The 72,089-nt window shown below is 42.4% G+C and overlaps 3 protein-coding genes across 10 annotated transcripts; 1 reads left to right on the forward strand and 2 right to left on the reverse strand.

The window, feature by feature from the left end:
• Window positions 1-352: 352 nt before the first annotated feature.
• LOC145805930 (uncharacterized) lies at window positions 353-2,298 on the reverse strand. Its single transcript, XM_082901384.1, has 5 exons — window positions 1,579-2,298; window positions 1,296-1,502; window positions 1,127-1,216; window positions 944-1,030; window positions 353-848 (listed from the first exon to the last, which is right to left on the reverse strand). The coding sequence occupies exons 2-5, from the start codon at window positions 1,458-1,460 to the stop codon at window positions 435-437; spliced, it is 756 nt and encodes a 251-aa protein (XP_082757510.1). The 5' UTR covers window positions 1,461-1,502; window positions 1,579-2,298; the 3' UTR covers window positions 353-434.
• Window positions 2,299-45,210: 42,912 nt separating this feature from the next.
• On the reverse strand, window positions 45,211-48,758 carry LOC114264315 (alpha,alpha-trehalose-phosphate synthase [UDP-forming] 1). 8 transcript variants are annotated; one of them, XM_082903008.1, is made up of 9 exons: window positions 48,323-48,758; window positions 48,010-48,230; window positions 47,859-47,922; window positions 47,337-47,375; window positions 47,173-47,244; window positions 46,883-47,071; window positions 46,425-46,522; window positions 46,239-46,282; window positions 45,211-45,508 (listed from the first exon to the last, which is right to left on the reverse strand). In XM_082903008.1, exons 2-5 carry the CDS (start codon window positions 48,188-48,190, stop codon window positions 47,232-47,234), a joined length of 297 nt encoding a protein of 98 aa, XP_082759134.1. In that variant the 5' UTR covers window positions 48,191-48,230; window positions 48,323-48,758; the 3' UTR covers window positions 45,211-45,508; window positions 46,239-46,282; window positions 46,425-46,522; window positions 46,883-47,071; window positions 47,173-47,231. The 8 variants fall into 8 exon arrangements, with proteins under 8 accessions (XP_082759134.1, XP_082759135.1, XP_082759133.1 ...); XM_082903009.1 differs by having other exon boundaries at window positions 48,323-48,673; XM_082903007.1 differs by having other exon boundaries at window positions 45,211-45,761; window positions 48,323-48,668.
• A 7,995-nt stretch (window positions 48,759-56,753) lies between these two features.
• LOC114264316 (uncharacterized) lies at window positions 56,754-57,335 on the forward strand. The gene has a single exon (XM_028204918.2). The coding sequence runs from the start codon at window positions 56,754-56,756 to the stop codon at window positions 57,333-57,335; it is 582 nt and encodes a 193-aa protein (XP_028060719.2).
• The last annotated feature ends 14,754 nt before the right edge of the window (window positions 57,336-72,089 follow it).

Below are 72,089 nucleotides of genomic sequence, written 5' to 3' on the forward strand. Positions count from 1 at the left end.
AGTCTCTCGTGCCTAGGCGGTCGTGTGTGCCAAGTTTCGTGCTAAACCGACGCCGTTTGGTGATTTTGGGGCGTTAACGCCTCGAAAAGAAGTTTCTTAAAGAAGTAGTTTGCCTAAAGTGAAATCCGACTCTAACTCCCAAACCGGGAACCCGATTCGAGCCCCGTCTTCTCCCACAAGTCTCTCGTGCCTAGGAGGTCGTGTGTGCCAAGTTTTGTCCTAAACCGACGCCGTTTGGTGATTTTGGGGCGTTAACGCCTCGAATTCAAGTAAAGAACGCAAAGATGCATTTTAGCTTAAAATGCAAAGATACATTTTATACCTGATCTTCTGGTGGTGGTGTATATGGATTCTCGTCTTCTGCAGATTCCCTAAATGCCCGGTGGCCACTCAATGCATCAGGAACCTATGTTAGTCAGTGCATAATGTGTTAATCATATTCGAATTTCATACATAATCTTGAGTGAAAATTGAACTATCAAACAATTGTGATGTTTATATGGAACCTGTCTGTTGGGATCCACACTCGCCCCCTGTGACACAAGGGCCATCATCTCAGCTCTCATCTGCTGCAAATGTGTAGAGAACTCTGCTCGCAGCTCCTCCCTCAACTCATCCCTTAGCTCAGCACGAACCTGCTGCGTGATCTGATCAATAGTCGATGGCTGGGGTGTTGACTGTGATAGCCCAGCACCATCCTTATACACCACTCTCCGAGGCACGATTCTCCCGTATGTGCGAAAATATCCATGTCTGTCATGACCTATCAACTCATGGAAAATGGCATTCCTAGCCTCCAAAGTCCGACCATCCTCAGGTAGCATAGAGAGTTGACGATTAAACTCATCCTGTATTGAATAAGACACACAAGTATACGCCAAATTAAGATGGTTGACACACAAAAAATAAACTTTAAATACAATCAAAGGTGTTTGGAAACTACCAAGGTCTGGATAACCTCTGGGTCATCTACTCTACGTGTCATAAGCCAAACATTCATCTTATCAGTAGACTCCCCCTTACTGGTCATCTAAATTTTTTTTAGAAATATGAAAATTAGAATCCAAATAATTTGCAACTATACAATGTTTATTTATATACAAAAATAAAATAATAAAATGTAAACCTCATGCCGTATCTGAGAGAAAGTAGTACGCCCTGTGGTATGAGCTATGCCGTGAGCTCGCCGATTTTTAGCGTTCCTACTTGCAATTTTCTATAACAAGTTCAACAAATGTAAGTATGTAAATATGATTTGTATGTTTACATATCATAAATATAACATAATTGTATACCTCAGCATCGGAAGTACGCCAATACTCCACAAGTTGTTCCCACTGGCTTGGCACAACGTTCATAGGAACATCATCCTTCAGATTAGGATCAGAGCTTCTAGGCTTGAAATACTTAGCCTTAAGCTTGTTCTTGTGATCCTTCCATATGTTGTTGCAGTTTTTCATGCAGATTGGCTTGTACTCCTCTGGACATATATTCAAATTGTCCTATAAAACACAAAGTTTAAGGCTAAGTATAACACAAATTTGGAATTCGAATTTATGGACAAAAATATACTTTTACCTTCACATCCTTCCAGATAGCATCAACAATATCATCAGGCACACTGTTCCAGTCAACAAAAGTAAGAGGAACAATGTTACCATTCCGGACAATAATGCCAAGTTGAGTAGTTAACTTGGCCACGTTATCCCCTATGGGGCAGTAATTTCCATCAAATTGTATGTGCAGCTTTTTACCAGTACCCCACTCTTTAATGCCCTTGGCACATCCTCTACCACGCCTAGTTGAGGTTGATGAAGAACTAACATGACCTGCGATATACAATAATAATAAACAATATGCAATGGTAACAACCAAATGCAAATTTAAATAATGTGAATACAAATCATATCAAATAAACCTGATGTGGGCTGTGAAGAAGTCGAAGGGTCTGCAAAATACAATGAGAATAAACAAGTTATATATAATGAGCATAAATAAATGTATGTGTAAATAATTTTCATGCAAATCAAAGCAAATTTAAATACCTGCGGATGGCTCATAAGCTGATGATGATAGCTGCTGTGGTGCCATTGATGGTGGACGCACCGATGGTAGGCGTGGAGGTTGAGTACATGGTAGCTGCTGTGGTGCCACTGATGGTGGTCGATACGGTGGTAATGGCCCCTCAGATGGTGGTGGCACTAATGGCCCCTCCGATGCTGGCCGATGTGATGCCTCCTCTAATGGTGGTGCTACTGATGTCCTGTTATGTAGCACATCAGACATCATGCGCCGGGGATGATCAGGCTTCCTCTTCCTTCCCATAATAATCTGCAAGCAATATAACATTAATTGACATTAGAAACATAGACAATGGTTTGTCATCAACTATAATATGACATGAATTGAACTAATACAATTACAAAGACAAAGTAAATTAAGAAATTGATGATTAACTACAACCTTGGCCTTAATTGAATTACTAATGTTGATTACATATCAGCCTATTTGAACATCAACTGTTTCCCCTTCTGCGGCTTCCCTCACCCAACCAACTTCTTCATCACGAAGCATTATATTTTCTTCCAATTGTTGGCTCATGCATGGCTCGATTTGTGGATCAGTTAAACTCATATCAAATAAACCTCTTTGAGACATCTTCACCACGACTTGCCAGTTTGGTTGTAACGGGTCTGCAACATACCAAACTTGCTCTGCTTGGGACGCCAAGATGAAAGGTTCATTGGTAATTCGATCATCTCGGTACAACAAATGATTGAAGTTCACTAACGTGAAATTGAAGACATCTTCTTTCTTTCCGTGAATGTTGTCAATCCAATCACACTTAAACAACACATGTTTCTTCTCATTGGAATATCGAATCTCAACAATATCTGTCAATTGTCCATAATAGTACACAGACCCCAGACGAGGATTCTTGTCTTTTCGACTAGCATAACTTATGGTATCTGCCTTCAAAGCTACACCACAATTTTGTGTGGCTCGACGATCATCCATGGCCTTTACTCGATACCGAAACCCATTCAGTATATACCCGTTGAACCTCCTTGCCAGGTTATGAGGACCATTTGCCAATAGAATAATCTCTTCAGAAAGTATGACATCAGTAGTCCTTCGCAAAGTTTGGACCTATTTAACACGAAATGTAAAATTTAAAATGTAGATCGACTTAAGTAACTAGAATCTATAGAGTTAAATACATACATGTTCCTTGAACCAAATGTGAAAAGTTTCAAAATGTTCACGCCGAAGTTGATGATCGTCGACACGAGGCATTTTGAGCTTAAGTACTTCAAGGTGTTTGCTGTGTAGATTGAAATTTTAGCCATACAAAAATTTTAGTTGAAAATTCAATAAAACATAATAAAATATTGAGTGAGTGACTTAACCTACTTTATGAATGGTTGAACCGCGCTTGTATTGCATAAGATGTACCGATGAGCTTGTACCCAAGAAGTATTATCAAGATAAAAGCTTGTGTTTTCACCAGTAGCATGACCCAAATTATCAGCACCACTATAGTTCCTCACGGGTTGACTAGATTTGGTTTCCACATCACTGAGATATTGTGCACAAAAATTCATGCATTCTTCCATAAGATATCCTTTAGCAATTGATCCTTCAGGACGAGCTCTATTACGCACGTATTGCTTCAAAGTAAGAAGATACCTCTCAATTGGATACATCCATCGAAACTGAATCGCTCCACCCAATAACGCTTCATCAGCTAGATGTATAGGCAAGTGCTCCATTATATCAAAAAAACTCGGAGGAAATATTTTCTCTAGATGACAAAGTGTTACAGCGATACGATCTTTAATATATTGCAAATCTGTCGCACGATTCACTTTTGAACACAATTGTCTAAAGAAATTGCTCAATTCAATCAAGGGTTCAATTACATTCTTCGGTAACGATCTGCGAATAGCCAATGGAATAAGTTGTTGCATCAGAATATGACTATCGTGGCTCTTAAGACCCCCAATGCTTCTATCATGTAAGCGCACACGACGTGATATATTGGATGAATACCCGTCGGGAACTCTTACTTCCTTCAACACTTTCAAGAACAAATCTTTCTCATCCTTGGTCATCGTGAATTGTGCTGGTGGTAAATAGGCTTTATTCGACCCTTTTAACTGCAAATGTAGGGGTTTTCTAATATTCATATCTTGTAAATCACGCCGAGCATTAACACCATCCTTCGATTTTCCTGCAACCCCTAATATTGTCCACAACACATTGTCACAAACATTCTTCTCTATATGCATCACATCGAGGTTGTGTCTTATTAGATTGTGCTCCCAATATGACAATTCATAAAAGATACTCTTTTTCTTCCAACTATGGGTGCGATGTCCAGCTTTCTCCTTCTCTACCTGTCTCCTATGCCTCTCCTTAAGGTCATCCCTATTGTATTGGGTTAAAATACCCTCAGATTCTAATTGTAGCAACATCTCAGTTCTAGACAACAATTTTGGTTTGAGTCTGACTTCCCGACTACCATCAAATGATACTTTATCCTTCCGGAATTTATGGCCAGTAGGTAAAAATCTGCGATGACCCAAATATGATTGTTTCCTACTACTCTTCAACCAACACGATGTAGTTTCCTTATTGCAACAAGGACATGCATATTCTCCTTTAGTGCTCCATCCTGACAAGTTTGCGTATGCAGGAAAATCACTAATTGTTCACAGTAAAGCTGCATGCATTTGAAACATTTGATTTGTTGATGCATCAAATGTTGACACACCCTTATTCCATAGTTCTTTCAACTCCTCAATCAACGGTTGCATATAAACATCAATCTTGTCACCAGGTCCTTTCGGGCCGTCAATAAGCACGGATAAAATTAGAAATGGTTGCTTCATGCACATCCATGGCGGCAAGTTGTATGGAATGAGCACAACAGGCCAAGTGCTATGAACTATGTTCATCGTCCTGAATGGGTTAAAACCATCAGATGCTAAGCCAAGCCTTACACTTCGGCAATCATTACTAAAGTCAATATTCCGACGGTCAAAATCTTTCCATGCAAGGGAGTCAGCAGGATGCCTGAGGACACCATCATCAGTTCGTTCCTCTGCATGCCATCTCATTAACTTGGCCGTCTTGGATGACATAAACAACCTCTGCAACCTTGACTTTAAAGGAAAATACCTCATCTGTTTTGCAGCTATTTGTTTGCCACCTGTGTTAGGACCATTTGAACCACCATCACCATTTGATTTCCATCTAGAACTGCTGCATATGACACATTTATCAAGATTGGCGTCCTCGTTTCGAAACAACATGCAACTATTGGGACATGCATCCCACGTCTCATACGTGAAGCCCAAATCTGTTGTGACCTTTTGAGCTTTATAATATGAGTCCGGGAGTTTCACACCCAACGGAAACGCCTCATTCAATAACTCAAGCAACATGTCAACAGACTTGTCCGTCCACTGATTAAGCACCTTCAAATGTAGAAGTCGAACAATGAATGACAAAGATGTGAACTTCTGACAACCCGGATACAATTCACTTTGTGCATCTTGAAGAAGTTTGAAATACTTTGCAGTCTCTGCATTTGGACCAAGCTGGGGTTCAGATGCACGGGGATCAGGCCTCTGTGGTTCATCACCCTCAACACTTGTACCGGCATGTGGATTTCCCATAGCCCCTTGTATCATTCCAATCATATCATCTCCAATGTCTAAATTAGCTAATGTTTCATTCTCTCGATTACTATGCAGAGATATGTAAGATTCCCCATGATTAATCCAATGTTTGTATTTTTTAAAAAAACCATTCAAAATCAGATGCTCCCGTACACCATCTCGTACAAAATAGTATCGATTCTCACACTTCCTACACGGACAACTGATCATCGAACCTTCAACCCTATTGGTGTAGGCAAACACAAGGAATTCATCAATCCCATTAATGTATTCACTCGACATCCTATTTGGCAAATCAATCCAACTCTTATCCATCATCTGTACACATCCACAAGAATATCTCACCAAAGTAACTCTAAATATAATACCTACACATAAATATTCACTCGACATCCTATTTGGCAAATTAACGAAATGTCTAAAATTCCTATTTAAGGTTTAAATTAATTAAATTAAAAATTTAAGATTTATTTTATTATAAGGGTTAAAATCCTGTTTTTTTTTTTTTGTATTTTTTTTATTTTCTCTTAAATATTTTTATGACTTATTTAAACATTTGCAATTTAAATTTGTAATCGAACCATTACATGTGTATGATATCAAAAATACAAAAAAAAGAAGAAATTCTATCATAATAAACAGATTTATTATGGTACTGTATTTTAAGATTATTGTATATATAGACAGATTTATATAGACATCTCTGAAATCTGTTTATTGTATTTTAAATAAACCAATAAACAGATATATATAGACATCTCTGAAATCTGATTATTTAAGATTATTTTATATACAATAAACAGATTTATAAACCAATAAAATAGATTTATAAACAGATTTATAAACCATAATAAACAGATATATATAAACCAATAAACCAATAAACAGTTATTTAAGATTATTTTAAATACAATAAACAGATTTATAAAAAAAAATTAAGATTTAAATACAATAAACAGATTTCAGATTAAGATTAACTGATTTATACATATATAGACAGATTTATATATATATATAGACAGATTTCAGATTTATATATATATATAGATTTATATACATTGCATATATATACAGATTTATATATATAGACATTCATCTATATATAGACATTCATCTATATATATATATATATATATACAGAGAGCGAGAGAGAGAGAGAGAGAGAGCATACGCAGAGCGAGAGAGAGTCGTCGCCGGAGCACCACTACTTGTCGCCGTCGCCGCCGCACCACCGCCGGCTTGCTCGCCGCACCACCGCTGTCTTGCTCGTAGCCCGTTTGAGAAATTTGGGGGTGAAGTTAGGGATTTGGGGAGGAAGGATCGAGCGACAACAGGAAAAAGAAGAGGGGTGATTTTTTTATTTTGACTTTTTGCGACGGTATGCTGTAGACCGTCGCAAATAGAAGGCAGTAGGTCGTAAAACGGCACCGTTTGAATTAATCCTTTTTTGCGACGGCAAATTTCCGTCGCAAATGAGATGTGCCGTCTAAAAAAAAGGTGTTTTGCGACGGTTTTATTTACCGTCGCTAATACTTCCGCATTTCCGACCCCGCCGCTTAGTTTCATTACCGACGGGTAAGTGCCGTCGCTAAAGGCTATTATTTGCGACGGGTGAAGTTATCGTCGCAAAAAACCGTTTTTTGCGACGGGGGGCGCGGCGTCGCTAAAAGCTCCGTGTTTTTTGCTATGTTTTCCTGTAGTGCATGTGAGTTTGACTTGCGTCATAAAAACTCATTCACGACTAACTAAATATGTAAACAAATCAAATTTTAATGTAATTTTAAACTTTTTAAAATTTCAACTTGATAATTATATACGTTAGAAAAAATTAAATTAGTCCAGCTCACTCATTAAAAGTTGGATATAATACTTGTTAGTTAAAATACCTAGTGTGATTCACTTTTTTCAATTCCAATGCACTAGGCATATGATTAGGCATTTTGGCTCAACTCATATTCACTAGCTACATCTAGCTAGCCTTCAACGCCAGGCAAAATGTATTCAATCATTAGGATCATTTCCCTCCATCTTTGTTGTTGACGTGGCATTCTATAAAATTAATAATATTTAGATAAATAGCTAAAATAAAGAGCATGGTTGGAGTAAAAACATAAAACAGTTAATAGGCAAAATAAAATATATACTTTATAGTAATATTTAGATAGGAAAAATACCTACTACCGTTGGAGATGCTCTAAGGCATGATTTTGTACAAAGTTTTATAAAGTGACCCCATTTATGCGAGTATGTGGTGTAGAACTAAATAAAGACTGGTGGGGTTAAAGAGTATTACCATGAACTTAGACTTTTCAAAAGTTATCACCTTTTTGTGTTTGGCTCCTGCTTTTTTATTTTTTGCTTTTTTCTTCAAATTTGTTTTTGTGAATTTTAAACCTTTTAAAAATATTTTATGTATTTTATGTTAGGAGACCCTAATTTTAAAAAAAAACAAAAAAAAAAAAGATCAAAAAATAGTAAAACAAAGCACCAAAGAAAGATTAAATAGTTAATATTTTTGGATTTTTAAACATAAAATCTCCTTTTTATCTTTAGTGAACTTGAGCTAAAAGGTTGTATATTTCAAATGCAACTAAAATAAAAACTAGAATATGTTGTAGATTCCCACTTCTTTTCTTTTTTAATTAGCAAAGAAGAATTTTATTGATGAAATATCATAGGATTAAGGGAACAATGATATATAATAATATAGAGAGATAAAGTGCAAAAGGATTCCCACTTTGCTCTAAAAAAGAATTATGTTGAATATACAGGAGGACCAAGTAACAACACAACATTTAGTGTATATCTATCCTCTGGAAAATGAGTCTAATTTCATTTCATAAAGTTTATTTAAATTGTAAAGTTACATACTCAGAACGGAAGGGATTCTTTTCGATTGAAGTATATTGTCTATAGTGTACTCTATATTGATCCAAAATGATAACGACATCGTTTTGGGAAAGAAAAAGAAGAAAGGAGTTCCATTTTCTTTTGGCCCCAAAATGATATAATGATATCATTTTGAAACACTACATGCTGCACTATAATGCACTACAAAAGGATTTGGATTTTTCTCCAACCCAGTGTTGGACACTGTACGAGCACGAAATAATCTTCTCGTATAATCATGTTGATCAAGTTTGCACTCCTCCAAGCGTCGTCGTTTTACTCCCTGAAAACACAAACGTGAGCTAGCCGGCGGGTGTGTGCCGGATACCTCTCTGATGCCTAAGTCAGCAAATAGATAATAGACAAAACCCCTGTGTAGTTGAGAGTCAAAATTGTGATACTCGTACATAGGTCTTATTACGAGCTTTTATAGATTCTGCCTGGCACAATCCTACTAGGATTCCAACTCTCCTTATAAGAATCACTCTAGGAATCACACACCCTATTCACTACTAACCAAGTGAGATGGTTTGTACAATCCTAGTAGGACTCTACTCTCCATAGCAGAGCCCTCCTAGGAGTCTCAAGTTCAATGAAGAATGTCTATCATAATAACACTCTGCTTTCCACTAACCAAGTAAATGGTTACCTCTTTTCTTTAAACTGTTGCAACCTAACCGAGCTAGACTACCTCGGTCATACACTCAATTAAGCAATGTAGATGGCACTACGGCCGAGCTAAACCAAGCCCGGCCTCATTTCTTACCAACACCTTGGCTAACGACCAAGCCCACTTATTTAGGTAGCTCGGTCCAAAGTACCTCTGCTCAGCTTGGAGTTCACACAAGATGGGACCGAACTATTCAAAGTCCATACCTCGACTTTTAGTCCGGCCCATAACAGAGGCTAAAGGAACGTAGCTTGGTCAATATTTATTTATAAATTACCCTCTTAATTGCCCCTCAATTCCATCTGCAACGCATGATTTGGGATTACTCGTTATCAGCCAAGCTATACGTCCAAGCCTCCAACCGAGCTCTCTTGCTACCGAGCTTCCGAATTGCCAGGTCAAAAACGTCTTGTCAATTACTCTGCACGTCATTCCGCTTCTCAAGTACGCTTGAATCGTTATCAATTCCCCTGGACACGTGGCTTGCCCCCACTAGTCAAGTACAACTGTTACAGCCGTCTTTGTACTTCGAAAGTTTTGAACAATCCCGCTATTTTTTGTGCTTTATACAAAAACCCTAGTTTTTGAACCAGAGACACCACTGTTTATCTTCTCTGACTTGCCCTTTGAGCCTCCATTTTTCACGACCATAGCACCTGCAAAGCTTCTGTTCTCACTATGATCCTTACGGTCATGATCTTCATCCGTTCATCTCAAAACTGTAAGTGGCTCAATCCTTTTTTCTTTTCGTTTATTTCGTGTAGTATAGCAATATGTAGTATATTATACATATGTTTTCCAAAACACACTCGTATAGTTCACACAAATGGGTAAGAACCACTTTAGTCCCAAAAAACCACATGATAAGTCCTCAATCACACTCTAACTGGATTCACAAACAATTTGTAATGTGATTTTTTAATACAAAATAATACCACGACCGAGTTAGGAACTTGTTTGCAATAGGTGCGTATTAGACCAAACTGGAAACCTCACCCAATGATCGAGCTAGAACTTGGAGCCACTTCTTGTGTTACGACCGACCTGAGAACCTTCATACTCTATGACTGAGCCAAAAACTTGGAGCCACTCCTTGTGTTACGACCGAACTAAGAGTGGGCTGCAACCTATTTAGTCGAACTAGGGTTTATATTTATTTATCCTTCTTTTTTAGCCCGGTTTAGTGATCTGAGCATAACACTTTTTATCTCCACTTTGCAGACTTTGACTAGGTTGGCCAGGCACACCTTTGCACGCTCAACTGAGATATTCAACATCACCTCAACACCGAGTTAGGCTACCCTGCTAATTTATACACATTTTAAGTTAAATGGGTAAATACCAGTTCTGAGAAAACTCACCTGGAGCCATTGCTGAATTCCGTAAGGACTACAACATTCCTGACGATGTCCATCTCTCATTAGCCGAGCTAGATACCATGCCCTGGGGAAAACCGGGCCTTGTTCCCTTTACCGTAATATCCATCGTTGAGGCCGGTCTCCGATTCCCAATTCAGCCACTAATATGCGAGTTCCTCAGGCAGACTAGATTATGCCCGACTCAACTTAGCACCAATACTTACCGAATAATAAATGGTATTGCCGAGCTAAACCGTCGACTCGGTCTCAACCTCGGATTGGCCAAACTATTCCACCAATACTCGCTCGGCCAATGATGACGGTTGGGGGTACTATTTAAGAGTAAGAAGAGGCCGAGAGAAAATAATTAAAAATACACCGGACAAAGACTTAAATGACGACGAGTTTTTCTAGGTTTCGGGCAATTTTGAAGGCCAGGAAGCCCAGATACCGAGATATAACATAAATTGAAATAAAGAGAATGCCAGTAAAGATGCCTCGGTTCTCTTTTTACTTTGCTATTACAGGCTATAATTTGATACCGTGCTAACCATTCCCTTTCTTTTGTGTAGACTTAAACCAACTAAAATCACAGTACCCATACGCAAACCAAGACGCCCTTCGTGCCGCGCTACGATACCATCATCGCGGTTGGACCGAGCTGCTAAACTTTGAACCGACCTACCGATATAGCAGAAGGAGGAAGACCAGGGTAACAGACTTTCTCCTCGAGCCATCACCTGAACCAGATCCCACACTTCCCCAAATCAAGTTGATCTTGCTAACAGAAGAACAAGAAATGGCAAAGAAGAGAGTCGTGCGAGCGCTTATCACCAAGTAAACCATTGGTGAAGCGCAAGCCGGGCTAGAGCCAACCGGCCAACCCCAAGATACCGTGGTGGCACTTCCAACAGCGAGGCCCTCCACATCTCGGCCAAGTAAACATGCACGAACCACTTCAACCAAGCTGCAACGCTTGGTTGATGAGGATACTGTGGTTCCCAACACCACTATGTTGAGCCCTGAGCCCGTGCATTCCAACCAAGCTAGCCTTCGAAATGGGTACCAAAAATGACCTTTAAAAACCGCACTATCTCGAACACAGACTCAGTGGTAGCAGACAAGGACCACATGCTTGTTTTTAACCTTGCCAAGAGCGTGTGTCTGTCGGCCGACATGGAGCACCACGATCACCAAACCGAGCTCAAGGCCATCCGCATGGCAACAAAATCAATGGTGCTGGTAAGTGCTCCCTCTGTTTGTTTTCCAATTTACACATCTGTTTGCTCGGTTTTAATCACAATCATTATCTCTCCTTCTGCAGGCCATGCAGAAGAACCATGCTGCTCATAAGCGCATACTAGAGCTGCGCAAGACAGCGCGGCTGGCCGTGGCAAATGCCAACACTAAGACGATCGAGTTGAACGAAGCCAAGCAAAAAACGACCAAGCATGAATCTGAAAGTGCCCGACTTACTGAGCTGGTCAACGTGGCAGAAGCAGACAAGCAGAAAGCTTTGGCCGTGCTAAAAGATCGCTACTTGCGCGAACTGGCCAAGCTTGAAAAGAAAAAAGATGCCGAGATCGTAGAGCTGAACAAGAAAATGAAGGACGCTGAAGATAGGGGCTACAAGGAAGGAGAGGCCACCTACATCTTGTAATGTGAAGCTGCAAAAGATATATTTTTCAAATGCGGATGGAAGGTAGCTGTAACCAAGCTCGGTTACAGTCAAGAAAGTGAGGTCTTCCAGAACCCTCCTCCCCACTTCATTCCCAGTTATATGGCAGACTACGCCAATGCCATCCAAGAAAAGTTGCTTCAAGAGAGAGAGGGGGAAAAATCCCCAGAACCAAACGACGCCCCAACTGTTACCACTGATCACGGTCTCCAAACTGTTCTGTCAGCTCGGGTGGAGCCACCGGTGCCAAGTATGGTTGATGATGTGCCCGTGACCAACCTTCCTCCTGGGACCGGGCTACCGAGTGGTGAAGCTCGTGTTGACCTGGATGCAGACTTGGACGATCTATTTGCTTAACCTTGTTTTTCTTATTTTGGTGTTTTGCTTTTGAAAGAATTTGTAACCGGGCTTCAGCCCCTCCCATGTAATGAACATTTTGAAATGGAATGAAATGTGCTTCTCTTTTTTTTCAACTTTTTGTTCGGTTTATAGCCTGCTTGTAATTGTCTTTCAACTTTTTGTTTGGTTTATAGCTCTCGGCTAAAGAGAGCTATATGTTGGTTATTCCTGCCAACCTTCTTCGGCCTAGATCCTTATCTCGGCTGAAGAGAGCTAAATGTTTGTTATTCCTGCCAACCTTCTTCAGCCTAGATCCTGATCTCGGCTAAAGGAAGCTAAATGTTGGTTATTACTGCCAACCTTCTTCAGCCTAGATCCTGATCTTGGCTGAACGGAGCTAAATGTTGGTTATACCTGCCAACCTTCTTCTGCCTAGATCCTTATCTTGGTTGAAGAGAGCTAAATGTTGGTTATTCCTGCCAACCTTCTTCAGCCTAGATCTTGATCTCGGCTGAAAGGAGCTAAATGTTGGTTATTCCGGCCAACCTTCTTCAACCTAGATCCTTATCTCGGCTGAAGGGAGAACTGAATGTTTGGTCATTCCTGCCAAACTTTTTGATTGCCCATTGCTGGCAATGATTGAGAACAACTTTTACAATAGAAAGAATTAGGCTGAAAAAAACTACTTGTTTTATTTGAAAAAAAGAGAAAAAATTACAAGTACAAAAAAGCTAAAAATAAAATAATTTGAGATTAGCAGTGTTCCATGGCCTAGGAATAGCCTTGATGTCTCAAACTTCTAAGTGATATGCCCATTTTCCCGCTAAACCAACCACTTTGTATGGTCCTTCCCAGTTAGGTCCTAACTTGCCGTCTCCAAGTACCAAGGTGTTGCCCATTACTTTGCGTAATACCCTATCCCCAATCTTGAATTCCCTTCTCTCTTCTACAAGGTCGAGTTCCAAGGTTATAACTTCTTCATTCAAGTCTGGGTCAACATTTTCACTTCTAATAGTGAGGAGGCCTACTTCCAGTGGGATTACTGCCTCCATGCCATAGGCCAGGAAAAAAGGCGTTTCTCTAGTTAACCGCCGAGGTGTGGTACAGTAAGCCCATAAAACATGAGGAAGCTCCTCAGCCCACTTGCCTTTGGCTCTCTCTAACCTTTTCTTCAAACCATCTAAGACGACTTTGTTTGATGATTCTGCCTGGCCATTCGCTTGAGGGTATGCTGGTGTAGAGTTGTAGAATTCTATCTTGTATTTCTCGCAAAAGCCCCTAAAGATTTTGCCATCAAACTGAGTGTCGTTGTCAGATATTAGAGCCTTGGGTATGCCGAACCGAGTTATGATATTCTGCCAGACGAACTTCTTAACATCTTTCTCCTTTATTGATGCGAGTACTTCTGCCTCCACCCACTTTGTGAAGTAGTTTGTTGCTACGAGAAAAAACTTTTTGTTGCCGAGTGCTGTTGGAAGTGGTCCCACTATGTCCAGACCCTATATTGCGAAGGGCCATGGGCTAGTTAATGGTAGAAACTCTCTTACTGGTTGGTGTATTTGGTGTGCGAATTTCTGACATTTCTCACACCTCTTGACATATTTCTCTGAATCTACTTACATGTATGGCCACCAATATCCTTATGAAATTGTTCTATAAGCTAATGATCTTCCCCCTTGGTGGCTTCCGCATACGTCTTCATGTATCTCGAACAAAAATGCCTCCACCTTCCTAGAATGGACACATTTCAAGTAAAATCTTGTAAAGGATTTTTTTGTATAACGCCAATAATGGAGAGAGCCAAAATCGCTGTGATTTTGCTCTAATTTTGTTGGCCTCTTTCTTTTCTTCAGGCAAGATGCCGTCTTTTAAAAACATTATGATGGGGTCCATCCATGAAGGGCGTAGTTCGGCACAACATACCTCAGCTACTTTGGGTTCTTTAATGCTTGGTCTGGGTAGGAAGTGGATCAGTAATGGGTGTGGAATAGATGTATCTGCCATTGAAGCAAAACCTGCCAACTCGTCTGCTCTACTGTTCTCTTCTCGGCCGATTTGCTCTATCCGAACTACTTCAAACTTCATGATCTCCTTTCCAACTAACTCTTGGTGCTTAGCTATCCTCTCATCTTTTACCTCGTAGTCGCCTGAAATCTGGTTTACTACCAGTTGGGAGTCACTGTAAACCATTAACTCGGTGGCCTTCATGAAAAGGGTTGATTTTAGGCCTACTAACAGTGCTTCATACTCTGCCTCATTGTTGGATGCTGGGAAGCAAAGGTTGACTGCCTGTTCCACTATTAGGCCATTTGGTGAGATGAGGACTATGCCAAGTCCTGCACTGTGCCTATTGGATGCTCCATCCACGAAGAGCTTCCACATCTCTCCGACAAATAGTTTTCAGCAAGTAGAGGGGTCAGATGATGTCTTGGGGTCAAGGGTGTTGCTGATGTTTTCTTCCAAGTCCATGTCTGCTGTTGGGGTTTGATATTTACTGTCTGACTGCCCCAAGTCTTTACGTTTTGAAGAGTTCTCGCTGGCATGGTTTTCCCCATTCCTTCATGTCCTCAATCTTGTGTGGCTTGCAATGTGGCTGGGCATCCTGTATTAGGGGTTACGCATTTCCCGCGGCACTTTCCCCTCTTACTTCGGTTGCGTCGGTCAAATAGACTGGCAGATGTAATGACTTCCTGGTGTGAACTCAGCCACAAAGTCTGCTAAAGCCTGGGCTTTTATTGCTGTTTTGGGTTGAAACTTGATATCGAACTGCCCTAACTCCACCGCCCATTTCAAGATACGTCCAGAAAAATCCGCTCTCTCAAACAAGGCCTTTAATGGAAAAACCGTTAGGACGATCACGGTGTGGGCATGGAAGTAGTGTGACAACTTTCTTGAGGCCATCATCAAAGCTAATGTCAATTTTTTCAATGGTAGGTACTTGGTTTCAGCGCCCAGCAAGGTTTTGCTAACATAAAAGATAGGTAGGTGTTGGATTCCTTCCGCTCTGACCAACACTGCACTGACTGCTTGCTATGAAACCGCTAAGTACAAAAAGAGCTCTTCTCCTGGCATTGGGGTTACTAACAACGGAGGAGAGGTCATGTAGTCTTTCAAGCTCTCTAGGGCACGGTCGTATTCTTCATCCCACTCAAATTTGGCCTTCAATGCTTGGAAGAATAATCGACATCTGTCTGACGACTGACTTATGAACCGGTTAAGTACGGCTGTTAGGCCAGTGAGATACTACACCTCTTTGACTGTGTTGGGCCTCTCAAGATCCTGGATTGCTTTGATCTGAGAGGGGTCAGCTTCTATACCTCGATTAGTTACCAGAAAGCCTAGGAATTTTCCTAATCCTACGCCGAATGCACACTTAGATGCATTCAGACGCAACTTGTTCTTCTTCAGAATTTGAAACATTTCATCTAGGTCCCTAAGATGATCCTTCTCATCCTTGCTTTTGACCACTATGTCATCCATGTAAGCCTTCATTTTCTGCTTAACAATGGTTCAAACATTTTGGTGACCATTCGTTGGAATGTAGCCTCTGCGTTCTTTAGGCCAAAGGGCATGACCTTGTAATAGTACAATCCTCTAGGCGTCGTAAATGATGTGACCTCCTAGTCTGGTTTATACATAGCGATCTGATGTTAACCTCTATACGCATCAAGGAAGCTAAGTCGATTATGTCCTGCAGTTAGGTCCATTAGTTGGTCTATCCGTGGTAGGGGAAAACTGTCCTTTGGGCATGCCTTGTTGACTGTCTTATAGTTCATGCAAACACGCCATTTTTCGTTCTTCTTTGGCACTACCACAGTATTGGAGATCCACCTGGGATAGTGCACTTCCCTGATGGCTCCTGCCTCTAGCAAGTTTCCCACTTCCTCCGCCACTACCTCCGCCACTATCTCCGCGTAGTGGAGTACCGATTTGCCAGTGCACTGTATAATTGGTCTGGCAGTTGGGTGGACATTAAGTTGGTGGCAGATGAAGTTTGGGTCAATGTCAGGCATGTCGTATGGTGTCCAGACCTCTATTCTTTCAGTGCTGGATAAAGATGAGCCGAGCAGAAAGAACTTTTCTAGGTTCTTTTCATCTATCATTACCTCTACCAAATCTTTCACTGCCTTCTATTCAGCTACTTTGTCGACATTTACAAATAGTTCATTACTTTCTGGCTCTTCCACCATCTGTGCATACCATTTTACAGCCCGATTGCCAATTACTGTGACAAAACACTGCTTCGACATGATTTGGTCTCCTAAGACTTCTTCAATCACACCGATTTCATTAGGGAATCGTGGGGCCTGATGGTAGGTTGACGCCACTAAGCGCATGGCATGCAGTCATGCCCTTCCTAAGATTATGTTATAAGTGGAAGGGACCTTCAATACCCAAAATTCCACTTGTTTTGTCATGGTTCCAGCTTTGACTGGAAGGATTATCTTGCCCACTGGCCACTCTGGCATTGAATTGAAGCCGACTAGGGAAGATGTCGTAGGTGCCAAGTCTTTGTCCTCCAGTTTCAGTTGTTTGAAGGTCTCATAGTACATTATCTCGCATGAGCTTCCTTGGTCAATCTGGATTCGCTTGATGTCGAAATTCTTGACGCGTAAAGTCACCACCAGTGTGTCATTGTGAGGGCAATGTAGCCCTGCTAGATCCTTGTTTGAGAAGGATATGACGTTCGTGGCCTCTATTCTACCCTTTTTGATGGTAGGTTGTGCACTTAATACCTCTCTCAAGTGCTCAGCCTTTTTGATCATCCCCCTGAGTTCACAAGCCCGCTCAGGTTCGACGATCCCATGTATAACGTTGATTATGCCTTGGGGTGGACCGTCGACCGGCATCTCGTTTGGTCTGTTGAGGTCCTGGGGGGCTGGCTGTGTACCCCTTCTATATATTGGTCCAAGTGTCCAACAGCCACTAACTCTTCCAGATGTTGCCTCAGTGGTGTGAAATTCTCAGTGCGGTGCCCCTTTTCATCATGGAAAGTACAACGGGACCTCTCATCATAGCCTCTTTGTGCTTCTCCTAACTTGGCTGGCCGCCGAACGAAGGGTTCATCACGTATCTCGCTGAGAATCCGGTAGATAGGCTTATTGAATACAGTGGTGATGGCAGTGCGGACTCTTAACTTCCTTTTTTCCGGGTCCCCTCTATTGGCTCGCCTACCTCGCCCATTCCTGCTTGGTTGTTCTACCGTGTTGACTTTTGCTGTAGTCTTTTTATCTAGCATTGCTGCTGCACCAGATTTTGCTTTAGTGGGGGCGCTATCTTCCTTTACTCGGATATGTTGATGCACTCTCTCCATTAGGGCCTCCATCGTAAGGGGTGGCATCATTGTTATTGAGTCCCTCAGTTTGTTACCGATTGGTAAACCCCGTTTATATTGTGTAATGGCGAGATTGGTAGGTGTAGACGCGCACTTGGGCCTCACTACAGTTCAGGACTCAAAGTCACGGTCCTGTATCTAATCTCGCAGAGTGCAATGCAAGACCGATGACTCATCAAAGAGTCCAAATCCGGAAAATCATTTTGGAAAACAGATTTTTTGAAAGAAGTGCCAAACATGGACTGCTTTGCCAGATACAGAGTCGCCACCTAAATATTTATTTTGGGGGAATTTAGGAAACCCTAACTCGTTGCCTAAGGCCACGTGTCCGTCATCACCAAAGTTGCCACGGCTCGGGAACTTGGGTACGATTGGGAAAGGTCACTTCGTGAGCACTCCCGCTTGCCCGATCAAAGATCGGCCTCTACTAATCATGATATCCAGTTTTGAAAACACTATGCGTTCTTATTCCGGTTATTAGCCTAGATTTACTATGTGATGTGCACAGCATATAAGTATAGACTAGATCACCTGAATTGGAACAAAACATCTCATGTTTGTTTATTTGAATATGGTTTGATGGTGCTACCCGCAAATAGGCTAAGACGTGGATTTGCCACCCTCGGGTGGGCTTAGAAAACAAGATGATTTACCACTTTAAAGTGGGCTTAAAACTCACATTCGATGAATTGTTCCAATCTAAATAACCCAACCTTCACCCGCAGATATTCAGGCAGGTATATCACATAAGCAAATAACCTCATGGTAAGCATGCTATCATGGCAGTCACTCGCACACATGCAAGGATGCTAAAGCATAAAACTTACCGAGTACTCCAAGCCAAAACAAAAACTATGTTAGAAATCCATACATGATCCTAACTATACAGAAATGCCTAATGCAACACATGCAAAAATGCAACTACAATGGGCTCGGCTATTCTAAACATGGCGTATGAAATGCTACAACTAACAAGTATTCAACTCGGAATTGAAATACAATGTAGTTAGTATGATGCGCCGAGCCCAGTGCATGCAATACAAATGAATGATGCAAACATGCAAGCATAAGTATGCTAATTAAAACATGCCCTAATCTAACCATCATAAGCAGGTAAATAAAAGGGAGAAAGACATGGGGTTGGAAGACATACATCACACGCACGCACACTTATTACAATTGTGCCCTCGCTCGGAGGGTCCGAATAAATAATATAAGCCGCCTAATTAACTAGCTAACAAGCTACTTAATTATTACAAAACCCTATGAATAACTAGTTACAACTAATTATTACACAACTTAATTAATTAACAAATTAATTATTACAAATTACAAATGCTAACTAACTAGTAAGCAGTAAAAGAGAATTGCTCCAGCTCTGTTTGAAGAAGAGGAGGGTATGCATGCTCGCTTCGGTTCCTTGCCTCGAAACGCCTTCCAGTTGCTCTTTAGAGGTTTTGTTTGCAGGGTGTCTTCCAGTGTTTGTTGTTGCAACTTACCAAAACACTGCTGGGGAATTCACCAGTGGCCTGCCGGCTATGAAAGGAGAGATGCCGGCCAACAACAGGGCACTGCCGACCAAGGGTGTGACACTACCGGCCATCAGTGGTGCACTGCCGGCCACTGGTGTGCTATGACACCAAACTGCAACAAAGCACAAAATAGAGGAATGGGAGGGTCTCCCAAGGGTATATACGCACTATGCCGCCCCAAATCACCTCAAAACATCAAGGGAGAGGCCTAGTCGGATCCACGACCATCAATCACGCATCCCGATGCATGATGGCCAAAGATCCAACTTGTACAAATCAATATGGAAATGAATGCACAAATAAAGCAAGTAAAGCCTAGAACTCTATCATGAACCATCAAGAGCTTCGGCGACCGAAAATTGAGACACGTTCCATCACTCGGAGTATGAAACGCCCCTCGTTCCTCGTGTTTAGATTAACACTTAATCCAAACAATGCAACACATAAAGATGGCAAACATGCAATGTGAATAACCTAACAAGGCTAATGACATGCAACAAGCACATAGGCATGATGTGAGGTGACAACCTTGAACAACATGGCAAAATGCAACATGGATATGCAAACATGCAAGGCATGCAAAGGTGGACAAGTATGCAACAACATACAAGATGAAACAAGCATGCGACAACATGGTAAGATGGGCTTACACCAAAGATGGACAGCTTTCAAATAGGTCCAAATCAGTAGCCATAAGTGATGAATTGATGGCATGAAAAGCATGAAATGGCAAGGCAAACATTTATGCCAAGTGGCTCAAGTATTAAGGCACAAAGAGGACAACTCTTAAGCACACTTAAGGAGCAACAAACACGGATGTATGACAATGAGGTATGCTCTGAAATTTCATGTAAAGTGATGCCAAATCAAATCAACCATGCAAGCATAGCATGTCATGATGCTCAAAGCTCCAGGTAAGCAAAGGGACTTAAGCCACGGCCATACAAGGCAAGCCCCAAGGGGCCGAGGGGACCTAAAGCAGTCCTAGGGTAGGTCCAAACAAGGCCAAAACTAAGCTCAAAGCTAGCCAACAAAGGCTAGAACACAAAGCTAAAAACATGGAGCATGCAAGGCTTTAAAGAGGCAATGCACTACACCAATTGAAACCCAACATGGCATGACTTGGGCGACATAAAACAGAGTTATATCATGGTATAATAAGACTCAAAATGCACTAAAATGATGAGCCAAAGGCTTGGGCTTAATGGCATGCAGAAAAGTTCATTCTTGAGGCATAAAGCATAAGCTCTATAAAGCATTCAAGGCATGTCAAATGCAAGTGTATGACAACATTTTATGGACTGAAATAGCATATGGAATGAGGGTAAAGCATGCAAACATCACATGTATGGCATGGTAGGGGCCTCAAAACCCAAGACTAGCCTAAGCATTTACACTATAGCTATACAAAGCACGAGTGATATGGCCATGGCAGCCCAAAGCAGTCCTAGAACACTTCAAAATAAGCATAAAATCAAGTTTGAGTAAAGCCAAAATATGCTAGTATGATGAGTCAAAACATCATGCACAAATGGCTAGTAAACAAGATTTGTTCTACACCTATATGGAGCATGCAAAGGATGATCGAACCAACTATGGATAGGGTCATAACATGCCAAATGATGACCAAATATATGCTGAAATGTAAACCAAACAAGCTAAAATGACATGGCATGGCATGGATCATATGAAGCTAGTTTAGGAGATTTAAACTACAAGTGCATCATGCAAGCATGGAGTAACAAAACCAACCCAAAACAGGTTCATGGCATGGTAAAACATCACCAAAAACCCACTGAAATGGACTCAACACAAGCTAAGCACACATGCTACTTTGATGAGCTATGGATGGAGTTACACTACACATACTATATGCATGCAAAATATGACCAAACTAGCCATGGACAGGGCCAAGGTAGGTCCTAAAAGTCACAAAAATAGGCCTGAACCAAGCCTAAAAAATGCATAGAAGGATGGTCCTTTGGAAGGCCAAGAATGCAAGCAAAGAGGAACCAAAAGAGAGGGGGCCACCCCCTCTGATTAAGGACCTCAAAACCACACCTTTACCACTGAAAATTCGCTGGATTTCAGTGGTAGGAAGGCCAAACCAAGGCTAGCTTGGAGGTTCCAAGATATGGCTTAAAACAAAGCCAAACAAACCATGCAAGAGGGCTACACAACCCTAACAGCAAAATGACCTCAAACAAACTTAAAAAGGACTTAAATACAAGACTTTTTTCAGTTATAAGCAAAGCCTAAATCAATATGCAAAGAGGGCCAAAGCAAGGTGCAAGAAAGTGCAAAAATGGGAAAAATACTTACCCTTGAAGACCCTCTTTGAAACCAGCAACTTCAGGGGGTAGAAACTCACTTTCAAACCTCAAGAAGACCTCCTAAGAAGCTTTGTCCAATGGTGGTGGTGTATATCTAGGTGTTGTAGTGTAAAAGTGCAAGAAAATCCAACTCCAAAGCACAAGACACAAACAATATAGAGAGAAAGAGAGGTTTTTTTCTTCCGAAGTTACAGAACCCCTGGCAAAGAGGGAGGTCTCTTGCTTATATAAAGGAATGCAAAGCCAAAGCTTCTTCAAGAAGCTTTACAAGGGCTTCATCCCTCCATACACGTGTATGGAAGGGAGCAAACAAAAAACCAGCTGGCTCAAAAGATCTAGAGGAAAACCAGCTGAGACAGAGGGGGTGCCGGCCATCATCAATGGCCAGCAGTGGCTCACTGATGGCCGGCAGGGCATCACCAATGGCCGGCAAGAACAAGGCAATGGCTGGTAGTTCCATGCCATGGCCGGTAGTGCACCAAGAAGGTCACTTTGAAGGGACCTAGTCAAGGTCCCAAAAAAAACTAGAAAGGATACAAGGTCCGGGAAGCTCGAACCGGTGACGTTCCGCCGCGATAGTCGAGTACTCAGCGAGCAATCGAACTAGTTGTTGGGTGTACCTGCAAGCACAACCAAGTCTCAAGGATGGTCAAAAATGGGGTGTCTACAGTTGTCCCTCTTTGACAGAACTCGACCGTCACAAAGTGATGGGAGTAAGTGTCAAAGCCCAGAGACGACCCATTTTTGACAAGGTCGAAGACTCAGACAATCAATCAACATAGGCATGCGGAGATGTGCCCGAAGGCTGGGGCATAACGCAAATGGTATGCAAGATGCAATAGCATGACTTATAGTTATGCCAAGAATGCTGTAATGAAGCAAATCATGCAACAATTTTAAGCAGGTGAACAGCAGTCCTACATATTCCGACAGAAAGGATGTAAGAAAATTATGCAAGTCTTACCACGTTTCACACGGAGTGCATATAATACCTATGCGGCTCGTCTGGTCGTGCCAGCTTCAAATGAACCGTACATACAATATCGTGCCTGAAAGAGAAACAAAACTTAACAGGTACAATTTTGTTAGAAGTGTGCATAACAATGCAATGGAAAATGCGCGACAACGCAAGTGAGGAGATGCATGACAATGTGGGTGGAAGGAGGTTCATAACAATGCGACGCAGGCGCGTGCATAACAATGCGATTCGAAACAGGCATAACAATGCGGGAGGTTGCCTAAACACATGTAAGTAAAGCATATGTGGAAACGCATGCAATGTGTAAGCAAGTAAGGTATGAGCACATGTAAGTAAAGCATGTGGGATTAACGCAGGCAATGTGTATGGCAGGAATGAACACATGTAAGTAAAGTATGCAGTAACGCATACAATGTGTAAACTCCTATGAGATGCATAAACACATGTAAGTAAAGCATACGTGGAAACGCATGCAATGTGTAAGCAAGCGAGGTATGAACACATGTAAGTAAAGCATACGTGGAAACGCATGCAATGTGTAAGCAAGCGAGGTATGAACACATGTAAGTAAAGCACACGTCGAAACGTATACAATGTGTAACCACCTAAGAATACATATACACATGTAAGTAAAGCATGCAGTAACGCAAGCAATGTGTATGGCAGGAATGAACACATGTAAGTAAAGTATGCAGTAACGCATACAATGTGTAAACTCCTGTGAGATACATAAACACATGTAAATAAAGCATACGTGGAAACGCATGCAATGTGTAAGCAAGCAAGGTATGAACACATGTAAGTAGAGCACACGTCGAAACGTATACAATGTGTAACCACCTAAGAATACATATACACATGTAAGTAAAGCATGCAGTAACGCAAGCAATGTGTATGGCAGGAAATTGTGATAACTCATGATGAGGAAGTGCATAACGATGTGTGACAAGGAAATGCATGGCAAGGCAAGATAGAGAAAATGCATGACAATGCATTTTAGAAATATGCAAAAACAATGCATGTGAACTAGACGGGTGTTTACTGTAACAGACGAATGCTAATTGACAACAACAGAAGAGGAAGACGCTTAATAAGGACATCTTAAAAAGAGACCTTCGGTTTACCTCCCGAAGGGTTTGGGATGCGTCAAAAGGATACACCTCGTGCGCCTTGATTGGTGTAAATCACCGTATATTGAGGATGTGATTCCCGAGTTCCCACGGAGGTGATTCGAATCAATTTTCAAGCATTCCTCGAGATTGTTGGGGCCCAAGGACACATACGAAGATCAAATAGGCAAAGAAAGTTGATGATGGGCACCTGCCAGCCATCGGTGGCAGATTCGGACAAAGAGGACTTTTAAGCCGTGGGTCTTTAAATATGCTCAAAACCAACCCATTTCTTCACAAACTCTTCCATAGAAAACAATTTTCTTCCTTCTTAGGTGTGCCTTCTCTCTAGATTTGCGCATTTTACGCGTTTCCCAACACCCTATACAACCTTGCATCACTAAGGATTCTTGGTATCCTTCAATTTGAACCGATCAGAAATTACATCTGAGGCTTCTTTCATCATTTCCCGCATTCAAGGATCATTTCCCCCGATCTTCTCTCGAGGTTAGTTCACTTTCCCGGGTTTTTCAACTTTTCTTGAATTTTCTCTCTTAGGGTTTGAGTTTATTCAAAATTTCAATATTTTGCTCACTTTTGCTTATTTTCGCATCATTCTTTTGCATCCACCTCAGATGGCTGACGATGTGCCTCATGGCGAGGGCTTCCCCGCACTTCCTCTAGTAGAGTTAGCGGCTGAGCCAAAGGTTGAGCCTCAGCCGTTACCATTGGACGTACGTCCCTTCGATCCCGCGGTGTACCATCTGGAGACTCACATCATTCCGGTGGTGGGAGGCATCCATGCTTTTACCAATTTCGATGAGGATGTGCCAGACGACCTCTTGTTGAGAGAGCCGATGTCTCACTTGTCGGCCATTGCCGTGGAGGTACCACCTCTGTTTTTCTGTAGTATCACTTTCGAATACCTGCATTTCTTGCACTATTTCAATCTAATTGTGTCGCATGCTTTGATCTGACTGTATTTCATGCATTGTTGATCTGCACTTGACTATACTTTACACATCATTGCCCTGTATATACTGCACACAACCGCATCTCATGCGTCATTGTTCTGAATTCGAATGCATTTTTGACACATCACTGCTCTGGATGCAACTGTATTTTCAATACATCACTGATCTGATCTGAACTATACTGATCTGATTTGAACTGTGTTGATTTGGTTTGAAACTGTACTGATTTGGTTTCAAATTGTATTTTCAACAGAAGGGATTTCGCTCCTTCCGGGGCTACGGCGCTACGACCGCTAGAGATTGGTACGATGTGCTCCCCGCGGGGGTCCGCCGGATTGTCAACGAGACCGGCTTCGGTATATTTTGCTGCAGCCTGATGTGGGTTACAGCGAGTCGCCCTCTCCTGGGGGCTATTGTGGAGAGGTGGTGGGACACCACCAATTCCTTCCATTTTTCCACAGCAGGGAATATGACCATGACTCCTTTTGATTTTGCTATGATCACCGACCTGGACGTGGGAGGTTATCCGATTCCCTTAGATCCCGACATGGGGGAGTGGGTGGCTGCATGGGATATGTTGCTTGGAGCACGTCCACCCCTTGCTCAAGCAGGTATGGTTAGATACTCTTGGTTCAAGGAGCAGTTCCGCGGGGAGGATCCTGAGACTGATGAGGGAGTGGAACAGTATGCCAGGGGCTTCCTCCTATTCCTTTTTGGTACCACCTTGTTTTCGAACAGGTGGAATACCGTGGGCTTGTACTTCTTGAGCGCCCTGGTGGTGCTTCCGCGGGTCCGCTCCTACAACTGGGGTGCAGCCGGCCTTACCACTCTTTGTGGATACATGAGCTCCACTTCTCGGATGCGTGGGAGATTGATTGGAGGCTGCTGGCGAGCTTGGGAGGTGCACAACCTAATTTTTCCCTTTTCATTACTTTGCTTAGCATTTGTGCGTTTTGCTTTGTTCAACATTTGTACTTTTCGTACTCACTATCACACTATATGCTTTGCATTTTCTGTACACCATACACTGCACACTGCTCACCATACACTGCACACTGGATCTAAAGTCCGCTTTTCTAGGCCTGCCCCTGTTATGTACTGTACTGTATTCTGCATTCTGCATTCTTATTCATACGCTGTACTGATCACATCTGTTCAACAGCTTTGGGTATATGCATACTTCCCAGCGCTTGCTCCAGATCCGGTGGAGGAGACTGCAGTGACGGTCCCGTTCTCTGATGTATATGGCGGTCCGCTCCATCATAGGACTCGAGAGGGCTTCATGTTCTTTCGGTAATACTTTGACATGGTTCCGGCGGGCGAGGTAAGTCTGCAATAGGATTATTTCAATTAAACCAATGCACCTGCCTTAGTTATTTGACGACTGATCATCTTGCTGATTCTCTTTCTCAGATTACATGGCGACCATGGAAGGTGATTCCGTCAGGACTCCGGGATCGGTATCGCGTTGCCCAGATTATGTCTCAGTACTGTATCCTCTTCGAGGGGCCGATCTGTCGGGCCTGGTTTCTGAGTGAGCGCTTTGTACGTCAGACTTTGGGGTTACCCGCCCTATTTGTGCCGATGGTGCCTCCACCATCGATGAGGGAGGCACACATGTTATCCGCCGACCAAGTGATCCAGTTCATGGTAGGGTTGGAGACAGATTACTTCCATGCTGAGGGCGACTACGCGACCATTATTCAGACACATCTGATGCCGCCTTTGACTGGTGTCCGAGGAGGAGAGGGAGCGAGGGCTCCAGCTACGAGGGGCAGAAGTGGAGCGACCAGGTCTCGTAGGAGGAGAGGTCCTGAGGAGAGGCAGGGGTCTAAATGGCCAGTGCTGCCTGCTACTATGACACTTCGAGGGCGAGCTGGAGAGATCAATCAGGTTCCCTTTGCTCCTCCTCTAGCTGGTCACGAGCTTGTCGGAGGTTATGGCTCGACTCTGGTATATACTACACTGTCATCCCTTGTACAGTCATCCGATTCCACTTGATATTCTGCCGAGTGCTAATGATTTCAATCATTTTTGCAGGCTCCCATTGAGTATACTCGTCAGTCTCTGGCGATGACGGCTTTAGTGATAGGGATGTTGCAGACAAGCATGGACCTACTCAGTATCTACAGCATTCCAGTAAGTTCGCTCAAACTGCACTTCGTGCCATGAAGTCTTTTCTTCACACACCATCATTTGTACGGCTTACACACTGCATTGATCTGATACATTGTTCCCATACACCACTCACGGCATACATTCACTGCAAATCATTCACTATTCACAGTACATCATTTTTTTTTTGCATCTGATACATTTTGATTACTAATGCATTTTGATGGATTGTCTCTCCTTCAGATTCCTTTCTTGCCGCCAGGCCCATCGGGTGTTCCAGCAGGAGCAGGGGTGGGCCTTTCAGGACCTCCTCAAGCAGCAGAGGGAGCAGGACGAGGGACTAGTTCACGGGGGCCTGCCCCTGACGATGATGAGTCTGACGAGGAGGTGATGAGTCCGCAGTCAGATTCAGAGTCGGATGCTGACGGTGGAGGTCCTGGACCTTCATCCAGAAAGAGGACCAGGACGGATTCCCGCACTTGAGGCCACTAGCGCTGATCCAGACATTTTGCTACTTCAGATGCTGATCCTCTTTTGTTTTATTTTCCTTTTTACTAGTAGTTTTGCACATTATACTGCGTTAGGCAGATTTGGTTTAAAACCAATCTCTTTTGTGAAAAGAAACTATGACGGAATAAAAATAACCTTTTTGTTGAAAAATTGTTTTGTTTGTACATGCATCGCATCGCATCGCATTACTTTACACAACAATGTAAATGAAATCAAAGTTTTTGTTTTGAAAACCAAACGCTTAAATTGCACTAATCAGGTAGTGAATTGACTAATAACAAAACAACTTGATAAACAAAACAAATCTTAGCAAGTTACAACTCGATAAGCAAATTGCAACAACTCGATAAATGAAAGGAAGATTATTACAACCTAACACAGAAAAATAAAATAATACGCCTTAAACGAGACACGACAAAGTCCAACAGGACAAAACAAGACCTTGAAAGACACAAGGGATAGGACTCCACTGCAACGGACAACTGGCTCTTCAGCGAGGGAGCCAATGAGTAAGAGGGAAGCACTGCCGACCATCAATGGAGCCCTGCCAGCCATCAGTGTGCCACTGCCAGCCACTGATGAGCCACTGCCGGCCATCGATGGCAGACTCTCCGAAATGACGACATTTCACCTCCACTCACTTCCTTATCTTCTATATGAGTTCCAGCTTCGGGATTCTCTTAATTTCAGCTCAAATTTGCACCAAATGGAAGCACTCATTGCCCAAAACCTCACAAATTGGATCGCTTCTCTAGATGACTCGAAAAAGTTAAACTTCCGGGGCTTCGACTTGAATGCACTATTCACGCTGGGCCGTACTCCGCTGCACCTTCCTTTCCTCCATGCCGCGACAAGATTTTGGAATCCGATAACACATGTCTTTAGCTTTAGCGGGCAAGAGATGTGTCCTACCTTCGAGGATTTCCAAGCTTTGATGGAATCCGAGCGTAACGAGGAAATCTTGCCTCAACTCCGATTTGGCCACGTCCAAGCCCTAGGACAAATTCGCAGCCTCACTTTGCATGATGCTCGATCATTGATTCACGATGGGGAGCTGGACATCCCAAGCTTGGTTTGTCAGTTTTCTGATGCTGGCGACCATTATTGACAGGGCCATCAACGACACGCGCTTTGCCTATGCTTGCTATCTCATTTCTTGTTTGCCCCAGGCTCCGGAGGATTCAGTGTCCGGTTGATCGAGATTGCCCAAGGCTTGAAGGAGGGCAAGAGCTGCGTTGTCATGACTCTGGCTGAGACATTGATGGGCTTAGATGCCTTTTATCGCCGAGAGACGACCAGATTTGCGGGGAGTCCACTACTACTGCAGGTAATGTTTCCCACCTAATCTTACATATGTATTGCTCACATCACTCGGCCCTCAGGCTCGGTTTTTCTCGCAAAGCCCTTTTCTTACTTTTCTCTCATCGTACATCTCTCTATTCTTTATTCTCTCATTTTTCAATCCCTCCCTAGGTGTGGGTGATGGACAAGTTACAGATTGTGGATTCTTGCCCCGCATACTTATCTCGCGGTTACTTTTTCTGACAACGCCTGGTCGATGCCCTTAATGAGAGGTGGTGGTTCAACTGGATGTGCAATTTGTCTGCAAACCGCATTGCTTGGCGCTGCCCTTGGCTCAATCTACCGGCAATGAGTTACAACATGACCCGTCAACCTGGGATTCAATTGATTGGCATGACACACTGTGTCTTCTATTTTCCATTCCGATTCCAACGCCAATTCGGACATGATCAGACTTGCCTGCCAGAGGGGATAGAGTATTCTGCTGCATTCCCGGTTTGAGGCGCATAGCTTGCCCAGTATGCCACAGCATGGAGGACTAAAGAGCTCCTGGCCCCTGCTCCCACTTTCAATTGCACTTTGTGTGATGAGTGCTTGGATTGGCTCAATGAATAGGCACAGGAAGGGCCCACTTTGGTATCAGAGGCTTCGACCAGCTCTGGGAGGGGGCGCAGGAACACCTGACTTAGCTATGCCCCGGTTTTATTTCTTTATTCGTACTTTCAAGTTTTCTTTATGATTGTAATAAAAAGCAACTTCAATTTGTATGCAAGAGCAGGAGAACTCTGTACTGAAATCAATGAAATTGAAGGTTGTGGGTACTGAAAATTTTCCGCTTTGGTCCAAAAATGGTCTAAGTTGTAAAAAGATTAATTTTGAACAAAGTCAACTTTTATTAAAACTTTTCAAAACCATTTTCGATATGGATCAGAACTAGACACGCCTGAAATCTGTCACTGAGATGCATAATCTCGGATCCTAGCAACTGGAAAGTTGCCCCTAGTCTGAATAGTACCGCAGCACTGCGCAGCAACGGAAAGTTGCCCCTAGTCTGAAGAGCACTGCACCGGAGATCATAACCGAACTCTTGAATGCTGAATAGGCAAAGATGGCCAAGATGATCAAATGGACTAAGTTGATCGAGAAAAAGTTTATGGCTAAACTTCAGGATGAAGTTGCCTACGTATCCCAAAGATGGGAATCAAGCCTTACGTAGTTCAGGCTAAGGTACACTCGGGTATTTTCACTCTCCTTTTACGCTCTAACTATTGCTAAGGCCGCCCTTTGCGGGTTTTCAACCTTGCGAGCTCAGTTTTTATAATTTCAAATTTTTTGTGCTCTAACTTTTGCCTAGGTCGCCCTTTGCGGGTTTTCGGCCTAGCGAGTCTCTCAGGGGTAATATTTCTTCAACTTGTCCATATTGATCGGTTGTGAAAACTCTAGGCCATCTAGGTCCATCAGAACCACAGCTCCACCAGACCAGATGGACTTGTTAATGTAGGGACCAGTCCAATTGGATCTGAACTTGCCCCTAGGGTCGTGGATGGGAGCTCAGTTGTCCTTGAGCAGTAAATCTCCTTCTTTTAGATTCCTGGACTTAACTTTCTTGTTAAAAGCCCTGGCAATTCTGCGCTGATAGACTTGAACATGGTACAGTGCTTTCAGCCTGCGTTCGTCAAAAAGCATGAGTTCTTCAAATCTGCACTGTTGCCAATCTACTTCGGCTATCTGACACTCAGCCAGTACTCACAATGACGGAACCTCAATCTCAATAGGTTGAACGGCCTCCATCCCATAAACTAGTGAATACGGAGTCGCCCCAGTAGAAGTTCTAATTGAAGTCCGGTACCCCCACAGAGCAAACGGCAGCTTGTATGGCCAATCCCGGTAGGTTTCCACCATCTTCTGCAATATGTGCTTAACGTTCTTGTTGGCGACCTCAACCGCTCCATTGGTTTACGACCGGTATGTAGATGACTTATGAAAAGCCACATTATATTTTTCCAACAAATCAATTACTTCCTTCTTGAAGTGGGAACCATTATCCGAAATGACTTCGTTTGGGACCCCATAACGACAGATGATGTTGTTTCTGATGAATTTTGCAACATGCGACGCCTTCAACACCACATAGGATTGGGCCTCAACCCACTTTGTGAAATAATCTATCGCGACTAGTATGAACTCATGCCCATTCGACCCCTTTGGAGTGACAGCCCCGATCACATCGATTCCCCAAACTGAAAATGGCCATGGCGAAGTCATATTGTCCAGCTTCGACGGCGGAATATTCATGCGGTTTGCATGGATCTGACACATGTGGCATTGCCGAACAAACCTGATACAATCCTCCTCCATGATGGACCAATAGTAACCTTGTTTGAGGGTTTTCCGTGCCAGCATTACCCCGTTCATATGCGCACCGCATTCCCCTCCATGGATGGCCTCCATCAGGCGTTTTGATTCTTCAGCTTTAACGCACAACTTATGCATTCCCAGATGACCTCTCTTATACAATTTACCTCCACAGATGATGAACTGAACGGCCATTCTTCTGATTGCCCTTTTATCCTTGGCATTTGCCCCTGGTGGATACGACTTTCTCCAAGAAATTCCAAATATCGTAATACCAAGGGTTCTCATCCTGAACCTCATCTATAGTAGCAATTGACTCGTAAGCTGGCACAAATTTCAGGTCGATAATGACTGGACGCATCTGGACTCCAAACGGGATGTCTATCATGGAAGATAGAGTTGCTAGTGAATCTGCGAACCTATTGTTCTCTCTTAGTAAATGAGTGAAGTTTAGCTTCTCATACTGAGGAATCAGCAAATCCAAGGTTTGGTGATACATTATCGTCTTTTCTTCTTTGACTTTCTAGTCTCCTTTCGCTTGAGACACAACGAGATTCGAGTCCCCGATGATGTCCAACCGTTTTGCCCCTAGTTCCAGAGCTGCTTCTAGACCGGCAATGCATGCCTCATATTCTACTTCATTGTTCGAGACTTTGAACCGGAGTTTGAAGGCTAGAGGGATACGAGAATTATCGGGTGCTATCAGCAACACTCCTATCCCATGCCCGTACTGGTTGGACGCTCCGTCGAAATACATCGTCCAAAACTCGTCGTCGATATGCAAAATGGCCTTATCTAGGAATAAGTACTCAACTGCTTCACCCCCTTCCACTGGATGATCGGCTAAGAATTCTACTACTGTTCTTTCCTTGACTGACTTGCGCGTCACATATTTCAGATCGAATTCGGAAAACAACAGCAACCAACGAGCTAGCCTACCCGTAAGTGCCGGTTTCTCGAAGAGATATTTGATGGGATCTAGACGTGAAACCAACATTACGAAGTGAGCTAACAGGTAGTGACGCAGCTTCCTGGTAGCCCATACCAAGGCTAAGCAAGCCTTCTCCAATGGTGTGTAACGGGTCTCATACTCTAGCATCTTCTTACTTAGATAGTAGATGGCCCTCTCCACTTTGTCCTCTGATTCCTGCGCGAGCATGCAGCCCATTGTGGTTTCAGTTACTGAAAGGTACAATATCAACGGTCTCTCCGGCTCTAGCGGTGACAACACGGGTGGGTTTTGTAAATATTCCTTGATCTGTTCAAAAGCAGCTTGGCATCGGCCGTCCCACTGGAATTTCTTTCCTTTCTTTAGGAGACCAAAAAGTGGTTCACAAGTCAAGGTTAATTTTGAGATAAACCGTCTTATGAATTGCACTTTACCTAGAAAGCCCCGCACCTCCTTTTCAGTCCTTGGTGGTGGCATTTCTAAGATGGCCTTGATTTTGGAAGGGTCGACTTCGATACCTCTCTGTGTAATGAGGAACCCCAGCATTTTCCCTGCTGTAACACCGAACATACACTTCTGAGGATTCAGCCGCAACCGAAATTCTCTGATCCTTTGAAAGAACTTTTGCAAGGCAGTGTAGTGACCCTCCCTTTCTTTGGACTTGACAATCATGTCGTCCATATACACCTCAACCTCTTTGTGGATCATGTCGTGCAATATTGTGGTCGCGGCTTGTTGATATGTAACTCCAGTGTTCTTTAGCCCAAATGGCGTTACCCTGTAGCAGTAGGTCCCCCACGGGGTGGTGAATGCAGTCTTTTTCCGGTCTTCAGGTGCCATCACTATCTGGTTGTAGACCGAAAAGCCATCCATGAATGAAAGCAAAGCATGCCCCGCTGTGAAGTTCACTAACTCATCGACATGCGGCAAGGGGAAGTCATCCTTCGAACTAGCTTTATTCAAGTCCCTAAAATCCACGCATACCCGGATCCTACCATCCTTCTTCAACACCGGAACGATGTTGGCCAACCAAGTTGGGTATTCGGATACCAGCAGGAAACCTGTGTCAATTTGCTTGGTGACCTCTTCCTTAATCTTGAGAGCCCAGTCCGGGAGGATCCTTCTGAGTTTTTGTTTAACGGGCCGGGCCTCAGGGTCAAGAGGGATCCGGTGCTGTACGATCTCAGGATCGATTCCAGGCATGTCTTCGTAGGACCACGCGAAAACGTCTTTGAAATCTTTTAATAAAGCGACTAAGCGCTCGCGTTCCTCCGAAGACAACGTGAACCCAATATGGACCAGCCGCAGGTCCTCCTCAGTACCAACATTCACAGTAGTGATTTCATCCATTAAGGGTTTAACAAATCTTTCCTACTCTTGTTCAATTAAACGTTGCAAAACCGGAGGAATTTCTTCCTCGTCGTTTTTTTCAAAATTTTGAAAGTCCTGATTCAAGCAATAAATCAAGGGCACAGAGAAGTACTCAGAAATCACAGCCACATCATTCTCATTAAGCACATCCAAATCGTCCGATTCTTCGGTTACAACAGACTCAAAAGAGAAAGAAAAAGACGACCTGGACAGGGCTGTGGCATCCAGGTTGTTACCTCCAGGAATACCGAACTCAGACTCAGTTGAGCTGGAACCTGATTCCGACTCACAAGACTCGGTGGAATCAGATTCCGGCTCACTACCTGACCCGGTGCTGCTTGACAAAAATCCCTCTTCATACTACCAGATGAGAGAGGGTGCGATAGATGCATCCAAAATGTTTGCTGGTAGGCCCGCAGCCGTTCCATTTCCGATCACGCATACCGAGAAATTATCCCCCAAGCACTTCTGTACGATTGGAGGATCTGAAAGTAGACACGCCAGCGCTACCCCCTTTTCACTTTCGGTGTCCTCAGACTACATTTTCTTGCTCTGCTCAACCTCAGTTAATGGGTCTGTCAGCTCTTCGGCAACATCATCCTCGGATAACTGAAGGTCGAAGAAGATCTCAAAACCTGGCACGCGCTTCCTCTCCGCGTTCAGCCACGTCTCTGGGAAGCCACAAAACGGAAAGTCCTCCCCCTCCCGGATGAAGCGTCCGTTTAGGGTACCCTGAATGGGCCGGTGCATTAAGTCAAAAGGCTTCCCCGCATTTTTCACTCTAGCTCTCACAGCCATCTCTTTACCCTTCCTTATCCAATCCTCTTTGGTGGGCAGATAACCCAAGCCAAAGGTATGTGGGTTGTGTGGCACCTCGGCCAATGCTGCAACGCCCTTCCGGCCGCTCTTTCCCAATCCCATCCCGGGGATATGTTGAAGCTTGTTCATGAGGTATACCGATTGAGCACTGACATACACCCCCTCATTAACAGCCAAAATGCTCTGCACGACCCGGGCCTCAGCTAGGGTAAAACCGAATAAGAACACATCCTCCATACCGTGCTCAATTTCCAAAACTGGCGTAGATACTTCCGGCGGTGGATGGATCGATGAATTTCCAAAAACAATGGCTACTCCCTTTCCATGGGGGTATTTCACCATTTGATGCAAGGTAGAAGAAACCGCCTTCACTTGATGCAGCCACGGCCGCCCCAAGAGTAGATTGAAAGTGGCGGGAACCTCTAGGATGTGAAAGTCAATTCCATGCTGCCCCGGCCCAACCTTGGTCTGAATTTTCGCTGTCCCCATGACTTCTCTGCTTGTGTTATCGTATGCCCGAATCACCTGGGCTGTTGGCACAAAGTCCGCGGTCTTCAAACCGATTGCATAGGCAGTCCTTGCTGGACACACATTGATGGCGGACCCTGTGTCGACAAACACCACGGGTATCAACTTGTTCCTGCACTCTACGAAGATGTAGAGTGGCTTGTTATGGTTCACACCCTCAGGTGGCAGTTCTTTGTCAGAAAAGGTCAACATCGGGGTAGCTCCTCCCAGAAAAACTAAGCCCACCAGCTGTTCGGGCGTGGTGTCTATTGAGAGCTTGGCCTTGTCCATGGCCGATAAGACAGCTTGTCGATGCACCCGCGATGCCATAAGCAGTCCCCGGATGGAGATGTCTACCTGTATCTTTTTCAACTGCTTCAGTACGGCCTTTTCTTCGAGTTGCTTTTCTTTCTGCTTCTCTGCCTCCTTATCTTTCCAGATGCCTCTGGCTGATCTAGGTGCGGGGGCTTGAAATACTGCCCGCTCCTGGTCATATAATCGACTTCGCCGATATACCAGGTATCATCTGGCTGATTGCTCCCCCAATCCTCATCCGTGTGGGCAAGACATAAATCGTCGTCCTCCCACCACATTCCGTTGGCAGCCAACAAACACCTGTCTGGCTCCGGTACAATTGCACCCGCAGTACTCTCCATCCACATGCTCGCAGCATTCTCTATCTTCATGCACACAACACTTTCAGTCCCCTCAGGGCTCTTAGCTTTCCTGATTCTCTCAGCATCCTCAAACCTTTCTTGTTCCAACTGCGTCAATACAGCTGGCTGTTCAACAATTCCCGGATTCATAATGCCCAAGTCTCGAGCGGAATTCTTAGCACCGGCGCTCTCCGGCGATTCATTCTAATTTCCGGCCCTTCCGACCACCACTGATATTTTTGCCCCTGCCGGGCCCTGTTCCAACTGAGCTTCGTCAACAACGTCTGGCAGGTCATCAAGCCACCCGGTGACCTCTGCTGACTCCTCAAAATCTGACCAGTTGACTACCATGCCCTCTAGCTCTTGTTCATTGAAAAATTGGAGGTTGGCAAAATCCTCGTCCACAGCTGCCAGGTCATCTATCCTCTGACCAGATTCATCCCCTTGTATCATACAAAGCTCTGCCCCCGTCGGCAATTTAAAGTTCGGCCCAACTTGGCCCACTGATCGGATGTAGTCCCTTGGACTGTATAAAAGACTCTCAGATTCCTTAGATCCTGGCTCGATAATCCCATTCTCCCCTAGAATCTCCCCCATTCTGTCTTCGACAGCCATCACCAATGGTTTGGGTCGAGCTCTGGAGATGTCTAACATGCGCAAGCCAGTGCAGTTAGGCAGGAGCACCTCCGGCTTAGGTAGGTGGGTTGGGGTAATATATATGCTGGGATCATAAGACACGACCCCAGTTTGGATAAAGTTGATTCTTTTGGGAGGTGGAGCTTGGTTGTGCGGTGGGAGAGGGTTTATTGTGACATTGGGTTTTTCTGGAGGCACAATCACCTGCTTGTCAACGAGATCCTGAATCTCGTGACGCAATCTATAACATTGGTCGATGTCATGACCGTGTTGTTGGTGATATGCGCAATATTTGGTAGGATTATGGGAAGGGAGAAGTTTTTCTGGTATGGCCTCGGCTCTAGGGGCCTTAGGTGCGCTTTCTTGATTAATACCCCTAGAGCCTTGGACAGGGGCATATACAGTGGGGTGAAGGTTCTTTGGCCTCTGGGTTGGAATCGGGTGGTTTGTGTGTTGCTTCCGGACGTGCCGGAGAAAGGTGTAGCTTCCATAGGTCTGGGAGGGGGGATGGTGGTGACCACACTTACTTCTGAAGCTCTAGCATTTGTGGCATTGCTGGTGCCTGTGTTGTTGTTGCGGTTAAAAGTTCTTCGGGGTTGCTCTCTATCTTGGTCGATCAGACCTTGTTTCATAGCATCCTCTATTTGTACCCCCATCTCGTGCAAATCTGAAAAGGTAGGGAAAGGGAGCACAATCATTTTCTGCATCAGTTTTGGTTGGAGATTGCGCACAATCATCTGGATTTGATCTTTATTTGTAGGCCTTAAGGTCATCATTGAGGCTTTCGCCCTCCACCGGGCCACAAAATCTGAAAAGCTCTCCTTAGGCTCCTGCCTTGTTGTCTCGAGATCATGGGTTGTAATCTCGATTTGAGTGTTATAGGAGTACTGTGCAATGAAAGCCTCGGCCATCTCGTCCCAGTTCCGCTTAACATCATCTTCCAACTTTGCATACCAGATAGCGGTCACACCTGACAAGGTCCGACCGAATAGTGAAAGCTTCTGTGGTCTAGTGAAGCCCATCGGTCGCAGTATATCTAAGAATAACCGAAGATGGACCATGGGATCCCTGGATCCGTCAAAGCGGTTGATTTGTGGCATTTTGAACCTATTCGGCAGCGTCACAGCCACGTCAGTATATCCGTCCTCAATGTCTGGGATGGACTTCACCCCCTGGGATTTCTTGAACAACTTCTCGAGCTTGCTCAATTTCAATGCTGTATGGTCTACCTCGAACTCAAAGGGAGAGGTCGGCTGATTGACAGGCGTAGGTGCCTTGGATAACTGTGGTAGAATCGGGGGCAGAACCGGCCTCGTTGGGATGTCCGTATCTGCCTGGACACTTGGTGCCTCCCCGGGTGTCGGAACTCCTGGTAGGGAAGGAGCTAGGTGTGAAGCAGATGCCCCGATTTGTTGTTGCAACCTGGCAATTAACTCTGCCTGTTGGGCCATGATCTCAGCTTGTTGTTTGGCAAACTCATCCCGGCGAACAGCGTCCTGCTGCATGGCTCTCATGGTCTCCTGCATCTGACGCATCATTTCCTCAACTCCTGTCGGTGCCACCATACTGCCCTGATCTGTCTGAACTATTAGCAGGTCTATCCCTATAGCAACAATTGGGATCTCAATCCGACTGTCCACTGACGGGGTAATCCACTGCTCTGGCAGTCTCTGCTCGGATACACTGCGTCTTCTCGACCTCCGTCTGATAACCGGGGGTAGAGAGTGAAACACTGGTTATCCGTTGACCAGATCTTCAGATCGATTGAGTCGGCGACCTCTTGTCCAGAGTGCTTGGGGAATATCTGCTTGGTCTAAAGCAATTATGCTAAACTACCTAGCAAAAAGATAAATAAAGCAATAGTAAGGGAATAAACAAGCAGACAAACGGACAGCATAACAGCGTAAATAAACACAACACACAGTCGGGTATAATTAACACGCAATTGATACACCGTTCTCAAAGACTGATCATTATTCTGAAATCACTGTCCCCGAAGCTGAATCTGATACCCGCAGATAATTGATTCCGAAAATACCAAACTGGTGCCCACAGGCCTGATACCCAAAATACTGAACTGGTGCTCGCAGGCCTGATGCCCAAACTTGTAAACTGATACATGCCTTCGTATAGAGACGCACTCTAAAAGCACATAGCAAACAAGTGAGAGCCAAAACACCCTTATGTTGGGGTAAGATTTCCCTGTCCTATTTTGTCAGGAGCAAGGGTTTCACTACACACGTAGCGGTTTCAAACAACCTATAAACGGGTAAGCAACCTGTTCTAGTTTGGAATGGTCACTATGGATTACGATATGCACTAGGTCGAATAGTCAAAAGGGTGCCCCGGTGAAAATCGGGGTTTGTGTTCCCATCGTGGCAGAGCGCGCAACCGGTCAGCCTTATGGCACGCTTCTCAAAACGAGTCTCCGGCAAACCGTTCAGGAATAGCATACGGCAAACACGGTGTCCTAGGCGCACCAATGCAAATGCAATGCAAAGAGACACATAAGTGTAATCAAAACAAGATATCATGAGTTCGAGTCAAGTTCTCTAAATCCCTAGCAGAGTCGCCAGAAACTGTAGACGCGCCCTTGGGCCTCACTACAGTTCAGGACTCAAAGTCACGGTCCTGTATCTAATCTCGCAGAGTGCAATGCAAGATCGATGACTCATCAAAGAGTCCAAATCCGGCAAATCGTTTTGGAAAACAGATTTTTTGAAAGAAGTGCCAAACATGGACTACTTTGCCAGATACAAAGTCGCCACCTAAATATTTATTTTGGGAAAATTTAGGAAACCCTGACTCGTTGCCTAAGGCCATGTGTCCGTCATCATCAAAGTTGCCTCGGCTCGGGAACTTGGGTACGATTGGGGAAGGTGACTTCGTGAGCACCCCCTCTCGCCCGATCAAAGATTGGCCTCTACTAATCATGATATCTAGTTTTGAAAACACTATGCGTTCTTATTCCGGTTATTAGCCTAGATTTACTATGTGATGCGCACAGCATACAAGTATAGACTGGATCACCTGAATTGGAACAAAACATCTCATGTTTGTTTATTTGAAAATGGTTTGATGGTGCTACCTGCAAGTAGGCTAAGACGTGGATTTACCACCCTCAAGTGGGCTTAGAAAACAAGATGATTTGCCACTTTCAAGTGGGCTTAAAACTCACATTCGATGAATTGTTCCAATCCAAATAACCCAACCTTCACCCGCAGGCATTCAGGCAGGTATATTACATAAACAAATAACCTCATGGTAAGCATGCTATCATGGTAGTCACTCACACGCATGCAAGGATGCTAAAGCATAAAACTTACCGAGTACTCCAAGCCAAAACAAAAGCTATGTTAGAAATCCATACATGATCCTAACTATACAGAAATGCCTAATGCAACACATACAAAAATACAACTACAATAAGCTCGGCTATTCTAAACATGGCATATGAAATGCTACAACTAGCAAGTATTCAACTCGGAATTGAAATACAATGCAGTTAGTATGATGCGCCGAGCCCGGTGCATGCAATACAGATGAATGATGCAAACATGCAAGCATAAGTATGCTAATTGAAACATGCCGTAATCTAACCATCATAAGCGGGTAAATAAAAGGGAGAAAGACGTGGGGTTGGAAAACATACATCACACGCACGCACACTTATTACAATTGTGCCCTCGCTCGGAGGGTCCGAATAAATAATACAAGCCGCCTAATTAACTAGCTAACAAGCTACTTAATTATTACAAAACCCTATGAATAACTAGTTACAACTAATTATTACACAACTTAATTAATTAAAAAATTAATTATTACAAATAACAAATGCTAACTAACTAGTAAGCAGTAAAAGAGAATTGCCCCAGCTCTGTTTGAAGAAGGGGACGGTATGCACGCTCGCTTCGGTTCCTTGCCTCGAAACGCCTTCCATTTGCTCTTTAGAGGCTCTGTTTGCAGGGTGTCTTCCAATGTTTGTTGCTATAACTTACCAAAACACTGCTGGGGAATTCACTAGTGGCTTGCTGGCCATGAAAGGAGAGATGCCGGCCAACAACAGGGCACTGCCGGCCAAGGGTGTGACACTGCCGGCCATCAGTGGTGTACTGCCGGCCACTGGTGTGCTATGACACCAAACTGCAACAAAGCACAAAATAGAGGAATGGGAGGGTCTCCCAAGGGTACATACGCACTATGCCGCCCCAAATCACCTCAAAACATCAAGGGAGAGGCATAGTCGGATCCATGACCATCAATTACGCATCCCGATGCATGATGGCCAAAGATCCAACTTGTGCAAATCAATATGGAAATGAATGCACAAATAAAGCAAGTAAAGCCTAGAACTCTATCATGAATCATCAAGAGCTTCGGCGACCGAGAATTGAGACACGTTCCATCACTCGGAGTATGAAACGCCCCTCGTTCCTCGTGTTCGGATTAACACTTAATCCAAACAATGCAACGCGTAAGGATGGCAAACATGCAATGTGAATAACCTAACAAGGCTAATGACATGCAACAAGAACATAGGCATGATGTGAGGTGACAACCTTGAACAACATGGCAAAATGCAACATGGATATGCAAACATGCAAGGCACACAAAGGCGGACAAGTATGCAACAACATACAAGATGAAACAAGCATGCGACAACATGGTAAGATGGGCTTACACCAAAGATGGACAGCTTTCAAATAGGCCCAAATCAGTAGCCATAAGTGATGAATTGATGGCATGAAAAGCATGAAATGGCAAGGCAAACATGTATGCCAAGTGGCTCAAGTATTAAGGCACAAAAAGGACAACTCTTAAGCACACTTAAGGAGTAACAAACACGGATGTATGACAATGAGGTATGCTCTGAAATTTCATGTAAAGTGATGCCAAATCAAATCAACCATGCAAGCATAGCATGTCATGATGCTCAAAGCTCCAAGTAAGCAAAGGGACTTAAGCCACGGCCATACAAGGCAAGCCCCAAGGGGCCGAGGGGACCTAAAGCAGTCCTAGGGTAGGTCCAAACAAGACCAAAACTAAGCTCAAAGCTAGCCAACAAAGGCTAGAACACAAAGCTAAAAACATGGAGCATGCAAGGCTTTAAAGAGGCAATGCACTACACCTATTGAAACCAAACATGGCATGACTTGGGCGACATAAAACAGAGTTATATCATGGTATAATAAGACTCAAAATGCACTAAAATGATGAGCCAAAGGCTTGGGCTTAATGGCATGCACAAAAGTCCATTCTTGAGGCATAAAGCACAAGCTCTATAAAGCATTCAAGGCATGTCAAATGCAAGTATATGACAACATTTCATGGACTAAAATAGCATATAGAATGAGGGCAAAGCATGCAAACATCACATGTATGGCATGGTAGGGGCCTCAAAACCCAAGACTAGCCTAAGCATTTACACTATAGCTATACAAAACATGAGTGATATGGCCATGGCAGCCCAAAATAGTCCTAGAACATTTCAAAATAAGCATAAAATCAAGTTTGAGTAAAGCCAAAATATGCTAGTATGATGAGTCAAAACATCATGCACAAATGGCTAGTAAACAAGATTTGTTCTACACCTATATGGAGCATGCAAAGAATGATCGAACCAACTATGGATAGGGTCATAATATGCCAAATGATGACCAAATATAAGCTGAAATGTAAACCAAACAAGCTAAAATGACATAGCATGGCATGGATCATATGAAGCTAGTTTAGGAGATTTAAACTACAAGTGCATCATGCAAGCATGGAGTAACAAAACCAACCCAAAACAGGTTCATGGCATGGTAAAACATCACCAAAAATTCACTGAAATGGACTCAACACAAGCTAAGCACACATGCTACTTTGATGAGCTATGGATGGAGTTACACTACACATCCTATATGCATGCAAAATATGACCAAACTAGCCATGGACAGGGCCAAGGCAGGTTCTAAAAGTCACAAAAATAGGCCTGAACCAAGCCTCAAAAATACATAGATGGATGGTCCTTTGGAAGGCCAAGAATGCAAGCAAAGAGGAACCAAAAGAGAGAGGGCCACCCCCTCTGATTAAGGACCTCAAAACCACACCTTTACCACTGCCAAACCAAGGCTAGCTCGGAGGTTCCAGGATAAGGCTTAAAACAAAGCCAAACAAAGCATGCAAGAGGGCTACACACCCCTAACAGCAAAATGACCTTAAACAACTTAAAAAGGACTTGAATACAAGATTTTTTTTCAGTTATAAGCAAAGCCTAAATCAATATGCAAAGAGGGCCAAAGCAAGGTGCAAGAAAGTGCAAAAATGGGGAAAATACTTACCCTTGAAGACCCTCTTTGAAACCAGCAACTTCAGGGGGTAGAAACTCACTTTCAAACCTCAAGAAGACCTCCCAAGAAGCTTTGTCCAATGGTGGTGGTGTATATCTAGGTGTTGTAGTGTAAAAGTGCAAGGAAATCCAACTGCAAAGCACAAGACACAAACAATATAAAGAGAAAGAGAGATTTTTTTCTTCTAAAGTTGCAGAACCCCTGGCAAAAAGGGAGGTCTCTTGCTTATATAGAGGAATGCAAAACCAAAGCTTCTTCAAGAAGCTTTACAAGGGCTTCATCCCTCCATACACGTGTATGAAGGGGAGCAAACAAAAAACCAGCTGGCTCAAAAGATCTAGAGGAAAACCAGCTGAGACAGGGGGGTGCCGGCCATCATCAATGGCCGGTAGTGGCTCACTGATGGCCGGCAGGGCATCACCAATTTTTGGCAGGAACAAGGCAATGGCCGGCAGTTCCATGCCATGGCCGGCAGTGCACCACAAAGGTCACTTTGAAAGGACCTAGTCAAGGTCTAAAAAAAATGTAGAAAGGATACAAGGTCCGGGAAGCTCGAACCGGTGACGTTCCGCCGCGACAGTCGAGTACTCAGCGAGCAATCGAACTAGTTGTTGGGTGTACCTGCAAGCACAACCAAGTCTCGAGGACGGTCAAAAATGGGGTGTCTATAGTAGAGCAATCCCCAATCTAGTTGAAGGTCTCCCAATAGCGACTGTTGTAAGACATCAATGTTTCCTTTTCACCCATGTCAATGGAGAGTAACTGGTCAATCTCCACTAGTGTCTTGTTATTCGTTCTGAACCTGGTCACGAAGGCTTCTGCCAACTGTGCCCATGAGGCTATGCTGCCTTCTGGCAGTGTTTCGAACCAAGTTAGACCTAGGTCGCCAAGGCTGGATGGAAACAAGATGCACATTAGGGCCTCGTTTCGCCGATATGCTACCATAACCTGGCGAAAGTGGCTTAAGTGCATGTAGAGGTCTATCTTCCCTACATAAGTGGTGAATTTGGGCTGGTGAAAGCCTAAAGGTAATGGTGCGTTCTCAATTGTCAGAATGAACGGCGAGCTCTGTAGCCTTACTAATACTTTATTCGCTGGTTCGTAAGCAAGGCACGGCATTAGCATTCCTACCTCGACACTCCCATGTGTCCTAAGGGCCAATCGTTGCAGGGCTGAAACTCTGTGAGGGTCGCGAGCCCTGGTATCCTCCTTCTATCGGGCCCTCTCCTCGAGCACTGTTCGTAAGTCTGCTGACTTAGGTAACTTCGTGTGCCTGGATGTCGTTTGGTGCGTGTGCGAGGGCCGATAGCTACTTGCCTCTATTTGTGACCTTTTAGTCCTCGTTCTCCCAGACCTGGAGTAACGAGTCCTAGAAGTCCTTGATTGAGTATCACATGTTCTAAGGCTCCTACTTTCTGCTTGTGATGATATGGTATGTCTGTCACGATCTTCCAAGTAGTGAGGGGGCGTGTTGCCTTTGTGCCCCTCTCCTGTCGCCACCCATTTTCCCTTCATCTGCCGCATCATTGTCTTCATGTCTGCCGCCATTCTCCTTATTAACTCGTCTTGCTCCCTTACGCGATCCTCTAAAACTTGAGGATCCAACTTCCGCCTCTGTCTTTCAGGACTTTGAGAGCGACAGGGACTAGTAGGGCTGAGCAAAGAATCCGTGAAATCCGTAATCCGATCCAGTCCAGTCCAATCCGATAGGTTTGGATTGGTTTTTTGAATCCGTGGTTCAGTTCCGGATTGAAGAATTAAAAATCCGTAGTCCACGGATTGGTTCCGGATTGAACCTCATGGTTCTGGATTGGAACCGATCCGGACCGTATACAAATAGTCTATATTTTTATTATCCTCCCCCATAGTATCTTCTCTTATTCCATATAATACTAAACTCAATCTAAACCCGCATCATATCTTCTTTTATTACTTTTGTTTGTTAGTTTTTAATTTTAATTTGTAATGGTCTAAATACTTATGGTGAAACCAATTTTCTTATGGTTGTTTAAATTCTAGAATAGTATGTCGCTATTATAAAAAGACATGTTGCTATTGTGAAACTAATATAGCGCTATGTTTATGTTTTTATGAAATTAAAGTGTTATATATATATATATATATTGTTATTTAATTATGTAAATCCGTGGTACTAAACTGATCCAATCCGTATTTCAATGGATTGGTTCGGATTCACTACAACAAAATTGAATTTTTATGACTTGCAATGCATGCTGTAAAAACTCTTTCACGGCATGCATACAAATGTCGTTAGATGACATGCCGTGGAAAGTTGAACGTCATTTACGACATACAGGTAAAGTTATAAAAAGTAATCAATTAAACATTAATGGCATACTTTGTATGTCGTATATAATTTTTTACAACATTTTTGTGATGCCATAATCATAATACTTTCCATGACATAATTTTGCATGCCGTAGAATGTTATTTTTAATAAATTTATGACATACTATGTATACCGTATATAATCTTTTACGACATTTTCTTGCATGTCATAAATCATTACACTTTTCATGACATAATTTTGTATGCTGTAAAAGGTTATTTTTAGTATATTTCTGACATACTTTGCATGCCATATATAATCTTTTACAGCATTTTCTTATATGCCATAAATTATTACACTTTTTACAATATAATTTTGTATATCGTAGAAAGTTATTTTTAATATATATATATATATATATATATATGTAGAGAGAGAGAGAGAGAGAGAGAGGAAAACCAAATTCAAAGTTCATTACAAGAGTAAACTCAATATATGAACACATGATATTACTAAAATGCCCACTTTAGTACTTGAAAAGCAAATTACAAGATCATATAGCAAATTATATGTACAAATGAAAGCAAAAAGATTATACATAACACAAGCCAGTCAAGTCTAATTCATTATTAGGAGAGAGCCAAAGAATCAATTAACTTGGCCACTACCAATGGTAGGGGTTCGAAGTGCAGAAGCTGTAGCAATAGCAACAGGTGCAAGCACACATTCCAGAACAACAAAAAAGCACCTAACTTCCTGCAAAGTCAGGGCAAACTCAACGACCTGCAGAAACCAGGCGAATTTAACATAACACTAAAATAAATAATGCAGATTTGTGTGTGACCATATTTGATTATATATGAAATTATCAAGTATTTATGTTTTTTTTTTTTATCAGCAAAAATTATTAAGTATTTATGTCATGTATGCATAGTAAGTAGGGAGAGATTTTGACCACTAGCAATATTTTTTTCTTGAGGCCTAAATCCTCCAAGAACATTGGTGGCTTGAGGAGTAAGCCCCACATGTCCTATCACTGCAATTCCATCCACATAAACCCAGCATAAATAAACAGAGAAATAAAAACATGTCTCAATAAATAATAACTCCTGATTTATCTTTCTGCCCTTCAAAGGCAAAACCCCAATTCAGGAATGAGAATTGAGTATTGTTCTTTTAGTCAAGAGAAAAAGTCGCAGTATTTTTTAAAATCATAAGCCTCCATTTAATTATGCTTAATGTGATAATCTAGCCATCGAAGTCCAAAGAAGCACTCAGCCTATAGCATGACCTAAGAAGTTTCACCAACTTCTGTTAAGCCCTTATCCAATGAAATGGTTGGTAGTAGATTAGTTCAAACCACTTAACTAACACACAGAAGTAAATTGATGGTAATTTGTACCAAAGTGGCAACATAATGGCAGCATAGCAGTATCATGAAAAGTTCCCCGACGGCACTAATTTGTTATGTTATCTATAATTAACAGGAAAAATAAAAGAATGAGAGATGAACCTGCAGTGAACAATTTCTTCATCAAGGAATACAGGAATACATATCTGTAGTGAATAAATAAATAAATAAATAAATAAAGGAATTTAATGATGCTCACAAGAATTCTTCATGATTCAAAATAAAATATCAACTATTAATGTCCTAAGACTAAGCAAGGGTGAAAAGATTATAGCTGAAACTGGGAACCTTTTCAGCCAAAGCTTTAGTAAGTGCCTTCTGCCCAGCCTTATCTGGCACATTAACACCAGCCCACCCAATCCATCTTGCCTCAAACTCCTTCACACCTACAAAAATAATTAACATGCATTATTAGGTTTCTCTATGTGGGTAGAAATCCAATCCTTACTCTCTTTTTTATTCATTAAATTTGAGTGAAAAGTTGGTTAAAAGTTTGATCTGGTATGGCCACTCCAATCCTTGCCCTTTTTCATCAAATAAACCAAACCAAACCGCTCCCTTGGTTTGATACAAGTTTGGTGAAACGATTGGAGCTCACAGTTAGCTCTTTATTCATCAACTTTGAATTTGATGAAAGAATTGGTGAAGGATTGGAGATGCTCATCTAACAAACCAAATGTAACCCAATAATGCACAAAGATATTAAGATAAACAGAAGTAAGTTAAGAATTATACATAAAACTTACCCAGAAAAGCACTAACTAGACCCCCAGTACTTATCTCCAATGACCAGGACTCCGTACCTCTCCTAACTGCAGAGACCGGCAGCCTGTTAGCCACCACTAACAGTCTTTTGCCCCAGGGAGACATCCTTCAATGAGTACAACAGCAAGTCGAAGAGAACCAGTTCCTGAAAGACCTTGAACAGTAGTAACCTGCAGAATTTTTTTTGTTTAAAAAAATGATTAATTAAAAAGGCCCCTTGACTGGGTCACAGAAATTTTAAAATCATGCATATCCTTTGCTATTCAATTACTGGGTTATCTGCTCCAAATAATAATTCTGTAGTAGCTTTGTTAAATGCTGCCAAACCCTCTATTGGAAGATACTGCAGATGGTAATTTAAAGTTAGTAAGAAATTTAAAAAGACAAGAACAACTCCACGATATTCTATTTAATTGAGTGCTACACATACAATACCTCTTTGTTTTTGCCTCTTTCCAGCACAAGATTCTCTGCCTACAATAGTAAATGTTACAGTTTTTGTGTTAAACTATGGTGACTAAAGATAACAACCTTGGAATCTCTTCTAAGGTCTACTATATTTCTCAGCTAGAAGGGGCTATAGGAGTCTCACCATCAAACAAATACAAACACGTGTACAGGATTTTATTGTCAAAACTTTATTCCTAAAATATCTCTACATTGCTTGCTTATGTGGAAGCACAATCAAATCAAAATACAAATTTCTGACATTTGAAACTTTCTAATTAAACAATTTATAGGCTAAGAGTCTTGTTTCAAAAAACCAAACAGCCTACTAATCCTAGACATCAATCAATTGCATTTTTCACCATAGACGCCAGAGTTAAAAGCATTAGGAACATCACCAAACTGTTTTAAAAACATATATCGTTAGATCATATTGCCTGAAGAATTTGTATTGTTTTCAAATAATACTAAACTAACCAACTTGTGAGAAAATGCAGACAAAAGATTTACCTATGGCCGATCATGAACCGGATGATAATTCCTTTCTCTTGTTCCAATTGAAGAAGTTTTTCTCCTAATCAAACCCAAAAAGCTAGTCAAGGAAAGCCATGAAATTAAGCCATAGTAGGACATACACTCAAAGACAATATCAAATTATCACCTTGAGGCATCCAAGTTTGTATAACCGAATCACGCCTCTTCCTACTACTAAAAGCAGTACTAATTCCAATAACTATGAAAGCCTTCTTCCTTGGCAAGCCCTCATGAGTCAATTTAGAGATGTGAGTGAACTCATCAGATCTCCTCATCTCTTGAGAACTTCGAGTAGCAGCCAGCTCCATCTGAAGCGTTGAAATCGACTTGTCTAGTGATCTACCAAACCTCCGAAAAAACTGAATTATCAATACAAACTTCAATTAATCCAGTAAACACACACAAGAAAAAATACGAAGTATGACGAGTTTCAAACTCACTGAATCGTTCCATACAGAGGAGCATGTAGAGATCAGTTAGGGTTTGAAATCAATTGATTGAGAATGCATTTGGCTTCGTAGTCTACATTTCCATATCTCTCACCAAACTCTAACTTCAAATAAAATGATGAATTTGAAGCTTTTGGAAAAAAAATGATCGAGAGACACAGAAAAATTGATCGATTGGGAGAGAAAGTGAATGACATACATTGTGAGGCCATGCGAAGTCGCGCGACCAATCAAGGCAATGCTCGAAAAGAGCTCGAGAGCACGCACGCAGAGAGAGAGAGAGACGGTTTGGGCCAAAAATATGTACAGATAGAATGAGAGGAGTCAGGGAGAGTGGTGAACGGGGGCTAAAATAATGTTTTTTTTTTTTAAAGTTATCGTAAGTTTTTAAATATTTTACATAATTTTTTTTACTTTTTAAATTCAAATAATTTACATAAAAGAAAAATATTTTTTAATTTTTTAAAAAAAAATCACTCAATTCAAAAAAATATAAAATTTAATACATTTCATATATATATATATATTTCTTATAAGTATTTTACTTTTTAGTTGTATTCAGATTAGGCAAATTTAAAAAGTAATAAATAAATAAATTATTAAAAGAAGGGAAAATATCAAGGTAATTTAAAAAAAATAAAATTACAAATTAGTGAGAAACCATATAAATATTAATCATTAAAGTTATAAACTTTTTCATAAATATATAATTTTTTTTCCAAAATTCCGCTGGGTGCAATTATCCCTTAAAAAAGACACTAAATTATAAAATAATGCATAAATTATTTTTTACATTGTCCTCAATTAGGAAAATTTAAAGTAAGAAGTTTAGTTGGAAATTGTTAGCTTTTTTAAATCAAAAAAAAATCGGATTGAAATTTTCTCTAATAAAAGTTTTCACGATATGGTAATGGATGCCGTGTAAAGTTATAATATTTTACAACATGAATTATATGTCGTTTTAAGTGCAAATATTTTACGACATATTTTTGTATGCCGTGAAAATATGCATTTTTTATGGCATGCTTTTGCATGCCATAAAAAAAATTCGGATTGAATTTTTTTTTTTTTTTTTTTGTAGAAGTTTTCACGACATGTTAATGCATGCCATGTAAAGTTATAATATTTTATAACATAAAATGTATGTCGTTTTAAGTGCACATATTTTATGACATATTTTTTAAGTCATGAAAATATACATTTTTTACGGGATACTTTTATATGTCATAAATATATGAATTAACGACTTACATAGTATGTATGCCGTTATTGAAAAACCATTAACGGCTTGCAAAAAAAAATGTCGTAGAATCTACTAATTACGGCATAAATTTAATGTATGTCGTAAAGTTGAAGCCGTAAATAGTTTAGTATAATGTATAAATTATTTTTTACGTTATCCTTAATTAGGAAAATTTAAGGTGAGAAGCTTGGTTGGAAATTGTTAGTTTTTCTAAATCAAAAAAAAAAATCGGATTGAAATTTTTTTAATAAAAGCTTTCATGACATGCTAATGCATACTGTGTAAAGTTATAATATTTTACGACATGAAATGTATGTCGTCTTAAGTACAAATATTTTATGACATATTTTTGTATGCTGTGAAATTATATATTTTTTACAGCATGCTTTTTCATGCCATAAAAAAAAATTCGGATTGAATTTTTTTTTTTTTTTTGCAAAAGTTTTCATGACATGTTAATGCATGCCGTGTAAAGTTATACTATTTTACAACCTGAAATGTATGTCGTCTTAAGTGCAAATATTTCACGACATTTTTTTGTAAGTCGTAAAAACATAATTTTTTTACAGCATACTTTTGCATGCTATAAATATATAAATCAACGACTTACATGGTATGAATGCTGTTATTGATAAAACATTAACGGCTTGCAAAAAAAAATGCCGTAGAATATACTAACTACGACATGCATTTAATGCATGTCGCAAATATGATGCCGTAAATAGTTAGTTTTGTTGTAGTGGTATTTGTAATTTACCTATAAATAAAATGTGTGATCTAGATTTATTATTCTTTGCCACATTGATCTTAAAAAAAAAAAAAAACTATTAAAGTAGTTTGTGTAATATTTTTCAAAAAAATGTGAAACAAATTGCAAAACTAAAAAGAGATGTGACACTGTCAAAGCAAAGTATAGAAAATTAGGTGAACTATATCCAGGTGGGAGAAAGAGACATGAGAGGTACAAGTGTGTCTGCGGTAGAATGTAAATGAAACATTATGAGAGTGTAAGTGTCACTTGCATCCCTTCATATGTTGATAATTATTTTTCCCTTCTCTCTTTTGTTTGTAATTTCCCATAAAAAAAAGAGGTTGAAGTACTTACCTATAGGAGTTGAAACTCCTAGTTTAAATGAGTTCATTTACTTTGACTGCTTTCAAAAATCAAAATTTATATAGAGTAAAATATGGCTTCAAAATTTGACACCACTAGTTATCAAGTAGTGTCACCTTAATTCAAATATTTTAAACTTATATTTTAACTTTAAATTGATTGTAAAAAAATAAATAAATAAATAAATAAATTTTAACTCATTTATTGTAAAATAAAAAATAAAATAAAAATTAATTAAAAACGTGTATAATGATTTCATAAAATAACATGAGTTTGAGAAATAAATTTAAAGTGCTTGTGGATAGGTCAAAATTCTGGAGGATGTGTAGTTGATTTTATCATGAATCAGCAAGCAATCCTCATTTACAAACGTACGTAAATGGAAATTATTAAACAATATAGTTGTGGTTGTGCAAATTAAAACACCTTTGTTTTTATGGTAATTAAATGCCAATCAAAACACAGTCTAACCAAACTACAGCAACCCTAAACTAATGAATCCACTCTCTCTCTCTCTCTCTCTCTCTCTCTCTCTCTCTCTCTCTCTCTCTCACACACACACACACACAAACACACACCTTAGTCTGCAAGGCAGTTTTGAAATTCAAGGACACCTCCAAATATCTTTTTTATTGATAAGTCCAATTTAGAAGTGTTTTAACTCAAGAAGTCCATAAAGGAATTTTTTAACCCATTTAGTCCCATGTATGTATAGTTTTATTCCATAAAGTTCATTTTCTTGATTTACACTATTTTCTTGGACACTTATGCCCTTATATTTAATTTTGATACCCTTATAAATATTTTTTGAACGATTAGCAATTTAATGATGTGAACATTCATATTTTAAAATTCACATTGGTAGGAATGTAAAATTGGCCCATGGGTGGCCCGAAATCCGGCCGTGAGCGGGGGCGGGCCCGGCCCGTTGACAATGTGAATATTCACATTGACATATTAACATTCACATTAATAGAAGTGTAAAATTGACCCCCGTCCCGTGGCGGCACGAAACCCGCCCGCGACTAATGCCCGGCCCGGGGTGGTCCCGGTCCGGCCCGTCGACAATGTGAATATTCACATTGATATGTTAACATTCACATTGATAAGAGCACAAAATTGGGCCGCGGCCCATGGGCGGCCAAAAGCCCGCCCGCTAGGGATGGCAATTTGAACCCGGCCCGACGGGGACCCGACCCCCCGTCCCCGATAAGAATGGTTTTTCCCCGAAAAATATCCCCGTGGAGACGGGGATGGTATTCGAAATTCAATCCCCGGTGACATTCGGGCCGGGGACGGTGATACACATTTCTTCCCCGGCCCCGCACCCCGCCCCGTTAGCCCCGATTTATATTATATATATATATATATATGTTTACAGCTTGGCTTGGTTGAAACAACACAGGAGCACTCTATTTAAATATTAAATATTATATATTATATATGATATATGTTTGGGTCAAGACTCTCTCTCACTCACTTATCTTCTCTCACTTATCTTCTCTCACTCTCTTCTTTCCAGTGGCGAGTTTGCAGTGGCGTGGTGACGGTGCGATCTCCTCTCCCCAGTGGCGATGGCGTCATCTCCTCCTCCGCAGCAGTGCGCACACCCTCCTCCGTCGCCGCCTCCTCCTCCTCCTCCTCCTCCTCCTCCTCCGCGCCACTGCCAAACCTTCGTACTCCGGCTTCGGTTCCTACCACAACAGATCTGGGCAGATCTGAGTAGATCCCATCTCCACCACACCACCGCAGATTTTACATCTCACATCTCAAATCTGAGAAGATCAGATCCCACCATTTTTGTATATACATGTATGTGTATTTGTCACTGTGTTTGTAATATGTTTGTCTCTATATTATTATTTTTTTTATTTTTTTTTTTTGTGGTTGATGATGTTGTCGTTGATGATGTTGTTGAGGAAAATGATGTTGATGAAAATGATGTTGAGGGAGCTACGGGGATTTTCCGGGGTCGGGGAAACCCGATCCCCGTTGGGGGCGGGGGTGGGGGGGGTGATGGGTTCCCCGTCGGGGATCGGGGACGGGGACGGGGAGTTTTGTAGCTTCGGGGATCGGGGACGGGGAGTGCGATCCCCGGCCCCGCCCCGCCCCGTTGCCATTCCTACCGCCCGCCGCCCGGGGCGGGCCCGGCCCGGCCCGTTGACAATGTGAATATTCACATTGACATGTTAACATTCACATTGATAGGAGTATAAAATTAGCCCGCGCCTCAAGGCTGCCCAAAACCCGCCCACGGCCCGTGGCGCGGGCCCGGCCCGGTCTGTGGACAATGTGAATGTTCACATTGACATGTTAACATTCACATTGATAAGAGTATAAAACTGGACAGCAGCCTAGGGCGGGCCCGGCCCGGCCCGGCCCGTTGACAATGTGAATATTCACATTGGCATGTTAACATTCACATTAATAGGAGTGTAAAATTGGCCCCCGTCCCGTGATGGCGCAAAACTCGCTCAAGGCCCATGGGCGGCCCGGGGCGGGCCCGGTCCGGTCCATTGACAATGTGAATATTCACATTGACATGTTAACATTCACATTGATAAGAGTATAAAATTGGGCATCGGCCCATGGGCGGCCAAAAGCCCGCCCGCGGCCCGGGGCGGGTCCGGCCCGGCCCGTTGACAATGTGAATATTCACATTGACATGTTAACATTCACATTGATAGGAGTGTAAAATTAGCCTGCACCTCATGGCTGCCCGAAACCCGCCCACGGGCCGTGGGCGGGCCCGGCCCTGCCTGTTGACAATGTGAATGTTCACATTGATATGTTAACATTCACATTGACAAGAGTATAAAACTGGACAGCAGTCCAGGGCGGGCCGACCCGGCCCAGCCCATTGACAATGTGAATATTTACATTGACATGTTAACATTCACATTAATAGGAGTGTAAAATTGGCCCCCGTCCCGTGGTGGCGTGAAACCCGCCCGCGGCCCATGGGCAGCCCGGGGCGGGCCCGGTCCGGCCCGTTGACAATGTGAATATTTACATTGACATGTTAACATTCACATTGATAAGAGTATAAAATTAGCCCGCGGCCCATGGACGGCCAAAAGCCCGCCCGCTGCTCGGAGCGGGCCCGGCCCGGCCTGTTGACAATGTGAATATTCACATTGACATGTTAACATTCATATTGATAAGAGTGTAAAATTGGCCCGCAGCCCATGGGCGGCCCGAAGCCCGATCGCAGCCCGAGGCGGGCTTGGCCCGACTCGTGACAATGTGAATATTCATATTGACATGTTAACATGCACATTGATAGGAGTGTAAAATTAGCCCGCGCCCCGTGGCTGCCCGAAAACCCGCCCACGGCCCGTGGGTGGGCCGGGGCCGGCCCGGCCCGACCTGTTGACAATGTGAATATTCACATTGACATATTAACATTCACATTGATAAGTGTGTACAATTGGCCCGTGACTCGTGTGCAGCCCGAAGCCTGAACTCAGGTCGGAGCGGGCCCGACTCATTGGCAATGTGAATATTCACATTGACATGTTAACATTCACATTGATAGGAGTGTAAAATTGGCCCGCAGCCCGTGGGCGGCTCGAAGCCTGATCGCAGCCCGAGGCGGGCTTGGCCCGACCTGTGACAATGTGAATATTCACATTGACATGTTAACATTAACATTGATAGGAGTGTAAAATTTGTCCGCTGCCCGAAGCTCGCCCGCGGCCCGGGGTAGGCCCGGAACCAAACCCGGGCCGCTCATGGGACGCGAGTCAATTTTACACTCTTATCAATGTGAATGTTAACATGTCAATGTGAATATTCACATTGTCAACAGGCCGGGCCGGGCCCGCCTCAGGCCGCCTACAGGGCGTGGGCGTATTTCGGGCAGCCACGGGGCACGGGCTAATGTTACACTCTTATCAATGCGAATGTTAATATGTCAATGTGAATATTCACATTGTCAATGGGCCGGGCCCGCCCCGGCCCGGGGCCGGGCTTCGGGCTGCTCACGGATCACGGGCCAATTTTACACTCTTATCAATGTTAATGTTAATATGTCAATGTGAATATTCACATTGTCAACGAGCCGGGCCGGGCCCGCCCTGGGCAGCCGGCAGGTTTCGGACCGCCCACGGGCCACGGGCCAATTTTACACTCCTATCAATGTGAATGTTAATATGTCAATGTGAATATTCACATTGTCAACGGGCCGGACCGGGCTCGCCCCGCGCTGCCCACGGGCCTCGTGCCGCCCATGGGACGCGAGTCAATTTTACACTCTTATCAATGTGAATGTTAACATGTCAATGTGAATATTCACATTGTCAACAGGCCGGGCCGGGCCCACCCAGGGCCGCCCACGGGCCGTGGGCTAGTTTCGAGCAGCCACGGGGCGCGGGCTAATTTTATACTCTTATCAATGTGAATGTTAACATGTCAATGTGAATATTCACATTATCAACGGGTCGGGCTGGGCCCGCCCAGGGCAGCCCACGAGTCGCGGGCGGGTTTCGGGCCGGCCATAGGCCGCGGGCTAATTTTACGCTCCTATCAATGTGAATGTTAACATATCAATGTGAATATTCACATTGTCAACGGGCCGGGCCGGGCCGGGCCGAGCCCGCCCCGACCCGTGCCCGGGCTTCGGGCTGCCCACGGGTCGTGGGCCAATTTTACACTCTTGTCAATGTTATTGTTAATGTTAATATGTCAATGTGAATATTCACATTGTGAACGGGCCGGTCCGGGCCCGCGCCCGGGCGGCGGGCTGGTTTTCGGGCCGCCCACGGGCCGCAGGCCAATTTTACACTCCTATCAATGTGAATGTTAACTTGTCAATGTGAATATTCATATTATCAACAGGCCGAGCCGGGCCTATTTTTTTGGCCTGTGGGCCGGCCCGGCCCGACTCGAATTTTTCCCAGCACCCACGAGGATCGACATGGGCTGGGCCCCTACACATTGACGATATGAACATTTACGTTGACGGTGTGAACATTCACATTAAGGGTATTTTGGTAATTATGTCACCCATAGGACTTATTGAAATATGAGAAAATAATGTGAACTAAATGGAACATAAGTAGATGAAAAGGGTATTTTGGTCTTCTTATCTCAAATTGGACCTAATGGAATAGTCAAAAAGAATATGGATTGGATGGAATAAAACTCTAAAAAAATGAATTTATCAAAAAAGCTCCCATCTTTAATCATTGAAGAGGGGGACTCTCTCTCTCTCTCACACACACACACCTTAGTCTGCAAGGCAGTTTTGAAATTCAAGGACACCTCCAAATATCTTTAATCATTGAAGAGGGGGACAAGCTTATTGGAGGGACTTTCTAGTAATCTCCAAAAACAAACACCAAATTGTTTACAAAACAAAAGTATCCCAAAAAATAATAGAAAAGAAAGAAATAAATAATTACCTCCACATTTTCTCACTTGAAAGCAACATCTTCTCACTTGCATTGGGCGCTTGAAAAACACTCTCCAACCAATTACACAATGCATATTAGTCTTCCTTCAATAAATCAAGAAATTAAAACAGAATCCCTTCAATAAATCGAGAAATTAATTAAGACAATAATTAAAACAAAATCGAACACAAAAAAATATATTGATGATAGATTTTTAAGAAGTGACCCCATCAACAAACTTTATACTTAAAATTTATATTAATCAATATGTCTTTATTTGATTCTGTGTTTATTTTATGAACTCTTAAACTTACTATATTCCTTTTAGATTACTAAAAATTAGTTCTAATGCAAACACAAAAATTAATCAAACAAAGCTGGTTGCCAAACTTGAACTACTTTATTTATGCTTTGTGCAAAGCTTTTGACCTGAGATTGTAACCACGAGCTATGATTGAGAGTGGTTATAGCATTCTTTTGCTTTACATTTTATATTTTAGAAATAAATTTCTATTTTTGTGGTGTCTTCTTCCCCATGAGGACTTATATAAATAGCTCTCTCATCTTCCTTCAGCAAACCAAAGAAAAAACTTTCCTCTCTCTCTCTCTCTCTCTCTCTCTCTCTCTCTCTCTAAAAATAGCAAAATTTCTCACTTTCTCTCACTAGAAATGGAGATGGAGCCAAGCCCACCAATGATAGCCAAGAAACTATGGAACATAGCGAGGATAGTGTTCTTCATGTTGAGAAAAGGCATATCAGAGAGCAAACTAATGGTAGATCTCCACATGCTCTTCAAACGTAGCAAAGTCGCCGGAAAAGCCCTAGGCAACCTCATGCTCCACCACCACCCCACCCTGAGTTGCCGCTCCAACGACATACACCTCTCCTTCGTGTCGCCTCGAGAGTATGAGTTCAGTTGCAGCAACAGCCCAGCCTATCCCTCGTACAACTCGAGACGTAAACACAACCGCCATGCTGACGATTTAAACATCGTCAGTAAGGTGTTTGAAATTTTGAATAAAGAGATGCCAGAGGCGTCACCGCTCGTGCTTCCAGGGTTCGGGCGGACCCCGATGGTGAGGCAGCTGAGGGTGACAGATTCACCATTTCCAATAAAAGATGGTGACGATAATACCCAAGTGGACATGGCAGCTGAAGAGTTCATTAACAAGTTTTACAAAGATTTGAAGTACCAAAAGAGGATGGCTGCCCTAGCATCTCCATCACCCTATCACATAAGGGCTAGTTAATAAACGATGTCAAAAAATTTCTAGTCATATTGTGATTAGATTCTAAATTTGGGGTTCCATGGTTTGCACAAGAATGTGCATGTCAAAAGCTACCGCACTTTCCCGTTGGATAAACTTATCACTCTCTGCAACATCTGAAGACGTTGAGTGATTTTTACATGACAATATTGCGTTTGAATTTTGAATTTGAGAAATTATTTACAGAGGCATAGAAAATGAGGAAAAAAAATATTGGACTTTGGTTTGTTCGTTTTTCTTCTCTCTGTAAATTTTTTTAATAAATTTAAAATTCAAACACAATCTTACTGTCACAAAGACTTCATTTTGATGTTGCAGAAAGTATTGGTTTGCTTGTGGGGTTGTGCCCTGGCCTCAATGAAAAAAGCAAACGCTTCTTAATTTCAACAATAATATTTGTGTTTTTCGGGTCATAGTGCTCTTTTTTTTTTTTCAATGTCTTTTCTTTTCTTTTCTTTTTTTTCCCTTTTTTTGGGGTCTCAATGTGAATGTTAAGTAAAAATCATAAAGATTATGTTCATTTATCTTCTTTCCATAAAGTTTTGTATTTTACTGTATTGCATGGTAAAGACAAAGGGAAAAAGAGCATTGTTTGCTGGCGAATGAAAACTTTTTAATTGGTACTCCTATTAACTCTCAAGGTTGGTGGGTTGGGAAGCTTGGATTTATGGTGTTTTTTATTTTAAAGACTTTTTTGACCTTGGTAGTTTTTGCTCCTGGCTGGTCCTCTAGGTTCATCTCAGTAGTTGGGATGTCACTTGTCATGCACAACCATTTGTGACAACATTTTTTTTTTGGGTTAAATTATATTGACTTCTAAAATTAATAAAAAGATAATAAATTATATTATTTTAATAAAATTATATCAATCTCTTTTCAGTAAGATTAAAACGACCAAAAATTAATACATGGTGCGTAGGCACAAGTATAAGGATGGTAAAAATATATTTTTTAATATAAAATATATGACGATATTATTTTTCTATCTATAGATTAACCAAAAACTGAGAAGGGGTTTGAGTATTATGTGTCTTAAAATTTTAAAAAAATTTAATATAATTATGCTAAACTTTGAGAGTTCAATATACTTTTTCCGAATTTCAAAGAGATTGGTGTAATTAACCCTTTTTTTTTTTGTTTAATTTCTTTTGTAGTTTTTCAATTTAGCAATGCTACATGCAAAAATTATATTGAAAATCACCTCAAAAAGAATTATTTGGATGAAATTTATTATGAATATAACCCACATCAGATGGAGTTTAATTTTATGACAAATTGCATCTATAGTCTCTATTTGTAGTTTACCTCTTATATCAATTTGATTCTTATAATTCTAATTGCCTTAATTTCACCGTTGAATTTTTTAAATTGTGAAATGTCAAAAATTAAAGGGCAAAATTAATACAATTAAGACTATAAAGACCAAATTGACATAAAAGACAAATATAGGGACAACAAGTATAATTTTCCCTTAAAATTTGAGTATTCACATGAGGGACAACACATTTTAGGATATTAGAGGAACAAATTTTGTATGATAAATTACACTTTCACCTACCAACGTTTGCTTAAATATCATTTTATTCTCTCATGTTTTACCTTTCACTCAATTTCAAGCACAGGAGTGATGAAAGGATCATATGAAACATCAGTTGAAATCTAAATATTTAATTATTGAAATTAGAAAATGAAGGTTCAAAGTGACATTTAAATAAATATTTATTTCTTTTTTTTTCCAAGTACAAAACTTGCTTGTTTTCAATTATTTTTTAGGAAAAATTACATGCCAGCGGTATATCTATAAAATTACTACATATTAATGAAAAAAAAATTATGATTTTAATTATCAATATTTATAAAATTTATCACTTATTTGTAATTATTTTTTTAAACATTCACTGAAAAGTAATTTCCATTACTATTATTTTTTTTAAGATGGGTAAATTGGGTTAGCATAATTATCCCCTAAAAAATAAAATAAAAAATAGATGGTAGGGTTAGTGAGATGCCCCGCCCTATGTTGGATTACAGCTTGTACAGAATCTAGTTTCGGGTTAGTAGTCATCTTCTTGTTGAGGCTGTCATGTTACCCCCAAGAACAAATGAGAAGCTTCTTGGTTTTGAACGTGGTCCTTCATTTTATTTTTAAATTAAACATGAAATACATGACTAAAAAATAGATATTAGATTGTTGGAGTGGTATGCATGAATAGATCACATCTTAGTTGTTTATTAACATCAACTCTTTTTCTTAGCCTCTTATTTTATTTTATTTTTTTTAACTACATACAAAAAGCATAAGAAAATTTGACAAGGTAAAGGTAAGAATAATGTACAATTCAGGCACCCCCTTTAGAATAGTAATTATTGGTTGGTCTCGTATTATCATGTTACTTTCTGTCTCAAATAATTCTTAATTGGCCTAATAAAAAAATATAATGAAATCGTAAATTTTGAGTTAATTTAATTTTTTATATGAATAAAAAGATTCAGATCTACTCCGGTAGCTTAAAGCAGTCTTCAGAAGGCACGTTGGTATTAGCGTAAGATTTTTGATATGAAACTATGTACAGACATTAGTTTGCATTGTAATCCCAATGGTGTGTGTGAGGATAATTTATAAATAAATAAATTTGATTAGAATACGAATTATCTTTTGTAATTTTAAAAATTATATTTCATTTCCAGAAGTTTTTAATTTTATGACAAATCGTCCATATTATTAACAAATTATCAAGTCAATTAATAGTTTTTAATAATATTATAAACATGTTTCAATTAATAATTTTATTATTGTATAGGAGAGAAATTATGAATTTCATTTTTTTAGTTAATTCTGTTAAATAAAAAATTCTAACAATGGGGTATTTGTAATTTTTCAAATTACATGGGGTAATTTGTACTTTAAACAAATCTCAGAAAGTGTATTTGTAATTTACCCTCTACATTTTTAAATAACTTTTTAGATACTTTTATTAGGTGAGAGGGAGTTTTTACGAGCATTAGGGCCGAGCTAGGCCTAGGCGTAGTAATAAGCCGTTCTATGGGCCGTGGTAAAAAGGGCTTAGTGAAGTGGACCTTAGTGTTAGCTCGGTCCGAGTAGTTACGGTCACCACGGTCGGAGTGGTGATAATTAGCTCGGTCATAGTATTCGGAGCCCAAATATTTGGGCTTCTTGTGGTGGACCTTGCTCTTGTTAGCTTGTTCAAAACTTTCTGTAGTTAGCTCGGTCTCAACAAACAAAACCGAGGTACAGGTGAACAAGAGCCGAGCTATGTGTTACATGTGAAGGCACTGGATTGAGTATGACAAAGGGTTGGTGTTAGCTCAGTCATACTGTTATCAAACCAGGGTAAAACCATCTCACTTGGTTTAAACAGTGAGGGGGGTGTTGAAAGATAAGCATTATCTTTCAGGAGTATGATTCTTAGGAGGACTCTACATGGAGGAATAAGAGTCCTACTAGGATTGTGACAGGCAAAAGTTCTAAAAGCTCACAACAGAACCTATGTACAGGTAGCACACAACTTTGACTCTCGAATACACAGAGCTTTTGTCTACTTGTCTATTTTGCTGACTTAGGCATCGGAGAGGTATCCGGCACACACCTGCCGGCTAGCTCACGTTTGTGTTTTTAGGGAGTAAAGCGACGACGTTTGGAAGAGCGCAGACTTGATCAACAGGATTATACCAGAACATTATTTCGTGCTCGTTCAATTGGCGCCGTCTGTGGGAATTCCATAAAGAACAAAACCTCTTGATCAAGCTTTCCTCTCTAATTGGAAGCAATGGCACACAATGAAGACTTGCCACAATCAGCTATTGATGGGCAAACTCCGGAGGGGGGTGGAAGGCGCGAAGGTTTGCCTTCTATCCCTCCCATGGCGGATTTAGAACCCCAACGACAAAACCCCCAGAGGGATGCAAGGGGGAGACGGGGCGACAATCCCCGACACTCTCAAAGTCCTAAAAGACAGAGGCGAAGGATGGACTCTCAAGTTCTGGAGGATCGCGCGAAAGAGCAGGACGAGTTAATAAGGAGGATGTCGGCAGACATGGAGTCAATGAAGCGCCAGATAAAAGGAAAAGAGGTGGCGACAAGAAAGGGGCGCAAAGGCAACACGCCCCCTCGCCACTCGGAAGATCGTGGTAGGCATACCACACCATCGCAAGCAGAAAGTAGGAGTCTTAGAACAGGCGACACTCAATCGCGGACTTCCAGGACTCGTTACCCCAGGTCTGAGAGAACAAGAATTGAGAGGTCATGTACTGAGGGAAGCACCTATCGGCCCTCGCACACGCACCAGACGTCATCTAGGGACATAAAGTTGCCTAGATCATCTGACTTGCGAACTGTGCTTGAAGAAATGGCTCAATGAAAAGAAGACACCAGGGCTCGCGACCCGCGCAGAGTTTCAGCCCTTCAGCGGTTAGCCCTTCGGACGCATGGTAGCGTTGAGGTAGGAATGCTAATGCCGCGCCTTGCTTACGAACCAGCAGACAAAGTATTAGCAAGGTTACAAAGCTCGTCGTTCGTTTTGGCAATTGAGAACACACCACTACCCTCAGGCTTCTACCAGCCCAAATTCACCACTTATGAGGGGAAGTCCGAGCCCTACATGCACCTGAGCCACTTCCGCCAAGTTATGGCAGTATACCGGGGAAACGAGGCTTTAATGTGCATCCTATTTCTATCCAGCCTTGGCAACCTAGGTCTAACCTGGTTCGAAAGGCTACCAGAAGGCAGCATCGCCTCCTGGGCACAATTGGCAGAGGCGTTCGTGACTAGGTTTAGAACGAATACCAAGACACCAGTGGAGATCGATCAGCTACTCTCCATTGACATGGGCGATAAGGAGACGTTGAGATCCTACAACAGTCGCTACTGGAAAAGCTTCAACCAGATTAGGGATTGCCCTACAAACCTTTCCATTGCACAATACAAACGGGGCCTGCCAGTCGATAACAAATTGAGGGACTCAATTATTATGACGCCACCCCTCACGATGGAGGCCTTAATGGAGAGATTGCACCAACATATTCGCGTGGAAGAAGATAGCGCCCGTGCTAAGGCAAAATCCGGCATAACAGCAATGCCAGATAAAAAGACTACAGCAAAAGTCAACACAGTAGAGCAACCTAACAAGAATGGGCGAGGCAGGCGGGCCAACAGAGAGGACCCAGACAAAATGTGGTTAAAAGTCCACACTGCCATTACCACAGTGTTCAAAAAACCAATCTATCGAATTCTCTGTGAGATACGCAATGAACCTTTCGTCCGGTGACCAGCATAGTTGGGAGAAGCACAAAAAGACTATGACGAGAGGTCCCAGTGCACCTTCCATGATGAAAAGGGCCACCGCACTAAAAATTGCACGTCGTTGAGGCAGCATTTAGAGAAGTTAGTGGCAGCTGAGCACCTGGACCAGTACATAGAAGGAGGAACACAGCCAAGCCCCAGAACCACAACAACCCAAACTGGATGCTGGTCGACGCTCCACCTCAAGGCGTGATCAACGTAATACATGGGATATGCGAACCTGAGCGGGTATGTGAGCTCAGGGGGATGATCAAAAGGCTGAGCACTTAAGGGAGGTATTAAGTGCACAACATGCCATCAAAAAGAGGAGAACAGAGGCCACAAATGTCATATCTTTTTTAGACAAAGATTTAGCAAGAATATATTGCCCTCACAATGATGCACTGGTTTTCACTCTATGCATCAAGAATTTCGACATCAAACAGATTTTGATCGACCAAGGAAGCTCATGTGAGATAATGTATTACGAAACCTTCAAACAACTGAAACTGGAGGACAAAGACTTGGCACCTGCAACATCTCCCCTAATCGAATTCAACTCAATGCCAGAGTGGCCAGTGGGCAAGATAATCCTCCCAGTCAAGGCAAGAACCATGACGAAATAAGTGGAATTCTAGGTATTAAAAGTCACATCCACTTACAACATAATCTTGGGGAGGACATGGTTGCACGCCATGCGTTCAGTAGCATCAACCTACCATCAAGTATTGCGGTTCCCCAACGAAGCCGGAGTAATTGAAGAGGTCTTTGGAGACCAAATTATGTCCAAACAGTGCTTCATCACAGTAAATGGCAGTTGTGCTGCCAAAGGGTATGTACAGATGGTGGAAGAACTTGAGAGCAATGAACTATTTGCGGATGTTGGCAAGGCAGCTGAACAGAAGGCAGTGGAAGACTTGGTACGGGTAAGGATAGATGAAAAAGACCCAGAAAAGTTATTTTTGCTCGGCTCGTCTTTGTCCAGCACAGAGAGAATAGAGGTCATGGAATTCTTAACCTTTAACATCGAAGTGTTCGCCAGGACACCGTATGACCTGCCTGGCATTGACCCAAACTTCATCTGTCACCAACTGAACGTCCACCCAACTGCCAGACCAGTTATATAGCGCACTCGCAGATCAGCAATCCACCATGCCGAGATAGTGGCCGAAGAAGTGGGAAACTTGCTGGAGGCAAGAGTTATTAGAGAAGTGCACTATCCCAGGTGGATCTCCAATACCGTAGTAGTGCTAAAGAAGAACGAAAAATGGCGCGTCTACATGGACTACAAAACAGTCACCAAGGCATGCCCGAATGACAGTTTTCCCCTACCACGGATAGACTAACTGGTAGACCTGTCGGCAGGTCACAAGCAACTTAGCTTCCTTGATGCGTACAGAGGTTACCGTCAAATCACTATGTATGAACCAGATTAGGAGGTCACATCCTTTACAACGCCTAGAGGATTGTATTGTTATAAGGTCTTGCCTTTTGGCCTAAAAAACGCAGGGGCAACATTCCAACGGATGTTCACCAAGATGTTTGAACCATTATTAGGCAAAACAATGGAGGCTTACATAGATGACATGGTGGTCAAAAGCAAGGATGAAAAGGACCATCTCAGGGACCTAGGTGAAATGTTCCAAATTTTGAAGAAGAACAAGCTGCGCCTAAATGCATCCAAGTGTGCATGCGGCGTAGGATCAGGCAAATTCCTAGGCTTTCTGGTGACCAACCGAGGTATAGAAGCGGACCCTTCTCAAATCAAAGCAATCCAGGATCTAGAGAGGCCAAACATAGTAAAAGAGGTGCAATATTTCACTGGCCTAGCTGCCGCACTCAACCGATTCATAAGTCGGTCATCAGACAGATGTCGACCATTCTTCCAAGCATTGAAGGCCAAGTTTGAGTGGGATGAAGAATGCGATCACGCCCTAGAAAGCCTAAAAGAGTACATGTCTTCTCCACCATTGCTAGTAACCCCAGTACTTGGAGAAGAGCTCTTTTTATACCTAGCAATTTCACAGCATGCAGTCAGCGCAGTGTTGGTTAGAGCGGAAGGAATTCAACATTTGCCCATCTTTTATGTTAGCAAAACCTTGCTGGGCGCAGAAACCAAGTACCTACCATTGGAAAAACTGGCCTTAGCCTTGATGATGGCCTCAAGGAAGTTGTCGCATTACTTCCACGCCCACACCATAATCGTCCTAACAGTTTTTCCATTAAAAGCTTTATTTGAGAGGGCGAACTTTTCTAGGCGAATCTTGAAGTGGACGGTGGAATTGGGACAATTTGATATCAAGTTTCAACCCAGAACCGCAATAAAAGCCCAAGCTTTGGCAGACTTTGTGGCAGAGTTCACACTAGGAAGTCATCACATCTGCCCAGTTAACTTGACTGGTACAACAGAAAAGGGGATGAAAAGTGCCGCAGGAACTGGACAACCTCCAAATCAAGATGCCCAGCCACTTCCCAAGGCATACCGAATTCAAGAAAGGAAGGAAGAGGCAAACCAAGCCATTCCCAGTGAGGACTCATTAAAAAACAGAGATTTGAGGCAGTCTGACAGTGAAGATACAACACCTATAGTCAGCATGGACTTGGGGGAAAACACCGGTAACATTCATGATCCCAAAACATCATCTGATCCATCCACTTGCTGGAAGCTATTCGTTGGAGAGATATGGAAACTCTTCGTGGATGGAGCATCCAACAAGCATGGTGCAGGACTTGGCATAGTCCTCATCTCACCAGATGGCCTGGTAGTGGAACAAGCAGTCAACCTTGGCTTCCCAGCATCAAACAATGAGGCAGAATATGAAGCACTTCTAGCAGGCCTAAAATCGGCACTCTTCATGAAGGCCACCGAGCTAATGGTCTACAGTGATTCCCAACTGGTAGTAAACCAGATTTTAGGCGACTATGAGGCAAAAGATGAGAGCATGGCTAAGTACCAAGAGTTAATCAGAAAAGAGATCATGACATTCGAAGTAGTGCGGATAGAACAGATCGGCCGAGAAGAAAACAGTAGAGCAGACGAACTAGCAGGCTTTGCTTCGATAGCGGATACATCCATCCCACATCCATTACTGATCGACTACCTACCAAGACCATGCATTGAAGAAACCGAAGTAGCTGAGGTATGTTGTGCCGAACTAGGCTCTTCATGAATGGATCTCATTATAGTATTCTTAAAAGACGGCGTCTTACCCAAAGAGAAGAAAGATGCCAACAAAATAAGAGTAAAGTCATAGCGATTTTGGCTCTCCCTATCAATGGCCTTGTACAAAAAATCCTTCACAGGGCCTTACCTGAAATGTGTTCATCCCAGCAAGGTCGAAGCATTCTTGTTCGAGATACACGAAGGCGTATACGGAAGCCACCAAGGGGGAAGATCACTGGCATACAGAGCAATTTCACAAGGATATTGGTGGCCATACATGCAAGCAGATTCAGAAAAGTATGTCAAGAGATGCAAGAAATGCCAAAAGTTCTCATACCAAATACATCAACCAGCCAAAGAGCTTCTACCATTAACTAGCCCATGACCCTTCGCAATATGGGGCTTAGACATAGTAGGACCACTTCCAACGGCACCCGGCAACAGAAAGTTCTTTCTCGCAGCAACAAACTACTTCACAAAGTGGGTGGAAGCAGAAGCACTCGCCTCAATAAAGAAGAAGGATGTGAAGAAGTTCATCTGGCAGAATATCATCACTCGGTTCGGCATACCCAAGGCTCTAATATCTGACAACAACACCCAGTTCAATGGCAAAATTTTTAGAGGCTTTTATGAGGAGTACAAGATAGAATTCTACAATTCTACACCAGCATACCCCCAAGCAAATGGCCAGGCAGAAGCATCAAACAAAGTCGTCTTAGATGGATTGAAGAAAAGGCTGGAGAAAGCAAAAGACAAGTGGGCTGAGGAGTTTCCTCATGTTTTATGGGCTTACCGTACCACACCTCGGCGGTCAACTGGAGAAACACCTTTTTCCTTGGCCTATGGCATGGAAGCAGTAATCCCACTGGAAGTCGGCCTCCCCACAATTAGAAGTGAAAATTTTGACCCAGATTTAAATGGAGAAGCCATAGCCTTGGAACTCGACCTTGCAGAAGAGAGAAGAGAAAGAACACTGGTTCACATCACCTCATACCAACAAAAGTTATCCAGAAAATATAACAAAACAGTACATCCGAGGCAATTCAAAATTGGAGATTGGGTGCTACGCAAAGTAATGGGAAACACTCTGGTACCCAGAGATGGCAAGTTAGGGCCTAATTGGGAATGACCATACAAAGTGGTTGGCCTAGCAGGAAAAGGGGCATATCACTTGGAAGATGGAGACAGCAAGGCCATTCCCAGGCCATGGAACACTATCAATCTCAAACTATTTTATTTTTAGCTTTTCATTAAAGTACTTGTAATTTTTCTTTTTTCAGCATAATTCTTTTCTTTTGCAAAAGTTGTTTTAGTGAGCTAGAGGCAATGAAAGCAGAAAAAACCAACACTTGGCTCTAAGTTGGCAGGAATAACCAACTTTGAATTTTCTTCAGCCGAGATCAGGATCTAGGCTAAAGAAGTTTGGCAGGAATAACCAAACACTTTGCTCTAGGTTGGCAGGAATAACCAATTTTGAGCTCTTTTCAACCGAGATCAGGATCTAGGCTGAAGGAGTTTAGCAGGAATAACCAAACACTTCACTCTAGATTGGCAGGAATAACCAACTTTGAGCTCTCTTCAACCGAGATCAGGATCTAGGCTGAAGAAGTTTGGCAGGAATAACCAAACACTTCGCTCTAGGTTGGCAGGAATAACCAACTTTAAGCTTTCTTCAGCCGATATCAGGATCTAGGCTGAAGAAGTTTAGCAGGAATAACCAAACACTTCGCTCTAGGTTGGCAGGAATAGCCAACTCTGAGCTCTCTTCAGCCGAGATCAGGATCTAGGCTGAAGAGGTTGGCTGGAATAACCAACACTTATCTCTCTTCAGCCGAGATAAGGATCTAGGCTGAAGAGTGGTTAACAGGAATAACCAACTTTGAGTACTCTTCAGCCGAGATAAGGATCTAGGCTGAAGAGAGTTTGGCTAGAATAACCAACTTTGAGTACTCTTTAGCCGAGATAAGGATCTAGGCTGAAGAGTGGTTGGCAGGAAAAACCAACTTTGAGTTCTCCTCAATCGAGATAAGGATCTAGGCTGAAGAAAGGTTGGCTGAAATAACCAACTTTGAGTTCTCCTCAGCCGAAATAAGGATCTAGGTTGAAGAGACTTGGCAGGTATGACCAAACAGAGTACGAGGTTCTAAGACCGAGATAAGTATCTCGATCAGAAAAATATTAAAACTTCGTATGAACCAGAGTTGAGCCCTCATGCAAATGAAGCTGAAAAATAAATACAGGAATGGAATAAACCAAGCAAAAAGAAGAGTTCATTCAAGATTCAAAACAGAGTTACAAGAAGTGGGACTTTAACCCGATTACAAATTCTTTCCAAGAGTAAAAAGAAAAAAATTGCAGGATCAAGCAAAAAGGTCATTGAGATCCGCATCCAGGTCAACTCGAGTTGCACCACTCGGTAGCCCAGTTTCAGCAGGTAGCTCGGTCACATTTTCAACCAAGTCTTCCACCGGTGGCTCAACCTGAGCTAGAGCAGCATGGAGTCCGCAGTCAGTACTAGCAGCCGGGGTGTTGTTGGGCTCTAGGGATGCCTCCTCTTCCTCCCCAACTTGAAGAAATTTTTGTTGAATGGTATTGGCATACTCCGCCATGTAGCTCGGTATAAAATGGGGAGAAGGGTTCTGAAAGGCCTCGGTCTCTTGGCCGTGACCGAGCTTCGCCACAGCCGCCTTTCATCCGCATTTGAAGAATATATCTTTTGCGGCTTCACATTATTGGATGTAAGTGGGCTTCCCTTCCTTATAACCCCGGTTTTCAGCATCTTCCACACTCTTCTCCAATCGGGCTATCTCTGCATCCTTCTTCTTCTCGAGCTTGGCCAGCTCGCACAGATATTTATCTTTCAACTTGGTCGAAGCCTTTTTCTTATCTGCTTCAGCCGAGTTGACTAGTCCGGTGAGACGGGCTGTTTCGGTGTGTAGCTCGGCCATTTTGCTTGGATTCTTCTAGCTCGGTCATCTTAGCATTTGCCTCTGCCACGGCCTGCTGTGTGGTCTTACGTAGCTCCAAGACAAGCTTGTGGGCAACATAATTCTTCCGCATGGCCTGCAAAAGGAGAGATAGCTATTATGAATAAAAATCGAGCAAACAGATAATATAAAATGAAAGACAATTAGAAGGATCACTTACCAGCACCATTGACTTCGTCGCCGACCGAACGACCTTCAGCTCGGTCAAATGGTCACGGTGTTTCATGTCAGAAGGCAAGCACACGCTTTTAGCCAGGTTAAAAGCGAGCATATGGTCTTTGTCTGCCACCACTGAGTCTGTGTCTCTTATGGCTCGGTTCCTGTATGATAGTTTGGGGGCCCACTCAGAGGAGCTAGCCTGGTCAGAACGCTCAGGTTCTGGGCTCGGTGGTGTGGATTGGAGAAGTATGGTGTCTTCTTCATCAACAAGGTGTGGCTCGGTTGGGGAAGTATGAGCACGCTTACTTGGCCGAGATGATGAGGGCCAAACTATTGGGAGAGCTACCACGGCCTCATGTGTTTGGCCGGCTTGTGGTACCTCGGCTTGATTTGTCTCGGTAATCATGCTCGGACAGCTCGACGTTTGGCCATCTCTTGTTCTTCGGTTAGTGAGATGAGATTGATTTGGGGTAATGATGGATCAGGTTTTGTGGAAGGTTCCAGGAGGAAATCTGTTACCTTGGTCTTCCTCCTACTGCTATATCTGTATGTCGGTTCAAAATTGAGTAGCTCGGCCCAACCTTTATCACGGTACTGGAGCGCGGCGCGGAGTGCGTCTAGATTGGGGTATTGGTACTGTGACTTTAGATGGTTCAAGTCTGCATAAAAGAAAAAGGCAATGGTTAGTACGGCGTAAAACATATAAACAGAGTAAAGACCGCACAAAGCTAAGCCGAGGTAATCATACAGGCTACTCCCTTATTCCAGTTAATTTGGTCGCCCGGTATCTGGGTTTCCTGGTCTTCGAAGTTGCCCGAGACCTAGAAAAAGTCATCGTCATTTCCATCTTTGTCCGGTGTATTTAAAATTATTTTCTCATGGCGTCTTCTTATTCTTAAGTAGTATACCCAGCCATCTTCATTCTGGCCAAGTGAATATTGGTGAAAAAGCTCAGCTAAACCGAGGTTGAGGCCAAGCCGGCGATTTAGCTCGGCGATGCCGTTTATTATTCTATATGAATTGGTGCTAAGTTGGGTTGGGCATATTCTAGTTTGCCTAAGGAATTCGCATAGGAGTGGTTGAACTGGGAATCGGAGGCCGGCTTCAACAATGGATAGCATGGTAAATGGAACAAACATTGTTTTCCCCAGGGTGTGGTATCTAGTTCGGCTAGGGAAAGATGGACGTTGTCTGGAATTTGGTAATCTTTTCGGAACTCAGCTATGGCCTCGGGTGAGTTTACTAAGAATCGATATTTTCCCATGTGGACTTAAGTTATGTATAAGTTAGCTCGGAGTACTAGCTTGGTGTGGAGATGATGTTGAGTATCTAGGTTGAGCGTTCAAGGGAATGCCTGGCCAACCTAGTCAGAGTCTGCAAAGTGGAGATGAAAAGTGTTAAACCCAAATCGTTGGACCGTGCTAAGTATAAAGGAAAAAATAAATGTAAGCCTAGCTCGGTTACATGGGATACTATCCGTTCTTAGTTTGGTTAAAGCGAAGGACTTTAGCTCGGCTAAATGAAACAAAAGGTTCTTAGTTCAGCTGAAACTTAAGGTGTGGCATGAAGTTTTAGTTCGGTTATTAGGAGAGTTATCTAGTTTGGCTGAGTGCACACCTAACTACAAACAAGTTCCTAGTTCGGTTAAAGTATTATTTTGGATCAAAGGCTTCATTTTTCAAATTGTTTGTGAATCCAGTGGATCTATTACAAGGTTTTTTGGAGCAAAGTGGTTATTTCCCATTAAAATGGAAAACTGTAATAGTGTGTTTTGAGAAACATACGAATATTATACTACATATTGTAAGACTATACAAACAAAAAGAAAATAGGATTGAGTCACTTACAGTTCGAAGGTAGAAGGATGCAGATCAAAGCCGCAAGAAGAACACAGGCTTTGCAAGTGCTGTGGTTGTGAAAATGGAGGTTTAGAGGAAGAGAGTGAAGGTGAACAGTAGAAATGCCAAGTTTGAAAACTAGGGTTTTCGTATAAGGCAAAGAAAAAGCGGGACTGTTCAAAATTTTCGGAGTACGAGGGCGGCGTTGACAGCTGTACTCAACCAATAGGGGCCAGCCACGTGTCTATGGGAATAGCAAGCGATTCAGATGTGCAGCATGATTGAAGAGACGTTTTTTGACCGGACAAATTGGTAGCCCGGTGACAATTTAGCTCGGTCGAAGGTCTGAAGCTTTAGCTCAGCTGGTAACAAATAATCCCAATCATGCTACGCAGATGGAATTAAGGGGCAATTGAGAGGGAGTTTTTATGAGCATTACAGCCGAGCTAGGCCCAGGCGTAGTAATAAGTCGTTCTATGGACCGTGGTAAAAAGGGCTTAGTGAAGTGGACCTTAGTATTAGCTCGGTCCGAGTGGTTACAGTCACCACGGTCGGCGTGGTGATAATTAGCTCGGTCATAGTATTCGGAGCCTGGATATTTGGGCTTCTTGTGGTGGACCTTGCTCTTGTTAGCTCGGTCAAAACTTGCTGTAGTTAGCTCGGTCTCAACAGACAAAACCGAGGTACAGGTGAACAAGAGCTGAGCTATGTGTTACATGTGAAGGCACTGGATTGAGTATGACCAAGGGTTGGTGTTAGCTTGGTCATACTGTTATCCAACCAGGGTAAAACCATCTCACTTGGTTTAAGCAGTGAGGGGGGTGTTGAAGGATAAACATTATCTTTCAGGAGTGTGATTCCTATGAGGACACTACATGGAGGAATAAGAGTCCTACTAGGATTGTGCCAGCCAAAATTATAAAAGCTCACAACAGAACCTATGTACAGGTAACACACAACTTTGACTCTCGAATACACAGAGTTTTTGTCTACTTGTCTATTTTGCTGACTTAGGCATTGGAGAGGTATCCGGCACACACCCGCCGACTAGCTCACGTTTGTATTTTCAGGGAGTAAAGCGACGACGTTTAGAGGAGTGCAGACTCGATCAACAAGATTATACGAGAACATTATTTCGTGCTCGTACATTAGGTGTGTGATATTTTTAGTTTTAATTTTACTACTCACAACTGTAACTCTGAAAATAACATTTTCAACAATGAAATTTATAAAATATCGATTGCATAACCGAGTAAAAAATCAATTGATGAATGAATATTTGGTTGCACA

This window comes from Camellia sinensis, chromosome 13 (genome assembly GCF_055761805.1).
Source record: "Camellia sinensis isolate YWXY chromosome 13, ASM5576180v1, whole genome shotgun sequence".
NCBI lineage: Eukaryota > Viridiplantae > Streptophyta > Magnoliopsida > Ericales > Theaceae > Camellia > Camellia sinensis.

What these genes read in the sequence shown, in the direction of transcription:
- LOC145805930 (XM_082901384.1), bottom strand. Translation starts at nt 1,460, where the DNA reads ATGAAAAACTGCAACAACATATGGAAGGATCACAAGAACAAGCTTAAG. An exon ending in GGCGTACTTCCGATGCTGAG is followed by an intron (nt 1,217 to 1,295) that starts GTATACAATTAT and finishes AACTTGTTATAG; the next exon opens with AAAATTGCAAGTAGGAACGC. An exon ending in TCTCTCAGATACGGCATGAG is followed by an intron (nt 1,031 to 1,126) that starts GTTTACATTTTA and finishes AAAAAAATTTAG; the next exon opens with ATGACCAGTAAGGGGGAGTC.
- LOC114264315 (XM_082903005.1), bottom strand. Translation starts at nt 47,006, where the DNA reads ATGTCTCCCTGGGGCAAAAGACTGTTAGTGGTGGCTAACAGGCTGCCG. An exon ending in TCTAGTTAGTGCTTTTCTGG is followed by an intron (nt 46,523 to 46,882) that starts GTAAGTTTTATG and finishes TTATTTTTGTAG; the next exon opens with GTGTGAAGGAGTTTGAGGCA. An exon ending in GAAGAAATTGTTCACTGCAG is followed by an intron (nt 45,482 to 46,238) that starts GTTCATCTCTCA and finishes CTGACTTTGCAG; the next exon opens with GAAGTTAGGTGCTTTTTTGT.
- LOC114264316 (XM_028204918.2), top strand. Translation starts at nt 56,754, where the DNA reads ATGGAGATGGAGCCAAGCCCACCAATGATAGCCAAGAAACTATGGAAC.